This window comes from Chlorocebus sabaeus, chromosome 25 (genome assembly GCF_047675955.1).
Source record: "Chlorocebus sabaeus isolate Y175 chromosome 25, mChlSab1.0.hap1, whole genome shotgun sequence".
Classification (NCBI taxonomy): Eukaryota; Metazoa; Chordata; class Mammalia; order Primates; family Cercopithecidae; genus Chlorocebus; species Chlorocebus sabaeus.
The window spans coordinates 62,832,213-62,904,301 of record NC_132928.1 but is presented as its reverse complement, the minus strand read 5'-3'; the positions used below and the strand labels follow the sequence as shown (position 1 = coordinate 62,904,301).

At 37.9% G+C, this 72,089-nt stretch overlaps 1 pseudogene; it reads left to right on the top strand.

Annotated features, from left to right (window-relative positions):
• The first annotated feature begins 45,364 nt into the window (after nt 1-45,364).
• Nucleotides 45,365-47,789, top strand: LOC103230669 (large ribosomal subunit protein uL4 pseudogene; annotated as a pseudogene).
• The last annotated feature ends 24,300 nt before the right edge of the window (nt 47,790-72,089 follow it).

The window sequence follows — 72,089 nt, the reverse complement described above, 5'->3', positions numbered from 1 at the left end:
CACTACCCAATGAAAGGATTCAGGTAACTTTAGCAGATGAGAGTTTATTTTTAGGCCACTTCTGCTGTTTTCTTACTCTCAAAGTGAAAAGTATTCCCCTCAAATAAACAAGATGAAAAGAGAGTCTTTCTTAACAGTACAAATCCACAGTTGCACTAGTTTTGGAACTTTAGTAAAGTTGAAGACTACCTATTTCGACGATTTCTCTCAATATAACAGAAGACCAGCAGTTCCGCTGCTTTGACAATTACAGGCAAAGCAAAATGGTGCTGTCTAAGCAGTACTTACACTTCATCTTCTGGTCTTTCTCCTTTTCCCAAGTCCTGGCTTTCCCTGAGAGAGAGAACTGACAGTGCAGTAATTTAAAGGTTACAAAGTGAAGAAAGAGCTTGAAAGTGCAATTTTACTCTTTTTTAAAATTTTTTATTTATTTATTTTTATTATTATACTTTAAGATCAAGGGTACATGTGCACAACGTGCAGGCTTGTTACATATGTATACATGTGCCATGTTGGTGTGCTGCGCCCATTAACTCATCATTTACATGAGCTATATTTCCTAATGCTATCCCTCTCCCCTACCCCCTCCCCACAACAGGCCCCAGTGTGTGATGTTCCCCTTCCTGTGTCCAAGTGATCTCATTGTTCAGTTCCCACCTATGAGTGAGAACATGCGGTATTTAGTTTTCTATTCTTGCAATAGTTGGCTGAGAATGATGGTTTCCAGCTGCATCTATGTCCCTACAAAGGACACAAATGCATCCTTTTTTATGGCTGCATAGTATTCCATGGTGTATATGCGCCACATTTTCTTAATGCAGTCTGTCACTGATGGACATTTGGGTTGATTCCAAGTCTTTGCTATTGTGAATAGTGCTGCAATAAACATATGTGTGCATGTCTTTATAGAAGCATGACTTATAATCCTTTGGGTATATACCCAGTAATGGGACGGCTGGGTCAAATGGTATTTCTAGTTCTAAGATCCTTGAGGAATCGCCACACTGTTTTCCACAACGGTTGAACTAGTTTACAGTCCCATCAACAGCGTAAAAGTGTTCCTATTTCTCCACATCCTCTCCAGCACCTGTTGTTTCCTGATTTTTTAATGATTGCCATTCTAACTGGTGTGAGATGGTACCTCATTGTGGTTTTGATTTGCATTTCTCTGATTGCCAGTGATGATGAGCATTTTTTCACGTGTCTGTTGGCTGTATGAATGTCTTCTTTTGAGAAGTGTCCGTTCATATCCTTTGCCCACTTTTTGATGGGGTTGTTTGATTTTTTCTTGTAAATTTGTTTAAGTTCTTTGTAGATTCTGGATATTAGCCCTTTGTCAGATGGGTAGATTGCAAAAATGTTCTCCCATTCTGTAGGTTGCCTGTTCACTCTGATGGTAGTTTCTTTTGCTGTGCAGAAGCTCTTTAGTTTAATGAGATCCCATTTGTCTATTTTGGCTTTTGTTGCCATTGCTTTTGGTGTTTTAGACATGAAGTCCTTGCCCATGCCTATGTCCTGAATGGTATTACCTAGGTTTTCTTCTACGGTTTTTATGGTTTTAGGTCTAACATTTAAGTCTCAAATCCATGTTGAATTAATTTTCGGTCTTGACTCTTTATCCAACTTGCCAGTGTGTGTCTTTTAATTGGACCATTTAGTCCATTTACATTTAAGGTTAATATTGTTATGTGTGAACTTGATCCTGTCATTATGATATTAGCTGGTTATTTCGCTCATTAGTTGATGCAGTTTCTTCCTAGCATCGATGGACTTTACATTTTGGCATGTTTTTGCAATGGCTGGTACCGGTTGTTCCTTTCCATGTTCAGTGCTTTCTTCAGAATCTCTTGTAGGGCAGGCCTGGTGCTGACAAAATCTCTAAGCATTTGCTTGTCTGTAAAGGATTTTATTTCTCCTTCACTTATGAAGCTTAGTTTGGTTGGATATGAAATTCTGGGTTTAAAATTCTTTTCTTTAAGAATGTTGAATATTGGCCCCCACTCTCTTCTGGCTTGTAGAGTTTCTGCCGAGAGATCTGCTGTTAGTCTGATGGGCTTCCCTTTGTGGGTAACCTGACCTTTCTCTCTGGTTGCCCTTAACATTTTTTCCTTCATTTCAACTTTGGTGAATCCTACAATTATGTGTCTTGGAGTTGCTCTTCTCGAGGAGTATCTTTGTGGCGTTCTCTGTATTTCCTGAATTTGAATGTTGGCCTGCCTTATTAGGTTGAGGAAGTTCTCCTGGATGATATCCTGCAGAGTGTTTTCCAACTTGGTTCCATTTTCCCCGTCACTTTCAGTCACACCAATCAGACATAGATTTGGTCTTTTCACATAATCCCATATTTCTTGGAGGCTTTGTTCATTTATTTTAACTCTTTTTTCTCTACACTTCTCTCCTCGCTTCATTTCATTCATTTGATCTTCAACCACTGATACTCTTTCTTCCAGTTGATCAAGTCGGTTACTGAAGCTTGTGCATTTGTGACGTAGTTCTCGTGTCATGGTTTTCATCTCTATCAGTTCTTTTAAGGTCTTCTCTGCATTGATTATTCTAGTTATCCATTTATCCATTCTTTTTTCAAGGTTTTTAGTTTCGTTGTGCTAGTTAAGTAGTTCCTCCTTTAGCTCTGAGAAGTTTGATCAACTGAAGCCTTCTTCTCTCAACTCGTCAAAGTCATTCTCTGTCCAGCTTTGTTCCATTGCTGGCAATGAGTTGCGTTCCTTTGGAGGGGCAGATGTGCTCTGATTTTTTGAATTTCCAACTTTTCTGCACTGCTTTTTCCCCATGTTTGTGGTTTTATCTGCCTTTGGTCTTTGATGATGGTGACGTACTGATAGGGTTTTGGTGTGAGTGTCCTTTCTGTTTGTTAGTTTTACTTCTAACAGTCAGGACCCTCAGCTGCAGGTCTGCTGGAGTTTGCTTGAGGTCCACTCCAGACCCTGTTTGCCTGGGTATCAGCAGCAGAGGCTGCAGAAGATAGAATATTGCTGAACTGCGAGTGTTGCTGTCTGATTCTTGCTCTGGATGCTTCATCTCAGGGTGTACCCAGCCTGTGTGAGGTGTGATGTGTCAGTCTGCACCTCAGTTGAAAATGCATAAATCACCCATCTTCTGTGTAACTCACTCTGGGAGCTGGAGGCTGGAGCTATTCCTATTCGACCATCTTGGGCGTCACCTCGCAATTTCACTCTTGACTCTAAGAAACTTAGGAAAATACAGGTTAAAAAAAATTTTGGAAACGTTTCAATGTGGCCACTAGTAGATCTACGACTTCCTCCTAAATGACATAATACATTGGCAAGGATGCGAAGAAGGGGGAACACATACACTGTTGCTGCAAATGTAAATTAGCATGATCATTATGGAAAACAATTCCTCAACAAACTTCAAATAGAACAACCATATGATCCAGCAATCTCACTACTGGGTATATATCCAAAGGAAAGGAAATCGGTATGTCAAAGAGATATCTGCATTCTGTGTTTACTGCAGCACTATTCACAAGAGCCAAGACATGCAATCAACCAAAGTGTCCATTAACAGATGAATGTCTAATGAAAACACGGTGTATACATATATATGTATAATTCTGTGTATACATATGTGTATATATGTGTGTGTGTTTCATATATATAATGTATATGTATATGGGGTGGAGAATAGGTATATATGGGGTGGAAAGGAAAAAGAAGCCAATGTGAGTGTATTAGTACTGCCAAAGGAAACAGGTTTGATTTGTCTGAATAAGGACAAGAATTCATGTATTCATAAACTGATGGGACATAGTCACAGGTGAGGTTTATAGATACAAAGATACAGCTAAATAGGAGGATTATTGTTTACATATGTCAAAATATTATACTGTACCCCATAAATAAGTACAATTATTATGTATCAGTTAAAAATAATAAAATCAAAACATAGAATATAAAGCAAAATAAGAAAAATTATTACACAAGGGAAGAAATATAAAATGATACAAGAAACACAAATTATGTAAATTAGAGAAATTAAGCTTCCATCCACATAAAAAAAATCTCTCATCTTGAGTTATAATACAAAATCTAACCTCAGATTGTTTAAAGGAAACATACCTAAAATAAACTGTCCATGATCTATCAAACAAATGTGAAAAAAATCAAGGTTTACTCTATTAAATCAGACAAAGAATTTAAGGCAAAATATTAAACAGTTTCTATGGACTAAATAGTATAATCCAAATGGATTGAGTTGGAGTTTACTCAAAAGCAGAGCCTGAGAAAAGAATGTGTATGCAGGTAATTAATCTGGGAGGTGATTCTAGGGAACAAAAGTAATAGAACAGAAAAAGTGGGTGAGGAAGGAGAAAGAAGCCAATGTAACTATGTATTATTGCTGCCAAGGGAAGTAGTGGTTTCATTTGTCCATATAAGGACGAGAAACGGGAAATTTATTCATTGGTTCCCAATTGTTATTAGCTGAGGGTTGCCCGTAAGGGTTTTATTCCTAAGTACTTCCAAACTGCATGTGTGTACGGGCTGAGTGGGCTCACACAAGAGTCCTAAGCTTTGAAGAAGTCCCTGAACATAAAGTGAAAGACTTGATGGATGAGCTTAAGGCACACACTGTTAGCCTGAGATAAGATGAAGCCCTCACAAAACTGTCCACTACAGCTGTGGCTGGAATTAGAGATAAAGCAAAGAGGTTATGATTCAGAGCAACAGAGAAGTCTGATAGGACAGGGTTCCCTGAATAGGTGATGTTTGAGCAGGGACTTAAAGAAATGGAGGAATTGAGTTGTGTGAATATTTAGGGGAAGAAAAACCCAGGCAGAAGGAACACAAGGATGAATTTTTAATGATGATGAAAAGCCTTTAAAGAGTTTGAACAGAAGAATGCACTGACTCTCATTTTGAAACAATCATTTTTGCATTTTTGTATAGGTAATGGAGAGAGTGGGAAAAGAATGGAGGTGAAAAAGAATCATAGAGAGCCTAAAATAACTATACTTAAAATGAGTAAAGAGAAAAAAAGAGACAGGAATCTGTATAAAAGAATGAGATACTATTTTTAAAAAATCACACATTTGAAAACTCATCAAAAAATAAGATTATGGTAATTGAAATTGAGAAATTGGCTTAAACAGCAATTTGACACACTGACAGACAGAAATAGAAAACTGAAAGATATGTCTGAGGAAACAATTCAAAATGCAGTATGAGAAAATACAGATTTAAAAAACAGGAAAGAGAAACTAAAGGACAGAATGGGTGAAATGAAAAGGTCCAATATAGAATTCTAGAGAGAAAAAGAGAACAAAAACATCTGAGAAGAAAATGACTGAGAATATTCCATACTTGATAAATGATGTCAGACTGGACTCAAATTGTGTGCCATATGCAAATTAATTAAATTCATATAATTCATTGTATTACCCAAATAAAACAGAAAACCTCCTAATTATTTCAATAGATGCAGAAAAATCATTTCCTAAAATTCAACATCCATTTATTAATTTTAAAAAACCTTGGCAAACAAAAATTAAAAGGGAATCTCCTCTAAAATGGGCAATCAATGAGAAAAATATTCAGCTAAGTTTTTGTTAAATAATGCAATATGGAACATTTTCTTCTTGGCTTGGTAACAATGCAAGAATTGCCACTAACCCACCTCTGTTCAGCATTGCACTAGAGATCCTAGCAAGTTAAACAAGGCAAGGAAAAATAAGAAAGACATAAATATCTGAGACAAGGAAAAATACTTTTATTCTCAAATATAATTGTATTAATAAAAAATCCAAAAACATTTAAACTACTGGAAATAATAAGTGATTTTAGGAATATTGCTCGCTTGAAGATTATGTTACTCAGGGTTCCTCAGAGAGACAGAACCAATAGGAGAGGGATGGATAGACACACAGACAGATAAGATTTATAAGGGAATTGACTCATGTAATCATGTAGAATCTCAGAAGTCCCACAAGAGACCATCTGCAAGCTAGAGACCTTGAGGTATGGGTAGACTGGCTAAGTTCAATTCCAAAAGCTTCATACTAAGGGAGCTGGTTGTGTATGTTCAGTGCAAAACCAAAGGACTAGAACCTGGGGGGCCACTGGTGTAAGTCTTTAATCTAAAGGCCAGACAGCTTGAAGTTCTAATGCCTAAGAGTAGGTGAAGAAGAGTGTTTCAGCTTCAGGAAAAAGAGAGAGAAAAAAGAAATCACCTTTCCTCTGACTTTTTGCTCTATTCAGGCCCCCAACCTATTGGATGATGCCTGCCCAACTGAGGGAGGAGAATTCTATAATGAGAGAATTCTATAAACAGTAAGGGAAAAGCATCAAGTAACATAAAGGGAATCTCCATTAGACTATCAGCAGATTTCCCAGCAGAAGCTTTGCAGACCAGAAGGGAATGGACTGTATTCAAAGTGTCAGTCAAGAACACTATACCCAGCAAAGCCATCCTTCAGAAATGGAGGAGAAAGAAAGTCCTTCATAGACAAGCAAAGGCTGAGGGCAATTATCATTACTAGAGCAGCCTTACAGAAATACTTAAAGGAGCACTGCAACTGAAATTAAAAGAGTAATAATTGCTATCATAAATACACACACACGACACTATAAAACTCACTAGTAGAGGCTGGGCATGGTGGTTCATGCCTGTAATCCCAACACTTTGGAAGGCTAAGGCAGGCAGATCACGAGGTCAGGAGTTCGAGACCAGCCTGGCCAGCATGGTGAAACCCTATCTCTACTAAAAATACAAAAAATTAGCTGGGCACGGTGGCACATGCCTGTAGTCCCAGCTACTCAGGAGAATTGCTTGAACCCAGCAGGCGGAGGTTGCAGTGAGCTGAGATCATGCCACTGCATTCCAGCCTGGGTGACAGAGTAAGATTCCATCTCAAAAAAAAAAAGAAAAGAAAAGAAAAAAAAACCTCACTATTGGAGGTAAACTCATAATCAAAATCAGAATACTCCAAAATTGTACATGTGCTCTGTAAATATTTCAAATCCCTAGCATAAAGGCCAAAAGTAAAAACAGTAAAAAATAAATAAATAAATAAGTAAATAACTACACCTACGGTTGTTAAGTAACTCACAATATACAAAGATGTAAATTAAGGCAACAAAACTATAAATTGTGGGGTGAGATAATAAAAGTCTAGAGTATTTTTATGCAACCAAAGTTAAGTTGTTGTCAGCTTAAAATAGTCTATTAAAACCACAACTTTTTTACATTAGCCCCATGCTAACCACAAAGAAAGAAATTGCAGCTGACACATAAAAAAAAGTAAGAAAGAAATTAAAGCTTAGCACCACAGAAAACCACCATACCACAAAGGTAAATAAAAGAGGAGGGAAAGAACAAAGGATCTACAAATCAACAAGAAAACAATTAATAAAATGGCAGGAGTAAGTCCTTGCCTATCAGTAATCATCTTATATGTAAATGAATTCAATTCTCCAATTAAAATGTATAAACCATATGAATCGATCAAAAATAAGACCCAACCATATGCTGCCTACAAGAGACTCCACTTTATCTGTAAGGACATGTAGTTATTTACTGTAAACCAAAACTAGATTGTAAGGTTTAATGAATAGAAAGATATTCCATGGAAACTGAAATCAAAAGTGAGTAGAAGTAGCTATGCTTATGTCAGATTAAAAAAGGATCTTACAATCTATTTTTGGTTTACAGTCAAAAATTATTTTAAAACCCCAAAAGGTCATTATACAATGTTAAAGGGAAATAACAAGGAAGAGGAAATAACAAAAGAAATAATTCAGGAAGAGGATGTAAGAATTATATATATATATATATAGAGAGAGAGAGAGAGAGGATGTAAGAATTATATATACACACACACACACACACACACACACACACACACATCCAACATAGGAGCACCCAAATATATACAGCAAATATTATTAGATCTAAACAAAGACATAGACTTCAATGCAATAGTAGGGAACTTCAACAACCCACTTTTAGCAATGAACAGATCATCCAGACAAAATAAACAAACATCACATTTAAACTAGACCAGGACGGGTGCAGTGGCTCACACCTGTAATCCCACCACATTGGGAGACCAAGGCGAGTGAATCGCTTGAGCTCAGGAGATTGAGACCAGCCAGGCCAACATGGTGAAACTCCATCTCTACTAAAAATACAAAAATTAGCCAGACGTGGTGGCACACCCCTGTAGTCTCAGCTACTTGGGAGGCTGAAGCAGGAGGATCACTTGAACCCGGAAGGTGGAGGTTGCAGTGAGCCAAGATCCTGCCACTGCACTCCAACCTGGGTGACAAAGCAAGACTCTGTCTAATAAGTAAATAAATATAAAAAGATAAACTAGACCAAATGAACCTTACAGACATTTACAAAACATTAAATCCAACAGTTGCAGAATGCACCTTCTTCTCAAATGCACATGGAGTGTTCTTCCAGATAGATCATATGTTAAGCCTCAAAGCAAATCTTAATAAGTGTAAAAAGACAGGGATCTTATCACGTGTATTTTCTGATCACATTGGTATAAAACTAGAAATCAATTAAAAGAGGAACATCAGAAACTGTACAAATACATGGAAATTCAACAACATGTTCCTCAATAATCAACAGATCAATAACAATATTAAAATGGAAAGTTTTTAATTTCTTGAGGTAAACAAGAAAGGAAAAATGACATACCAAAACCTATGGAATACAGCAAAAATAGTTATTAGAGGAGGGTTTATTGCAATGAATGCCTACATCAAAAAAGGAAAAATACCTCAATTTAAAAACCTAATGTAGGCCATGATAAAGACTTCATGATAAAAACTTCAAAAGCAACTGCAAAAAAAAACCCCAAAAACTGATAAGTAGGAACTAAGTAAACTGAAGAGCTTCTGCGCAGCAAAAAATAAAATAAAAACAAACAGACAACCTACAGAATGGGAGAAAATATTTGCAAACTCTGCATCTGACAATGGTCTAATATCTAGAATCTATAAGGAACTTAAACAGATTAACAAGCAGAAAACTAATAACTCCATTTAAAAAAGGGATAAATGACATGAACAGACACTTCTTAAAAAAAGACATACATATAACATAAAACCAATAAGGATCCCATTTTTTTTCCTACAAATGCTTTCGTTTTAACAGCAGATATCTCACAGGCTGAGAATTCAACTTTAGTTGTAATTCTCAGGAAATATCTCCTTCATTTACATAGAGCGTACACCAAGTAACCAATGGAAACCTCTAGAGTGTATTTAAACCCCAGAAAATTCAGTAATAGAATTCTTGAGCCCCTATGCTTGGGCCCACTCCCACCCTGTGGAATGGTTTGTGTTTGACTCAGCAATTTCAGCCTTATGGCTACAGGAGAGATTCTTCTCTAGGGCATACGTAGAAACTCTTACACTGTCTATATGGAGATGAAGACAGGAATTCGAATCCCTGAACTCAAACTTTTCTTTCATTGCTTTGTCCAGCAACATTAGAAGAAACCAACCAACATCATTATATTCCCTTGTTTTACACAAACATTTGAAAGTGTCATATACAGAATTACCAAGTTTCTTGCCTTTTGTAAATAGGTGATTTGCATATCCAGTGCAAATATTTTGTGTATTTCTATAAACATTTCACACCATGGACTATGAGAGTACAGAGTGCTTTCTATATATTAGAAGTAGTGGCCGGGCAGTGGCTCATGCCCCTAATCGTAGCACTTTGGAAAGCTGAGTCAGGTGGACTGCTTGAGCTCAGGAGTTCAAAACCAGCTTGAGCAATGTGAAGAAACCTCATCTCTACCAAAAACACAAAAATTAGCCAGGCATAGTGGTGCACGCCTGTGGTCCCAGCTACATGGGAGGCTGAGGTGGGAGGATCACTTGAGCTTAGGAAGTTGAGGCTGCAGTGAGCTGAGACTGTGCCACTGCACTCCAGCCTGGGCAACAGAGACATTGCTTCAAAAAGAAAGGTAGTGTTCTGAGCATTTTTAGGTCTAATCAGATTAGAAAGAAAATTCCAGAAACTCCAAAACCAATTATGAAAATTCGTCTTTAAAATTCTTTTCCCCAAGAGCCATTCCTGGTACCAAAATCTTTATTAGTCAGGGTCCTTCAGAGAGACAGCGCTAATAGGATGTAGATAGATGGATGGATGAATAGTAGATAGATAGGTAGATAGATAGATAGATAGGCACATAGATACATAGATAGATACATAGTTACATAGATAGATGAGAGGATTTATTAGAGAAATTGGTTCATGCAATTATGAAGGATTAGAAGTCCCACAACAGGTTGTCCATAAGCTGGAGATCCTGAGATGCTGATAGTGTATCTCAGTCCAAGTTCCAAAACCTCAGAGCCAGGGGAGCTGATGGTGTAACTCTCAGCCCAAGGCCCAAAACCTGTGAAACCATCCTCAGAAAATTAATAAAAAGAAGTTGTTAGGACTTTAACAAAGGCAAAAACTTTGAATAGAAGCATTGCTAAGCATTAACCAGCTTGCCCTATAGCCCTCTTCCCTGACAGGAGAATAGGACCTGGAGGCAGGAAACCTAAGGACTTCCTAGAACTAAATCAAATGGAAACACTTCACTTATGACAGGAAATATCCCTTGCATTTACATAGAGTGTACACCAAGTAACCAATGGAAACCTCTAGAGGGTATTTAAATCCCAGAAAATTCAGTAATGGGACTCTTGAGGCTCCATGCTTGGGTCCACTCCCACCCTGTGGAATGTACTTTTATTTTAAATAAATCTTTGCTTCTGTTGCTTCATTCTTTCCTTGCTTTGTTTGTACGTTTTGTCCAATTCTTTGTTCAAGATGCCAAGAACCTGGACTCACCCGCACCAGTAATGTATTTTGGCAAACCAGCCAGGAGGTAAGCCCAAAGTTTAGGATTTGTTTTTCTCATTTTCCTTTCTGCTTCATACAGGAGAATCTCTCCCTCTCTCTCTCCTTTCCTTTCAAATTTGGGACCCTTAGTGGGCAGCAGCTAAATACAGAGGGAATGGCAGATTTCTGGCCAGGGCCACTCTGAAGGACTATTTTTAATGTTTTCCGTTTGTGGTCCCTGATCCCTACATGTGGCGCAGCTCAGAGTGAATTCACACATTTCAAGTGATGTAAACCTTTTCTTATGCTAAATTCTTCCCTTAACCAACTCAATTGGCTAAGGACAAAAGAAACCTACCCAGCCTCCAGTTCCTATCATTAGTTCATGGTTATCACTAGTGGAATGTGAAGCATGGGAAAGCATGGTCTTATCAAATTATAAGGATGCTGGAAGTTGAGGCCTTCATCCAGGGACAAAACGAAAGCTCATAGTAGGCCATTGCCTCTGGAGGGAAAGTGGCACTAGTGCCCACTTACAGTCAGATTGGACCGCAAAGGGGGACACCCCAGTGGATCCTCTGGACCTCAACTTTTCCAAAGGGGATGCCCTCGACAGATGTTCTGGGTCTAGTACTAAGCCCTCCTTAGAGTTTTCTCTCATAGTTGCAATACTGTTTGGCTCCAATATTGTTTGGAATCTGGAGTTTGCTGTTAAATGAGAAAGTGGGATGGAGTTGTATGCATCCAGGCTTTTGTGCTGCTGTTCTCAGCAGGGGGCCTGGTTAATGTGTGATGCTCTCCTTTGGTGCTGTTCAGCTCCAGTGTTCTTTGGAGTCTGGGGAGGTTTGTCCTTTAAAAATCAAACTGCCATGAAAACTGCTTCACCTGAAATTCTGGTTCACAGCCTTCCTTGCATTATCTTTTGGGGCAAACAAAGTAAAACCAGCAAAATGGCATTGCTATCTCATGGCTAGGATTCCAAGGTAAAAGTTATTGAATCTTCATTCATGTGTGTATATACATGTCTAGATGTGTTTATTTGTATGTATACTTATTGTTATATGTTGTGTCTACCAAATTGGCTTATAAGTAAGAGTGCTCATAAATTAAGTAAATTAAGCAATTTTCAAGTTCACGTGACTTAAGTATAACTTTATAAACAAGCTGATTTTAAAATTATTGGTAAAATAAAAATGGAAATGCTTTCAGAATAGTCAGCATACATTTTTGTCTGGATTTTATATTTGTCTCTGCTAGATATTTTAAGATATCAGGGTTTGGCAAAGAAGGTTATAAAACTACAAACCCAGCCAAAACAAAATGATCTTGGTTTGCATGCCTCTTTTTGACAAATGAGAGTAATTTAATGTTTGCTAAATCTTCTGAGTTATTGGCAAAATTACCCATGTATTTAACTTTGAGACTGTTACTTAGGTTTAGGTGAGCACCTGATGTTCACTGGTATTAAAAACGTGGTTAACAAGGAAATAACTAAATTCCAGTGTCTAATGTCTCAGTTTACAGAAGTAATCTAGATAAACTGTTAAAAGAATTGAGTACAGTGAATGGAACAAATATTTTAGGTAAATTTTTTGTGTAAATTAAAATCTTAAAATTATTTTTGATGCTCATTTAATATCTGGATCATTTCCAATTAAAAAAGTGTTATGATATGAGGAAATATGTTTCTAAAAATTGTGGAATTGTTCTTATCTATCCATGCCCATATGTGACAGTTCAGGACTTCTGGCTTCTTATGGTTCCACTAAAGTTTTAGGTTACTAAGGATAAGAATTCTAGCTTATGCATAATTCTGTATACAAAATGTGTCAGAAAGTATTGTGTTATTAGTGAGAAAAAGAATACTTTTGCCTAATTCAGGAGTTACCTAAAAGTTAGTTCAAATTACAGATTTGAAAAGGTTATTTTTGAACAATGTAGTAAGGAACCAGTAAGTAAGGGATGACAATGTGGAAAAGTTTAGATAATAAAATATTCTTTAAAACCTGATACAGAATTGAATATATTTGCTTAATTAACATTTTCATAGTTAAGGCTTTTAGTCTTGATTAAAGTAAAATGAGAAATATTATAAAGAAATGCATTGGCAGTTTGGCAATCCTTTTTTTAAATGTAGTTAAGCATGAAGCCAGATTTAGTGTGGAGCCAAATTTCACATACATGCTCGCATTACTTTACACTCTGTTTATAGTCTTGTGTGGATAGTGCTGGCACCGGCATGCTTATTGGTCATGTGCCCAGAGTGAATTTCTTGATTGTACAAGATGTATGGTAATATTGGTAGGCTTAAGGCTATTGAATATCAGGAATGAAACATTCACTCTGTGGATTTTTGGGATAACACTCTAACTTCCAGTGTAGATTGACTAGTAAAAGCTTAAGGTTGGTTTCCTGTTTGTTTTTGTTTTTAATTTTCATTCATTTGCTGTTTATTCTCCTTTGGGCTTTGCATATGTATGTATATATACAAAACCATGATTTTTTTTTTTTAGGTTCTAATGGAAGGCTTTTATTTGGTTCTATGAATAGTTATTTTGTCTCCTATGCATTTCTAGCAGGTCACCATTTGTTCTATTTATTAGGAATCCTTAGGCTACCTTTGTCAGGCCTGCAGGAATTAATGGAGCATGGAGCACATCAGCTTTTTAACTTTTTGGAGTTTAAGCTTCCTGATATGTTAGGTGTGTTGAGTATACTTTTGTAAATAGAATTTGAGTCATCTCTCTCTCTGTCTCTCTCTCTCTAATTTCTCCAAAATTTGTAAACTATTTGTGAACGTTCTTAATTCATAGTAATGTGTTTGTTTGTATACAGTCAAGCAAGGCTGCTAGGTCTGCTCAGGAGGAAAGAACCCAGAAATGCAACATGCTGGCAAAAGGGTAAAAATTTCTTACCATTCAGACTCTGGCCTCTCTCTCTGTGTAAACGTGTTAAATGAATGGTAAAAGTCACTGTTTACCTCCTCTGTAAAATTTGTATTAATACAAAAAATAATTCTGAGGCTAGTCTTAAACTGTAGTGAATCTGGTGTGCTTTGTGTGTCTTTCTGTATTATTCTATCATACAGGGGGTACCTTAGGATGAAATGTGTACCTAGGACCCCGTAGGTCCCCTGTTCAAGACAGCCCAGCAAACTGGTCAGTCATGTCCTTGGGGGCTTGACCTTGTAACCATGTGGCCATGCTTTCTCTTTTCACAATGGTGTCCCAGGTTTAGGGTTTAATTCCTGGCTTAGGGAATGAGTCCTTTGTCATCTGTCTGTCTGTGCTTTTATATGTGTTGTATATATAATATAAAAGAGGTTTAATTAATTGGTTTAATAATAAGAGCTTAAATCAAATATTTTGTCAGAAAAGTAAAAAGTGTAATGTCTTTTAATTAGTTCATGTTACTTAAATAATCTTTGGGAAATAAGACAGTTTTAAAGATTATTGGTAAAATAAAAATATCTTCAAAATGCAAACATTTGGTCTAAATTATGCAGGTCAGATATTAGGTTTGTTAAATGCTTTAAGGTCATATACTGCTTCTTTGACTTTTAAAATTTGTTCAGTTTATTTTGGAGCAATTGATTCTAGATAAGACCTGGGGACATGTGAAATTAGCCACATCCCCTAACTATGCAAAGAAAGTTATAAAGAAAAGATATTTTATAGAAGATAGGATCTTGTATGGTAAATTATTGTCCTAAAGTAAAATAACTGGATGTTTCAAATGGGAGATGTTTAGGACAAGCCAGAAAGTCCAAGCATGTTATAGATGGTCAGTGTAAGTTGTGAAATTATTTATAAAAGAGAATTTATGCAAGAAATGTTGTACAAGTTAAAGGAGATTAGGCCTCCTAAATGCTTCATAAAATATCACTACTTGCCTGCTTTACAGCTGAGTAAGGCCTGGGACACATGGAGTTAGATACTGGAAAGAGATAGACCTTATCTGAACTTCTGTCTGGGTCCTAGGCTCCACACCTAGCACATAATTAAAATCCTGAACTTACCAAGGTTTTCACCCAAAGTAAAAGTCACTAAGAGTTAACATTGTAACATGTAATTGAGATTACTGAAGAAACAGTTTTACATGAATAGTGTGTAAGCATAGTCAAATATGTTTTTGGTAAAAGATTATAAGATTGGGAATATGGATTTATTTTTTGCCTAAATGGTTAAAGGATTGTTTTAAGTTAGGCTAAAGCTAAATGTTTGAACAAACTGTGGAAGGTTTGTAAAAAAAATAAAATAAAATCTCATGAAAAATTCTGTGTGTGAACATATTGACTAAATTTAAAGGGGCATTTGCTGGTTTTTCCATAAATTAAACATTGAAATAAAAGCACAAACAGGGTTTTCTTAAAGCATTGATGTGCTCTTTAACAAATATTTGCAAAGGGTTATAAAAGGTTTATGAGAATCTCACCTTGTGGTCAAACTTATTAAGATTGGAAAGATTTGTCTATAAAGTTTTATTTAAAAATTGGGGTTAACATTAATAGTATACTAATGCAAGAGTAAAATTTAGCTTTCTCTCTTAAACAAGATTTTCATGTAATATTAAAAGATAATGGCTGGGTGTGGTGGCTCGCACCTGTAATCCCAACATTTTGGGAGGCCAAGGTGGGAGGATCAACTGAGGTCAGGAGTTTGAGACCAGCCTGGCGAACATGGTGAAATCCTCTCTCTACTGTACAAAAATTAGCCAGGTGTGGTGGTACGTGCCTGCAATCTCAGCTACATGGGAATCTGAGGCAGGAGAATTGCTGGAACCTGGGAGGCAGAGGTTGCAGTGAGCCAAGATTGCGCCACTATACTCCATTTTGGGCAACAAGAGTGAGACTCTGTCTCAAAAAAAAAAAAGATAATTAAAGATTTTTGTTTGCCCTTTGAATAAAACTACTGAAATAAAGAAGGGAAAGACAAGAGACAGATTGTTTGGAAAGCCTTCCACCTATCAATGAGTAAAAGTTTTTGCCTTTTAAAAAAAAATTTTGAGTCATTATTTGGCTAAATGAATGACTTGTAACCTGGAATTTTATTTCATAATATCAAGTGTTTTAAACCTTTAACATATTTGACAGGCTTCCCAAAATCAAAATTATCTTTTTCTGACTTCTAACTTTGAGATGCTACAGAAGGCCCCTGAAGCTTCCAAAAGAGAGGTAAACAGAATTATTTGACATGTTTAGTTACATGAGAAGCACTGTCAAAAATAGTTTTTAAAAACATTTAATCTTCAGGTTAGGTTTTAGTGAATGATATTAATATATGTTACAAAATTGTATAGGATTTCTAAAATTTTAATATGTCTGATTATATGCTATCAATCATAATTATGGATGATATTATGTGAAATTATTGTAAACCACAGAAATAACCAAATTTCCTTGTCAATTGTATTTTTAACTATTTAAGGTCATTTCTACAGTTAATTACTTAATACTGATGCAGTTTCTGAAAATTTCACAAGCACAAAAATCCTAGAATATGGTGTCTTTGAGAAGGTTCAGTAAAGGAAGAAAAGAACCCTAAAAAGCACTCTTGAATACAAGTTTCTAATAACTTTTTAATCATATCATTTGAACTGGGTAAGAATTCCTGGAACCTTAATGAAAAGAGTAACTGGGTTATAAAGCTGCTAACCTAAGTAGAGCAAAAATTAATTAAATAACAAGCTGATTTTCATGCTAAATCAGCTGATACTTAAATTGTTTAGATACACAATTTAATGAACTCCATGGTCTAAGAGTCAAATTACCTTTTTTAACCCATCAGTTACCAGTACTATGCACCTAATTTGGAGAAACAACTGGTATTCAAGAGGATGTAAGTCTAATATTAATTAAGCATTGACTCATGAAGAACCAGGTTGGCCACTTTGTCCTTCCTGAGACCTTAAAGCTTTTATTATTAAAAGTTCTGCATTCTGTCACTCATTATGGAAAAGATAAAATGATACAAATTGAATATATTGGTGTGGTGACTTATAAATTGCTAAAATAGTTTATAACCAATGTTTCATCCCATATTCCTAGGAAAACAATCAAAGCTTCAGATATATGTTATCACCTGATGGACCATTCAAATATTTTATAAAGGGATTTTATTCAATTTTTACCTTCAATGCATGTTTTCTGGTTATATAAATGCTCTCCCACACAAGAGGGCTGATGTTATAACACTAAGTTATTATGCCACAGTGCATTTTCACCTGGTAAAGAAAGCTTTTTATGATTCACTGAAGACAATCAAGCCTTTCACAATCTAGAAACCAAAAATTGGATCTTCTGAGAACATCAGAGAAAGACTGTCTTTGCCATCCACATTGCAGCCAAAGTTTGGAAACTTGAACTTTGGGTTCATAATCTCACAACTGAGAAGTGTCCCTCCACACTCATGGAACTGTACACCCGTTGGAACCCTTAAGGTAAAACTAACCAGGGAAGTCTCTCCTCAAAAGAAAATATCCTTGATGTGAACAGCTTTTCCCAAGATCATGGATCAAGGCTTCTACTATCATGAGACACTTATCTATGAATATTTTTTCTTGTTTATGTTTCTATGAACAATAGAAATGAAAAAGAGATCTCTTGTGTGCACTTACAAGGTATATTTTTTATTTGTGAAGGATTTTGCAGGCAGCCTTATACATGGATAAACTTATACTTTGATAGATAAAAGATTAAGGCCCAGTATAAGTCAGAAACTTCAATGGTGCATATGTTGCTTCATAATCAGTCAGAAATAGAACATTGGTTCACCCCTCTTAACCCACATTATGGGTTAAAGAGAACATTGCCAGGAAGCCTTCACTCTTATAGAAGGGTATCATTTGTTAGGACCTTTTTCCATGGTTTGGAGTAAACAAGCCAATGATTAGAATGTATCCCTCATAATGGGCTCTATAGCAGATTCTACTGTAAAGGCTATGGTTACACAACAGACTTTAAAGTTCTTTTGAAAGTTATGCTAAATAATAGAACTGGCTAAACAGAAAAGTGTCTGGAGAAAACAGCAGATATTATAGAGATTCAGTTGTAGCAGATTAACAAAGAGACTGCTTAGTTAAGCAAGTAGACTCTTCAGCTCATTCTTTGATCTCTTTGATTTTAGGATGTTTGGTTTATGGGGGCCCTGGGTAAGGAGCATACTATCTCCAAGAGGACAGTCATTATATAGTCATATTATAGTCATAATAATAGTCTCCCTGGCATGCTGTATTCTCCCAAAGGCTTTAAATGTTTGCATGCAGCCATCTCTAAGATGTCAAATGGTCTCTCTTCAACTGGAGTGACAAGAGCTGAAAGAAGTGTGAGACCATGAGAACACTGTAACCTATGAATGACATACTGAGACCAGAAATTCAAAATGATGGTAACTGAGAGTAGTGCTAAGGCTCTAAGTTTTGGTCATATTCTCCCTATATGAGGACCTGATCAAAAAGGGAGAATTAAAAAAATACATATATGGTAGGCCATTGTCCAAAGGACTGAGCTCATGCACTAGCCCCAACAGACCAAACCAAACCAAAATGGAGTTGCTTGTGCTAAGACTTTAAGGAAACACACAGCTCCTAGAACAGACCAGGTTTTCTTTTTCTTTTGCAAATCTCTATAATAAACATTCCTGATAGCATAGGTATCCACACCCTGAAATTCCATTAAATCTTTTAACCAAATTCATTTTATCTCATCTAGAGACCGTCAAGCTTCATATGATCATGAGACAGGGGTTCCAGCCAGTTCCAGGTAAAGACACCACCCCTGGCCATCAAGGAGCTACCCTGCCTTCACTAGACAGAGCATGGCAAGAGTTCTGTGATCTCCAATAGGTAGGGACTATGCCCCAAGCCAGCATGAAGCAGTCACAGAAGAAAGAGCACCAGATCCGCCACCTCCCATAAAGATTTATGGAGATTACATCTTTCAGGGAGGAAATGAGGAAGGAGAATAGGGCCTGGAGACAGGGAACCTAAAGACCTCCTAGAATGAAATCAAATGGAAACACATCAGCTATTTCAGGAAATATCCTCTTTATTTACATAGGGCATATACCAAGTTACCAATGGAAATGTCTAGAGGGTATTTAAACCCCAGAAAATACAGTAACAGAGCTCTTGAGCCCCTATGCTCAGGCCCATTCCCACCCTATGGAATGTACTTTCATTTACAATAAATCTCTGTTTTTGTTGCTTTATTCTTTTCTTGCCTTTTTTGTGCATGTGGTACAATTCTTTGTCAAGATGTCAAGAACTTGGACACAATCTACTGGTGGCACTTCTTTATAGTTTCTTACTGCTTAAAAGTCACATACTCCTTGTCACTAGGTTCTAACTTCCCTTAAATGTTTCCACAGATAACATTTTTAATGTTAAGAAACCTCAACTTTTCCATGTGAGATATTTTTCAGATTCTGTATTCCAATGGGTCCACTGACACCAGCCAGTTTGAAAATCCTCTCTGAGGAACTGACTCAGTGTAAGAATGCAGTTTCTATATCTTTATGGTTTCCTCCCCCATTCCCCAACCAATCAGTGACCCCACCTCCTTTGCCCTCTACCCATTGAAATTATTTTAAAAACTCCAGTTCAAAACCCCTCAGGGTGGCAGATTTGAGGTTTCCTCTCATATCCTCATTTGGCTTCCCTATGATTATTAAACTCTTTCTCTGCTTCAACCCCTGCTATTTCAGTGTAATGGTATGTTATTGTGCAATGGGTAATCGAACCTGGTGATCTTATAACAGCTGGCATACGTCTTGGAGTTCAAAGGCTAAATAGCCTGGAGTTTGGATGTGCAAGGGCAGAAAAAATGTGTTCCAGCACCAGGAGAATGAGAGAGAGGAAACTGTCTTTCCTTTTCTGTTCTATTCAGGCCCCCAACTGATTAGATGGTGCCCACCCACATTGAGAACATATCTTCCCCACTCAAACACCAACTCACTAATCAATCTCCTTGAGAGACACCATTACATGTGCACCAAAAAATAATGCTTTGCCAGTTCTCTAGGTATTCTTTAATCCAGGCAAGTTGACACCTGAAACTAACCATCACAAAGGTCAAAAATTAAAAGTTTATTGTATTAAAATTATATATCATATATATTTTAAATTGTCAATAGGCAAGTTAAAAATCACGTATTAAGCATCTCATTTACCTTTACCTTAAAAAACTTATGTATAAATGTAGAAGGATTAATAGTATTCAAAATTCACTACTTCCTAACCACCATAGTAATAATTTATTCAGGCAAGTATCAAAGTCGAGGAATGAAAGTACAATAAAGAATGATATATATTCATGAAGTAAATGTATTGTTTCAAAGTATTTCTCCACAAAATACTTACCAGTTACAACGGGAGAAATGGTAACTCTAGAGTGGGGAATCTTTGTAGATATCAAAGCAACCTAGTTATCAAATTAATATGTGATAATAATAGAACCAATTGATATCTTTTGCCTCCTGATGTGATATGCTCAAAAAGAATCTAAAATTATTTTGATGGTATTTCCAAGTATGCATAATCTGAATCTAATCATGATAAACATCAGGGAACTCAAATGGAGGGACAATATACACATAACTACACAATGTTCTTTAAAAACGTAAAGGTCATAAAAGGGAAAGACTAAGGAATTGTTCCAGAGTAAAGGAACAGATTAAAGGCAATTGGTAAAGACAATGAGTCATCCCTTTAAAAAGGACTAATAAAAATTTAAAATATTAGCAAACTGCTTAAGAAGAGAAAGCACAAATTGCTAACATGAAGAATGAAAAATTGGACTTAAATCAGAAAAAGACAAAACACTTTACAAAAGAAGATATCCAAAATGGTACTTAACATCATTAGTCAGCAGGTATACGCAAATTAAAGCCAAATAAAATACTATTATACATTCTGAATGGCTATTATGGAAAAATGAAAAATGCCAAGTGCTGATGAAAATATAGAACAATGAGAACTCCCATATACTGCCACTGGGAAGATAAATTGATACAGCCACTTTGAAAAACTGGCAGTATTTCTAAACATGGAGAAATATATACTTGCAAATCAGAAATTTTACTCATAGGCATATAGCCAAAAGAAGTATATAAATCACATATTGACCAAAGACATGTAGTAGAATGTTCAGAGAAACTTTTCATAACATTTGTCATTTAAAAAATTCAATGTAGAACAAATAATAAAATTGTCATGTAGTCACATACTGCCAATACTATACTACAGCAATAATAATTGATGATCCACAATTACACACACACAAAACAAAATGTTGAATGAAAGAAGCATGAAACAAAATTAAATTTTGGGACCCCAAACTCATTTAGCTAAAAGGAAGAGTCAAGCTAGGAGCTGGGTTATGCAAACCTGCCTCCCGCTTTTGCTTCCTCAATAAGACGACTACAAGATGAAAGGCTACACACCTCCCCCCATTTGCTCAAAATGAAATTCCTAGTGAGCTGTTAAAATTTCACCATGGCAATGCAAATCGACTGCTTATCTTTATAGGTGCAGTCACCCATGGGCCACCAAAATAAATTCTTATCTGATTGTTCCCCTGCCCCATTATGTCTACGTCTTTTTTTTTTTTTTTAATTGAGATGGAGTCTTGCTCTGTCACCCAGGCTGGAGTGCAGTGGTGCAATCTTGGCTCACTGCAACCTCCACCTCTGGGTCAAGCAGTTCTCCCACCTCAGCCTCCCGAGTATCTGTGATTACAGGTGTCCACAACCACATCCAGCTAATTTTTTGTATTTTTAGTAGAGATGGGGTTTCGTCATGTTGGTCAGGCTGGTCTCGAACTCCTGACCTCAAGTGATCCACCCGCCTTGGTCTCCCAAAGTGCTGGGGTTACAGATGTGAGCCACCACACCCAACCTGATCTATGTTATCTTATGTAAACTGTAGATTCACTGAGCCAGAACAAAGGCATAAATGACATTTTTCCCTACCTGACTCTTGCATGAAAATTGCGTGCTTCTCAATATCCCGCCCTTTCCTCTTTAAATTTGGAGCCCTCAAAATCATCTGCAGAGAAAGGCATAGACCTGTCTCTGGGTTTGTCCTTAACTTTGGCAAATAAATCTCCTAAAATGATTAAGACTTGTCTCATTATTTTTCTAGATTGACAGAAGCTAGACACAAGTGTATATATATATCACACACATACACGCATATATATATCATTTATACATTTCTATACACAGCTTAAACTGATCTACATTGTTGGAAGTCCAGATATTAGTTATCCTTGATGAAAGGTGGTAATTGCAAGGGAGGACATGGAATATTATTAACGTTCTGCTTCTTGATCTGGGTTTTGGTAACACAGGTATGTTTCTTTATAAAAATTTATTGAGTTATGTATATTTTTTCTGCATGTATATTTTACTTCAATTGAAGTTTTTAAAATTATATTTATTTTACTTATCAGATTTTCAAGATAAAAAATTTAATAATACACTGGTCTACCAAGGATACAGAAAAATAAGCATCCTTATGCTTGTCGGCATGGGGATAATGTGGTACAACTTTGGTATAAAGAGTGTTAACAGAGAGGAGTGCCAAGATGGCTGACTAGAAGCAGCTAGTGCATACCTCTCTCAGGAGAGGAGACACAGTGGCAAGTAAACACTAGTTCTTCAAGTGGTTCATCCAGAAGGTCACATTGGGATTCATCCGGGAAGCATGGCAAACAATGGAAAGCAGAGAGGAGTGAAGCAGGACAGCCACCCCCGCTGGATTGGCACAGAACCAGAGGAGGTGCCCTACCATGGGGAAAGGGTGAGTGAGAGCCCCTGAGGACCTACATCTCCACCATGGACCTTTTCAATCATGAACACAGGAGATCTCCCTTGACCCTCCTGGACCTCCACACCAACATGGAGAGCTGCCTGGAGTCTGGAGAGAGCCATGACTCAGGCCCATGTTGAGCCCCACAGGCCTTGGATCCCTGAATACCCAAGTGCCAGCTGCTGTAGCCTCACCAACAAGGGAGGCCAGACTCCTTTGTACACCCCTAGTATAGGGGCCACATCCACAGTGCTGAGGAGTAAATGGACTTTAGGCCCCGCCTCTGCTGTACCTTACTGGGCAACGCCCTCTGGCCTGGTTCCCCAGCACAGCCACCCTACCCCAGCCTGATCACTGTGGCAAATCAAGGCTCTCCATTTCTCTAGGACATAGGTCCCAGAGGAAACAAACAGGCCCACTGTAATTTCCACTATCACAATTCCTGTCCCTGCTGCCCTCAGGATAGGGAGGAAGTGAAGAGCCTGAGAACTTTCATGGACCTCCAACATGCCACAGCTGCCATACAAAAAGGCAGCCAAACTGTCTTCCATGTAGGTCCCTCCTCTGCTGCCCCTCCCAGCTTGGGACCCCAGCACAGCCACCCCACCACTGCCTATTCACTTCAGTTGGTGGTGGCTTGTCATTTCCCCAGGATGGAGCTTTCAGAGAGCACTGACTGGACTTCTGCCATTGCCACCGTTGTGGTACCAACCCTTGCTTCCCTGGGCTGGAGAGGGAATAAAGAGCCTGATTGCTTTGCTTGCATGTCCAACAAGCCACAGCTGCTCTATGGAGAGCCAGCCAGATGTCTTCCTCACAGGCCCCTACTCCCTCTGCTTTTCACCAAGCAGGGCCAGCTTAGGCCTGCAGTGCTTTTGCTCCATGCCCAGCTTATTATTCCAATTGGTTGTGGCTCTGTGTTTCTCTGGAGTGGAGCCCCCAAAGGCAATTAACAGCCCTCTGCCATCACCACCACTGTGGGTCCCACTCCTGCTATCCCCAAGCTGGTGAGGGAACAAAAAAACCTGAACTTGTCCCGGAGCTGTGGTGTATAGCTTGGGAGTGCTAAGCAGGGATCTGTGGTTAGCACTGAAGCAGGAGAGGAGCCGACACTCTCAGGCACTGAGAGAGGTGAGTCACACAGGCTTGTAGGCTAATACAGGAGCAAGACAAGCCTCCCTCTGCAGGGCCAGCTGGGAAAGTGTTGGCCTGTCTCCCTGCTGTGTCCTCTGCTTGAGGGAGCCCCATGGCCTGGAACACCTAAAATAGAAATGCAGACACAGTGCCAAAGACCAGAAGGGGCTTCTCCAAGGTCCAGCAGCAGACTAGATGAGGGGGTCACCTCTCTCCCCACTGCACTGTGCAGAAGGGCTGCAAATGCTAGGAAATACAAAGCACCCATGCAGCTAAGTAAGAGCCTCTCTGTCGCCATTACTGTTAAGCACCATCTACTGGACCACAGGCCAAACTACAACACCAAAAATATTTTGCTAACGTATCCTGTGAAACCAAGGGCAAGAATTCAGTTACAACTAAAGATCCTGCACAGAGCCTTGACCCTCTGAAAACATCCAGAAACAAAGCCAACTGACTATATTCAACTTACTCCACAGTTAAGGAAACACCCACCAACACTCCCAGATGAGAAAGGATTAGTGCAAGAACTCTGGCAATCCAAAAAGCCACAGCATCCTCTTACTTCCAAACAATCCACTAGCTCCCCAGCAATGATTCTTAACCAGTTGGAAATTACTGAAACAACAAGCAGAATTCAGAATCTAGATGGTAAGACAGCTCATGGAGATTCAGGAGAAAGTGGAAACTCAATCTAAAGAATTCAAGGAATCGAGGAAAATTATTCAAGAGCTGAAAGATGAAATCATCATTTTAACAAAGAACAAAACTGAACTTTTAGAGATCAAAAATTTACTACAAGGACATTATAATACAATCAGAAATATAAAGAGGAGAATAGACCAAGCTGAGGAAAGAATCTCAGAGCTCAAAGACTAGTTTTTCTAATCAACTCAGTTAGATAAAAATAAAGAAAAAAGAATTTTTTAAATGAACAAACCTCCAATAAATATGGAATTATGCAGAGACAAAATCTATGACTCATTGACATTCCTGAGAGACAAGAAGAGAGAATAAACAATTTGGAAAATATATTTGAGGATATAGTCCATAAAAATTTCCCTAATCTTTCTATAAAGGTTGACATGCAAATCCAAGAAATACAGAGAACCCTGGCTAGATTCTATACAATATGACCATCCCCAAGGCACTTAGTCATCAGATTCACCAAAGTCAATGCAAAACAAAACACAAAACAAACAAACAAACAAAAATCTTAAAGGCAGATAGATGGGTCAAGTCATACGGAAGGAGCCCCAACTGTAGCAGTCTGTATACTAACAGTGGACTTCTCACCAGAAACCTTACAAGCCAGAAGAGGTTTCCTTCTATTTTTAGTTTCCTTAAAGAAAAGAAATCCCAACCAAGAATTTCATATCCCACCAAACTAAGCTTCATAAGTGAAGGAGAAATAAAATCCTTCTCAGACAAGCAAATGCCCAGGGAATTCATTTCAACTAGACCAGCCTTACAAGAGGTCCTTAAGGGAGTGCTAAACATGGAATTGAAAGGACAGCACCTGCTAGCACATAAACACACTTAAGCACACACCCCAAGGAGACTATAAAGCAATCACACAATCAAATATATACAACAACCAGCTAACCTAATGATGACAGGATTAAAATCTCACATATCAATACTAACACTAAATATAAATGGGCTAAGAACCACACTTAAAAGGCATAAAGTAGCAAGCTCAATAAAAATATAAGATGCAACCATCTGTTGTTTTCAAGAGACCCATCTCACATGCAATGCCACGCACATATAATCTCAGCCCACAGACTTAAACTAAAGGGATGGAGAAAGATATATCACATAAATGAAAAACAAAAATGAGCAGGAGTCACTATTCTTATATCAGATAAAGCAAATTTTAAACCAATAAAAATTAAAAAGGACAAAGAAGGGCATTACATAATGGTAAAGAGTACAATCCAACAAGAAGACTTAACTATCATAAGTACACACCCAACATTCGTGCACCAAGATTTGTAAAACAAGTTATTCTTGGCCTACAAACAGACTTAGTCAACCACACAGTAATAGTGGGCCACTTCGATACTTCACTGACAGCATTAGACCAAGCACTGAAGCAGAAAGCTAACAAAGAAACTCTGGACTTAAACTCAACACTTGATTAACTGGACCTATAGACATCTATAGAACACGCCACACAACAATCACAGAATATGCATTCTTTTTATCTGCACATGGAACATATTCTAAGAACAACTTGATTGGTCATAAAGCAAGTCTCAATACATTTTTAAAAATTGAAATCATACTAAGCACATTCTCAGACAGCAGTGCAAATAAAAATAGAAATTAATACCAAGAATATCTCTCAAAACTACACAAAAACATGGAAATTAATCAACATGGTCTTGACTAACTCCTGGGTGAAAATAAAAATTAAGGCAGAAATCAAAAAATTATATGAAATTAATAAAAATAGGAATACAACATATCAAAATCTCTGAGATACAGCTAAAGCAATGTTTAGAGGAAAGTTTATAACATTAAACTCCTTCATCAAGAAGGCAGGAAGTTGAATTAACAATCTAACTTTGCACCTAAAGGAAGAAAGAAAAAAGGAACAAACCAACCCCAAAAGATCAAGGAAACCGAGAGTTTATTCTTAAAAAAAAAAAAAAAAGATTAATACACCCCCCTAGCTAGATTAACAAACAAAAAAAGAGAGATCTAAGTAAGTTTAATCAGAAATGACAAAGATGCCATTCCAACCGATCCCACAGAATTTACAAAAGAACCTCAAAGAATACTCTGAACAACTCTATGCATAAAAATTAGAAAATCTAGAGGAGATGGATAAATTTCTGGAAATACACAATCTCTCAAAATTGAATCAAGAAGGGATTGAGACCCTGAATACACCAATATCGAGCTCTGAAATGAAATCAGTAATTTAAAAATCCTACCAACTATAAAAAGCCCTGGACCAGATGAATTCACAGCTGAATTCTACCAGACACACAAAGAGAAACTGGTATCACTCCTACTGAAAGCATTCCAAACAATTTAAGAGGGGTGGGGTTCCTTCCTAATTCATTCTATGAAGCCAGCATCAGCCTAATACTAAAATCTGGCAGAGACACAGTGAAAAAAGAAAACTTCCAGCCAATATGCCTGAAGAACATAGATGCAAAATTTCTCAACAAAATACTAGCAAATGGAATTCAACAGTACATCAAAAGTTACTACGCCACAATCAAGTAGGCTTTCTTCATGGGATTCAAGATTGGTTCAACATATGCAAATCAACAAATGTGATTCACCACAGCAACAGAATTAGAATAAAAAACGATATGATTATCTCAATACATGCAGAAAACGCTTTTGATAAAATTGAATATCCCTTCATGATAAAAACCCTCAACAGATTAGACATCAAAACGACATGACTCAAAATGGTAAGAACCATCTATGATGAACTCACAGCCAACATCACACTGAATGGGCAAAAGCTGGAACCATTCCCTTTGAGAATTAAAACAAAACAAGGATGGCCATTCTCACCATTCCTATTCAACATGGTACTGAAAGTCCTAGCCAGAGCAATCAGGTGAGAGAAAGAAATAAAAGGATCCAAATAGTAAAAGAAGAAGTCAAACTACCTCTCTTTGCTGAAATATAATTCTATACCTAGAAAACCCTAAAGACTCTGCCAAAAGACTACTAGAACTGATAAACAATTTCAATAAGATATCAGTATACTAAATCAATGTACAAAAATCAGTGGCATTTCTATACACCAATAATGTCTAAGCTGAGAGTCAAATAAAACATGCAATCCCATTTACAATAGCCACAATGAAAATGAAATACCCTTGAATATAGCTATCCAAGGAGGTGAAAGATCTCTACAAGAAGAACAATATAACATTGCTAAAAGAAATCAGAGATGACAAAAACAAATGGAAAAACCTTTCATGTTCATGGATTGGAACAATCAAAATCATTAAAATGGCCATATTACCCAAAGCAATTTACAAATTCAGCACTGTTCCTCTCAAACCACCAATGCCATTCTTCAAAGAATCGGTAAAAGCTATACTAAAATTCATATGTAACCAAAAAAGAGCCTGAATAGCCAAAGCAATTCTAAGCAAAAAGAAAAAAAAAAAAAAGAAGTATCACATTACCTGACTTTAAACTATACTATAAAACTATGGTAACTTAAACAACATGATACTGGTACAAAAACAGACACATAGAACAATGGAAGAGAATAGAAAACCCAGAAATAAAGCCACACACAACCATCTGATCTTCAACAAGACCAACAAGAATAAGCAATGAGAAAAGGAGTCCCTTTTCAATACACGATGCTCAGATAACTGGCTAGCCATATGCAGAAGAATAAAACTGGACCTTACCTTTCACCATATACAAAAATTTAACTCAAGATGGATTAAAAATTTAAACGTAAGATCTCAAACTCTAAGAATCCTAGAAGAAAATTTAGGAAATACCCTTAGCAATATTGGCCTTGGCAAATAATTTATGACTAAGTCCCTAAAAGCAATTGCAACAAAAACAAAAATTGAAAAGTGGGATCTAATTAAACTAAAGAGCTTTTGCACAGAAAAAAAAAAAAAAAAAACTATCAATAGAGTAAGTAGACAATATACAGAATGGGAGGAAATATTTACAAACTGTGGATGACAAAGGTCTAATATCCATCTATAAGGAACTTAAGTAAACAAGCATGAAACAAAGAATCTCATTTAAAAATAGTCAAGAGATGTGAACAGGCACTTCTCAAAAGACAGACACTTTGTGGTTGGGCATGGTGCTTTCCAGCACTTTGGGAGGCTGAGGTGGATGGATCACTTGAGGTCAAGAGTTCAAGAATAGCCTGGCCAACATAGCAAAACCCCATCTCTACTAAAAATACAAACATTAGCTGGGTGTGGTGGCATGCACCTGTAATCCCACCTACTGGGGAGGCTGAGGCAGAAGAATCCCTTGAAGCTGGGAGGCAGAGGTTATAGTGAGCTGAGCTCATGCCACTGCACTCCAGCCTGGGTGACAGAGTAAAACTCCATCTAAAAACAAACAAACAAACAAACAAACAAAAAAAGACAGACACTTCTCAAAACATACATGCAGCCAACAAACATGAAAAAATGCTCATCATCACTAATCATCAGAGAATGCACATCAAAACCACGGTGAGATACCATCTTACACCAGTCAGAATGGCTATTATTAAAAAGTCAAAAAACAACAGATGCTGATGAGGCTGTGGAGAAAAGGAAACACTTATACACTGTTGGTGGGAATGTAAATTAGTTCAGCCACTGTGGAAAGCTATTTGGAGATTTCTCAAATAACTCAAAACAGAGCTAGTATTCGATCCAGAAATCCCATTACTGGGTATATATCTGAAGGACAATAGATCCTTAGACCAAAAAGACACATGCACACTGATGTTCATCACCATGCTATTCACAATAGCAAAAACATGGAATCAACCTAGGTGTCCATCAATGGTCAATTGAATAAAGAAAATGTGTTACATATACACTATGGAATACCATACAGCCATAAAAAGAATGTAATCATGTTCTTTGCATCAATATGAATGGAGCTGGAGGCCATTATCCTAAGTGAACTAATGCAAGAACAGAAAACCAAATACCACGTATTCTCACTTATAAATAGGAGCTCAATATTGAGCACACGTGGACATAAAGATGGCAGCAACAGACACTGCAAACTACTGTGAGGGGACAGAGGGGAAGGATCCATTTGGTTTGAAAAACTACCTATTCAGTACTATGCTCACTATCTGGGTGCAATATACCCATGTAACAAACATGCATATGTTTCCCCTGTATGTAAAATAAAAGTTGAAATTAAAAAAAAAAAAAGTTTTAGCAAGATTTGTTCAGAAAAATGCCCTTCAACCCAGTAATCTACTTCTAGGAATTTACCTGAAAATACACTTTGGCAAAATTGTTCCCTAAAAGGATAGTTACCTATGCATTGTTTGTGAGAGTAAAAATCTGGAAACAACTAAATAGTCCATAATGAAGAATTTATTGACAAATGAAACTATCTCTTTAGCTGGCTGTTGTATGGTACGAGTAGAAATCAGGTTTGTTCTTTTGCACCAATGACCCTTCAAATACATCCTGTCAGCTAGAACTTAGATAAAAATCTCAGACAACTCTCAGAGATTTTCTAGTCACTCTCAAGAGTTCACATGCAGATTCATTCTCCAGGTGTTACAAACTTCCAGACCAGTCCAATATGAAAGCTTTAAGCAATCACTCAGTTTTAAGTTCTCCAAGGTGAGCTTCTTTCTGAAGTCTACCACATTTGTCTAGAAGAGTAAAACTCCCTCACATTTTCAACTCCAAAAGATATCAATAAGCGAAAACAGTAATATGCTATGTGTATAGTATGCTAAAATGTGTAAGGAACAAAAGGAATACATAAACTTATATATGCGTATTCATTACCCAAGAAACAAATCACAATGATTGTCTCGGAATAAAAGAACCAGGTGGCTTACTTTTAAAGTGATGTAATTCTATACCTTCTAAATTTTTATGATGTTTTTCCAGTGCCTATTCAAATAATAATAATGAAATAAAAAGGAGGTCCAAAAAACATTGTCAGATGAAAACAACATAACACTGTAACCTCATTTTTATAAGCCATATTTGAGCTGGTGATAAACAGGATTTTGATTTTAGTTTTATGTAGTTTTATGTTTTATAAATTACTGTATCATTTTAGTTTTTCAATTACATTTACATGTACTGCTTAAAAGTTCTGTAAGGATATTAGAAAATAAGTAACCTCTAAGGTCACAGCCCTTGGCTTGCTCTGATCTAATGAAGAAGGAAAAACCACTCAAGCAAATAGACACATATTTAGGAGAAACAACACAAAATGTGAATATCCACAGCTGATAATGTGTATAATGTGTATTTGTTAAATAATTTAGTGTAAGGAAACCTATCTTAGGTTTTAGCTAATGAGATGCAGATATTGAATGAGCAAGGGGGCCTGATCATAAGCAACAGATGTAGTTATTGTATTTTAATTTAATGAGCCTTAGAATGGCTGTGATGAAGACTAGAGAAAGGTGATCCTTTACAGGAGTCATGGCTTCAGAGTCCTAAAATAGCATTTGTAAAAGGCAAACCCTTGCTCTAACCTATAGTACTTCAGGAAACATTGTCCTTGTACAGCCACGAGATTCTTTGGCATGACAGTATTTCAAGTCTGCCTCAATTTTTTTACCTAAATGTAACAAAGTCATAAGAAATACCTTTCTACAGCAGATTACTGCGCAAACTTTTTCCAATTCTAGCCCCTCCTACACAGCCCCGAGCAACTCCCAACCTATTCCAAAGGGTGTAGGTGTAGGCAGGACAGGAAAAGAACATCATCAAAGACCAGTCAGCACCATTACATCATTACATCCATCACTCTTAAAGGGTTTTGTTGTTGTTGTTGCTTCTCAGAATAATATTTTAGCATTATAAATTAATTCTACTTTTTTCTATTATTTTCTAATTCACTATTTTCATGATTAGTACATTATTTGTTTAAAAACTTACAATCTTTTGTTCACTAATATATTAGTCATATTAATTGTAGATAAATTTCATTTCATTCTTGCTTCTATATTGTCTGTTTTTAAATTTTTCTTGTTTTAATCAGTTTAAGTCTACTGATTATGGCCTCCTCGCTTATTTTAAATCTGCAAGCTCAAACCATGTGTGTAAACAGGCCTATGGGCTGAGTCCTGGCCCTGTTCTGGGGAGTTATATGCTGGGCACTGTCCTGTGCACTCTAGTATCACAGTGAGCAAGCCAGAGTGGCTCCCACTTCTACAAAGTCACAATCTGGAGGGAGAAAAGAAACTAAATACAGAAATCTTTACAAATGCCAAAGCTGCAAAACACAAACATTCCTATTTATGGAAAATATAAATGTAGACTCTAAATGAGACATTAAATAAAGTATTGGATGTTCAGTAATAAAGTTCCTCTACACAAAGTAGGAGAAAATATAAACAAAATTGAGAGAAAAAGATGTAAGAACATATACAGAAAAGATCAAAAAGTTGTGCGACTACCCTTTCACATTAATGTACTTAAAATTTAAGTTTTAAAAGTTATCGCAAGAAAAACTAAAACATGTGACAAGGTGAGTAACCAAAAATTAAATTGGAAAAGATGTCAAATAACTTTGGGTAATAATGATATGTCAATATAGGTTCATCAATTAAAACAAATATACCACTCTGATGGGAATAAGGGAAGCTATGCCTGTGTAGGGGCAGAAGAGCTACAGAAATTCTCTGTTTCTCCTACTCAGTTTGGCTGTGAACCTAAAACTACTCTTAAAAACAGTCTATTTAATTATATATATATTATATATAATATCTATTATTTAAATAATAAATATATATTATTTATATTTAAATATTTGATATGAATATTATTTAAATATATAATGTATTGTTATATAGGAAGTAAATGTATCTTAACATAATTATATTAAATATAAGTATATTAAATATAATATAAATTTTAATATAAATATGTAATATATGTAAATTATATATGTATATTTGTTGAATGAACCTGAGATAATGTGGTCAACTAAAAACTATAAAATTAGTATGCTTACTAACCACAATTTGTTTTTACTTTTTGCCTTTTCACTATTTCTGCTCCCTTCAATAAGGACCAGAGTCCTTGTAGGAGCAGATTTGGCCCTGAAATCCAAGTCACAAAATCATGTCTGCAGGACTGGTCCTCTCTTTTTTTATAAATAATCCCACAGAGCTTTAATTCAATTATCTGTTCAAGTACTCTTATACATACCAATTAACATTGTTCTTCTATGTTAATGGTGGTCCCTGCTAAGTGCCAGTAATTATTTTTTGTCCCCAGATGCCAATTATTATTTTAAATCTAAAAATTCATAAGAATTTGGGACACGAGTGCCCCAAGAAAGCTTTATTTCCTCCAGTTCTGATGCTCTTTCCTTGGGTCATATTATCCTTGAATGATTTTACATACACACAAGCACGCACACACACACACACACACACGTGACAACCAGCACTTGGGTCATTTCTGCCCTCCTTAGTTTCAGAGGAGGGCAAAGTTGTGATAGCTGCTTGTTCATTTTCCACATTGGCAGTACTATTGAAGTTTATCCTGAAGAAACAAATTGCATCACAGTCCTATCAAAATCCTTTATCTTCCCTGCCCTTAGCATCACAGAACAGCCAGCCAATTTCCCATGCTTCCCAGGGGTTACAAGCCAACTCAGGCCAGTCTAGTCTTTGGAGCATGAGGTGAAAGGACAAGAGGGGTACTCTCACAAAAAGTGATTCCATGGTCCACTCCTGAGCTGCTGTACTCAGAGAAGGCACCAATGACTTGCTTTTCTATTCTTGTGGCAAGAATACTGCTCAGGACCACACTGATGCTACAATCTATGCTCATTCTAACAGAAAACACAGCAGGCTGGTGGGAAAGAGGTGGAATGTTTCATCTCTTCAGCATGCCTAGGAGGGAAAATAGAACAAAGTCCACCTTATTACTAGAAATAAATATTTTGCAAACACACAATAAAACTTATGGGGAGTAAAGCATTAAAATTCTATGGAGGGAAGATTCTCCCTTTCCTTGGAAGCAATCCAATCAGTGTGGAATGACAGAAATAAACATGAATTATATTTCCAGCCCTGCCTGTCAGCCACAAAATCCTGTGACTTTAGGCAAGGGCAAGGTGACCAGGACTTGTGAGGGCCTATATACACCAGGCAAACTGTGAGGCAGATGTTATGCACATTCCCCAGAATGATAAACTGTGACTCAAAGAAGTTCATTCACTTACCTAACATCGCATAGCTAGTAGGTGGTTTAAAAAAAAAAAAAAAAAAGAAATCAAATTCAGTCCTATCTACCTTCAAGCCTATGGTTTTTTAGTGCAACACACTAAACTTAACTTCCCAAGGCTTCAGTCTCCTCACCTAAGCTCTCTTCCACCTCAAAAGTTCTACGTAAAGAAGATATAATATAAATTCTCAGTAACAGTACTTTTTATAGAAAATCGAGATTTACATTATTTAAAAATCCTTATTACTCCTCTGAATAAACTGTAAATACTTTTTAATTCCATACTTTTATTTTATCTTAGATGCAAAAGTATACATATCATAAAATATGAGTAGATTCTCTCAGGTGCTAGGTTTACCCAGAATAGAGTTGAAACCAAGATGACAATTTCTTTTTTTGAAATCAATGTTAACCATTAGCTTCTTTGCTTGGGACATCCTTATAAAGCATTGTTACCATTCACAGCAAAAATGGAATGGAATTTGGAAAGCCATCCACACTCAGAGAAAATGCATCATCAAATCTGTGCAACTATTCTCAGAACTTTCTTAAGACAAAATTGCCACTGTTTCCATCTTTCTCTGCCACCCTATCCTCCTGCCATTGTGTTAGTTATTGAATTAGAAAGGTAAATGAAAGTGAAAAGCTTCTATTCACTGTAAGATTTATAATTTTGTTCTTGGACTCGGGAAGGGGAACATCACACACCGGGGCCTATCATGGGGAGGGGGGAGGGGGGAGGGATTGCATTGGGAGTTATACCTGATGTAAATGACGAGTTGATGGGTGCAGCACAGCAACATGGCACAAGTATACATATGTAACAAACCTGCACGTTATGCACATGTACCCTAGAACTTAAAGTATAATAATAATAAATAAATAAAAAAAGAATTTGCAGTCTACCAAAAAAAAAAAAATTGTTCTTTATTCATGTAATAAGTTTCATGTAAAAATCCTGTAACTGAAAACCATACACCACATGTTCCCACTTATAAGAGGGAGCTAAACATTGAGTACACATGGTCACAAAGAACGGAACAATAAACACCAGGGCCTAATTGAGAGAGGAGGGTCAGAGGAGGATGAGGTTCGAAAAACTGCCTATGGGGTACTGTGCTCAAAACTGTCTACCATGATGAAATTATCTGTACACCAAAACCACGTGATGTACAATTTACTGATGTAACAAAACTGCACATGCACCCTTGAACCTAAAATAGCATTTGGAAATAAATTATTTTAATCTTGTAATTATAATTTTAAAATTTACATCAAAGCTGGATGTGGTGGCTCATACCTGTAATCCTAGCACTTTGAGAGGCTGAAGCAGGTGGATCACTTGAGCTCAGGAGTTTGAGACCAGCTTGGGCAACATGGCAAAACCCCATTCCTACAAAAAATACAAAAATTAGCTGTGTGGCATGCGCCTGTAGTCCCAGCTATTTGGGAGGCTGATGTGGGTGGATCCCTTGAACCTGGGAGGCAGAGGTTGCAATGAAACAAGATTGCACCGTTGCACTCCAGCCTGAGCAACAGAGCATGACTCTGTCTCAAAAATGTACATATTGAGATAATTTATTTTTATAATATTTAAGTTTATAATAGATATGTATAAATCACCCTTCACAAATCAAATTATACTATAAATGAAATTGGATAGCCACTGATGGACTTAGGAGAAGTCTGCTGAGGGTAGGGTATACAGGTATATAGCATCCCAGTGCCTCCTTGTGCTGTCCAAACTGTGCAAATATGATGAACTTATCATTATTTTTCAAGCCTTAATGGTGTGATTGAAGAGCTCGTTATAGGAATTAGAGAAGTATCAGCTCAGACTTTCTTGTTAACTTGTGTTTGCATTATTAATATTATCATCAATCAAGGATTTCCTGGCAATGATCTTTTTTAAGCCACATGTCCTTTTTGTGAAGGTTAGTTTCATTGAATTGAAATGATATAATCTGTAAACCCATGGAACCCAGCCTAGGCAGGCTGCCATAGGCCACAGTATGCCAAGAGCAAATAACATAAGTGAGGGTGCCACAGCCAAGCCCACCACATCCTTTGGGGTCACCACAAATGGCCTGTGCCTCAGACCTTCTGCCACAGGACTTATGTCAATATCAACTCACATATTAAACACAATAAAGTTTAATGCAAGTCTTACATTTAGAACAAAAATATGGTAGAAGGATAATATTTTCTTCTTGCTCCTCAGTGGATGGTTTAACTCACTGACTCCTCTTATAAGATCACTAATCTGGTATATGACTAGCTAACGGAGCATAAGTAAAACCATTCCTACATAAAACCAGAGACAATTATTCATTTCAAACTACCCTAATTACTTAGAATGTGCTAGATCCACTTTCCTGTTTCACCTCATTCCTCCCTTCCCTGCTCAGCGGTAGTCACCCACAGAGCAACTCTTCTCAGGTCTTCAGTTGATCACGATGGGGAAGAAGTGCACCAAAGCCCCACTGGCATCAGTGGGTGGTGTCTGGAATGTATTGTTTATGCATCTGGACTGCACTGGCTTTTAGTCATCTCTATGCTCTCCCAGTTCCATTCACCCCCATACCTGCCTAAGATCAATGAGTGCATGTAGATATCCACACCTCTTGCAGCCTGCTCTTTGGCAGCATCCACTTTGCAACATATTTGTCCAAGATTTAGATCGATCTCCACTTCCCATCTTAAATACTGCTGGAGTAAAACCACATCTCTGGGATACTGATGCATCTGCAAATCTCCAGTTTCCACCTTCAATGTTGCTTGGCAATTCATACATTCATTCAATAATGTATGTAGGAAGGTATGTATGAATGTATCAACCAGTGTTGTAATGTCATCAAGATGGCTGACTAGAGGTGCCCAATGCATATCTCCTCTACAAAGAAGAACCAAAACAACAAATAAATAACTGTACTTCGAGTAGAGTGTCTAAGGGAGAGCACTGGAATTCTGCAAGGAAAAGATGAAAACCCTCTGAAACATGGAAATTTGAGATAGCAGCATGAAGAAGGAAGTAAAGTGACAAGGTGGGATTGGCTTGGAACTAAGAGACACTTCCTATTATAGGGGAAAGGTAAGCAGGCAGTCCCAGAAGTCCCCATTAGTAACATGAATACCTGCAATTCTAACTACAGGAGAACTTCACAATTCTCTTAGGCCTTGAGCCAGTTTAGGGAACTGCATGGAACCAACACAGCTATATTACTTCAGTGAAGGAACTCACACTGGATCGCTTTGGGACCAGTGCTGCTGTGCCATGGTGCCATTTTGAAAACAGAGCCATTGCTTGAATGCATCCTGCCTTGGTGCTCAAATCTCCCGCACCTCCACATCATGGGACCTGCTGTCATCCTACCATATCCATACAAAAAGATGCAATGACATGACCCCAGCTTGACCCAGCAGTACAGTTGTGACACTAGCACCTAAACTCACACAGTGCCCTAAACCTCATGGGACAGCCAGTCCAGCACAGTGGGGAGGGTGTCCCCAAGACCAGGGGAGCCAAAGCATACACTCCCCAGGGCCTGAAACCTACCTGCCTAGTGCCCACCACTGTAAGCAACCTTGTCCCCTTCACCACCAGAGCCACTGTGTATTGCATGTGCCCCAGAAACCAGGGACCAGGCTGCCCAGCTCCTGCTACCACCAGTGACCCCACACCCTTGACTTAAGGAGATGCTACACCTAGCAACACTCACTCCCCTCAAGGCGTGAGAAATAGCCTTTCCAGTGGCTCCCATCTGCAGTAAAGGCATACCACTGCCTCCACAAACACCCAGTCTTGGCCACTGAGGCCCTCACAGATACTGCTGGCATTGATTACAGTCAAAAAAAAAATTACATGATTACAGTACTGTGCTCACCCATAACCAAAGCCAAATACTTTACCCAACTGATACTATAGGATGCATTTACAGGAAAAAAAAAAAGTCTTTCCTTATGAAATCTACTAGATAAAATTGGAAGAGGTAACTGTTTCAGCAGACACCCAGATTTCAGTGTAGGGACCCATAAAACATGGGAACATGACACCTCCAAAGGAACACAATAATTCTCCAGTAACAGACTTCAAAGCAAAGAAAATCTATGAAATGCATGAAAAGGAATTCAAAATAGTAATCTTAGGAAAACTAAGCAAGATACAAGAGAATAAACGTAAAAAATTCAATGAAATCAGGAAAACAATTCATGATTTTAATGACAAATTCAGCAAAGAACTAGATATGAAAAGACCCAAACAAAAATTTTGGAGTTGAAGAATTCAATGAATAAAATAAAAAATAAAGTTGAGTGCAACAACAAAGTCAAGCAGAAGAAAGATTTCAGATGTGAAGACAGGTCTTCTGAAATAAGCCAGTCAGACAAAAAATAAAGGATAAAAAATAATGAAGGAAGTCTATGAGACTAACTGAACACGATTAAGTGAACAAATATTTGCATTATAAGAATTCTAGAAAAAGAAGAAATGAAAAAAGGCATAGAAAGCCTATTTAATGAATTAATAAGTGACAACTTTTCAAGTTTTGGGAAAGGTATGGGTATCCAGATTCAGGAAGCTTAAAGGTCCCAAATAGATTCAATGCAAAAAAGATCCTGTCCAAGAAACATTACAGTCAAACTGGCAAAAGTCAAAGACAACAAGGGAATTGTAAAATTTATCACAAGGAAAAGATGTCAAGATCCATAGGAGGGAATCCTCATTAGACTAACATCAGATTTTTCAGCAGAAATTTTTTTTTTTTTAACTTTTTTTTTTTTTTTTAATTTATTTATTATTATTAAACTTCAAGTTGTAGGGTACATGTGCACAACGTGCAGGTTTGCTACATATGTATACTTGTGCCATGTTGGTGTGCTGCACCCATCAACTCGTCATTTACATCAGGTATAACTCCCAATGCAATCCCTCCCCCCTCCCCCCTCCCCATGATAGGCCCCGGTGTGTGATGTTCCCCTTCCCGAGTCCAAGTGATCTCATTGTTCAGTTCCCACCTACGAGTGAGAACATGCGGTGTTTGGTTTTCTGTTCTTGTGATAGTTTGCTAAGAATGATGGTTTCCAGCTGCATCCATGTCCCTACAAAGGACACAAACTCATCCTTTTATGGCTGCATAGTATTCCATGGTGTATATGTGCCACATTTTCTTAATCCAATCTGTCACTGATGGACATTTGGGTTGATTCCAAGTCTTTGCTATTGTGAATAGTGCTGCAATAAACATACGTGTGCATGTGTCCTTATAGCAGCATAATTTATAATCCTTTGGGTATATACCCAGTAATGGGATGGCTGGGTCATATGGTACATCTAGTTCTAGATCCTTGAGGAATCGCCATACTGTTTTCCATAATGGTTGAACTAGTTTACAATCCCACCAACAGTGTAAAAGTGTTCCTATTTCTCCACATCCTCTCCAGCACCTGTTGTTTCCTGACTTTTTAATGATCGCCATTCTAACTGGTGTGAGATGGTATCTCATTGTGGTTTTGATTTGCATTTCTCTGATGACCAGTGATGATGAGCATTTTTTCATGTGTCTGTTGGCTGTATGAATGTCTTCTTTTGAGAAATGTCTGTTCATATCCTTTGCCCACTTTTGGATGGGGTTGTTTGTTTTTTTCCTGTAAATTTGTTTGAGTTCTTTGTAGGTTCTGGATATTAGCCCTTTGTCAGATGAGTAGATTGCAAAAATTTTCTCCCATTCTGTAGGTTGCCTGCTCACTCTGATGGTAGTTTCTTTTGCTGTGCAGAAGCTCTTTAGTTTGATGAGATCCCATTTGTCAATTTTGGCTTTTGTTGCCGTTGCTTTTGGTGTTTTAGACATGAAGTCTTTGCCCATGCCTATGTCCTGAATGGTACTACCTAGGTTTTCCTCTAGGATTTTTATGGTATTAGGTCTAACATTTAAGTCTCTAATCCATCTTGAGTTAATTTTCGTATAAGGAGTAAGGAAAGGATCCAGTTTCAGCTTTCTACTTATGGCTAGCCAGTTTTCCCAGCACCATTTATTAAATAGGGAATCCTTTCCCCATTTCTTGTTTCTCTCAGGTTTGTCAAAGATCAGATGGCTGTAGATGTGTGGTATTATTTCTGAGGACTCTGTTCTGTTCCATTGGTCTATATCTCTGTTTTGGTACCAGTACCATGCTGTTTTGGTTACTGTAGCCTTGTAGTATAGTTTGAAGTCAGGTAGCGTGATGCCTCCAGCTTTGTTCTTTTGACTTAGGATTGTCTTGGAGATGCGGGCTCTTTTTTGGTTCCATATGAACTTTAAAGCAGTTTTTTCCAATTCTGTGAAGAAGCTCATTGGTAGCTTGATGGGGATGGCATTGAATCTATAAATTACCTTGGGCAGTATGGCCATTTTCACGATATTGATTCTTCCTATCCATGAGCATGGTATGTTCTTCCATTTGTTTGTGTCCTCTTTGATTTCACTGAGCAGTGGTTTGTAGTTCTCCTTGAAGAGGTCCTTTACATCCCTTGTAAGTTGGATTCCTAGGTATTTTATTCTCTTTGAAGCAATTGTGAATGGAAGTTCATTCCTGATTTGGCTCTCTGTTTGACTGTCACTGGTGTATAAGAATGCTTGTGATTTTTGCACATTAATTTTGTATCCTGAGACTTTGCTGAAGTTGCTGATCAGCTTAAGGAGATTTTGGGCTGAGACAATGGGGTTTTCTAAATATACAATCATGTCGTCTGCAAACAGGGACAATTTGACTTCTTCTTTTCCTAACTGAATCCCCTTGATTTCTTTCTCTTGCCTGATTGCCCTAGCCAGAACTTCCAACACTATGTTGAATAGGAGTGGTGAGAGAGGGCATCCCTGTCTTGTGCCAGTTTTCAAAGGGAATTTTTCCAGTGTTTGCCCATTCAGTATGATATTGGCTGTGGGTTTGTCATAAATAGCTCTTATTATTTTGAGGTACGTTCCATCAATACCGAATTTATTGAGCGTTTTTAGCATGAAGGGCTGTTGAATTTTGTCAAAAGCCTTTTCTGCATCTATTGAGATAATGATGTGGTTCTTGTCTTTGGTTCTGTTTATATGCTGGATTATGTTTATTGATTTGCGAATGTTGAACCAGCCTTGCATCCCAGGGATGAAGCCCACTTGATCATGGTGGATAAGCTTTTTGATGTGCTGCTGAATCCGGTTTGCCAGTATTTTATTGAGGATTTTTGCATCGATGTTCATCAGGGATATTGGTCTAAAATTCTCTTTTTTTGTTGTGTCTCTGCCAGGCTTTGGTATCAGGATGATGTTGGCCTCATAAAATGAGTTAGGGAGGATTCCCTCTTTTTCTATTGATTGGAATAGTTTCAGAAGGAATGGTACCAGCTCCTCCTTGTACCTCTGGTAGAATTCAGCTGTGAATCCATCTGGTCCTGGACTTTTTTTGGTTGGTAGGCTATTAATTATTGCCTCAATTTCAGAGCCTACTATTGGTCTATTCAGGGATTCAACTTCTTCCTGGTTTAGTCTTGGAAGAGTGTAAGTGTCCAGGAAATTATCCATTTCTTCTAGATTTTCCAGTTTATTTGCGTAGAGGTGTTTATAGTATTCTCTGATGGTAGTTTGTATTTCTGTGGGGTCGGTGGTGATATCCCCTTTATCATTTTTAATTGCGTCGATTTGATTCTTCTCTCTTTTCTTCTTTATTAGTCTTGCTAGTGGTCTGTCAATTTTGTTGATCTTTTCAAAAAACCAACTCCTGGATTCATTGATTTTTTGGAGGGTATTTTGTGTCTCTATCTCCTTCAGTTCTGCTCTGATCTTAGTTATTTCTTGCCTTCTGCTAGCTTTTGAATGTGTTTGCTCTTGCTTCTCTAGTTCTTTTAATTGCGATGTTAGAGTGTCAATTTTAGATCTTTCCTGCTTTCTCTTGTGGGCATTTAGTGCTATAAATTTCCCTCTACACACTGCTTTAAATGTGTCCCAGAGATTCTGGTATGTTGTATCTTTGTTCTCATTGGTTTCAAAGAACATCTTTATTTCTGCCTTCATTTCGTTATGTACCCAGTAGTCATTCAGGAGCAGGTTGTTCAGTTTCCATGTAGTTGAGCGGTTTGGATTGAGTTTCTTAGTCCTGAGTTCTAATTTGATTGCACTGTGGTCTGAGAGACAGTTTGTTATAATTTCTGTTCTTGTACATTTGCTGAGGAGTGCTTTACTTCCAATTACGTGGTCAATTTTGGAGTAAGTACGATGTGGTGCTGAGAAGAATGTATATTCTGTTGATTTGGGGTGGAGAGTTCTATAGATGTCTATTAGGTCTGCTTGCTGCAGAGATGAGTTCAATTCCTGGATATCCTTGTTAACTTTCTGTCTCGTTGATCTGTCTAATGTTGACAGTGGAGTGTTGAAGTCTCCCATTATTATTGTATGGGAGTCTAAGTCTCTTTGTAAGTCTCTAAGGACTTGCTTTATGAATCTGGGTGCTCCTGTATTGGGTGCATATATATTTAGGATAGTTAGCTCTTCCTGTTGAATTGATCCCTTTACCATTATGTAATGGCCTTCTTTGTCTCTTTTGATCTTTGATGGTTTAAAGTCTGTTTTATCAGAGACTAGTATTGCAACCCCCGCTTTTTTGTGTTCTCCATTTGCTTGGTAAATCTTCCTCCATCCCTTTATTTTGAGCCTATGTATGTCTCTGCGTGTGAGATGGGTCTCCTGAATACAGCAGACTGATGGGTCTTGACTCTTTATCCAGTTTGCCAGTCTGTGTCTTTTAATTGGAGCATTTAGTCCATTTACATTTAAGGTTAAGATTGTTATGTGTGAACTTGATCCTGCCATTATGATATTAACTGGTTATTTTGCTCGTTAGTTGATGCAGTTTCTTCCTAGCCTTGATGGTCTTTACATTTTGGCATGTTTTTGCAATGGCTGGTACCGGTTGTTCCTTTCCATGTTTAGTGCTTCCTTCAGGGTCTCTTGTAAGGCAGGCCTAGTGGTGACAAAATCTCTAAGCATTTGCTTATCTGTAAAGGATTTTATTTCTCCTTCACTTATGAAACTTAGTTTGGCTGGATATAAAATTCTGGGTTTAAAATTCTTTTCTTTAAGAATGTTGAATATTGGCCCCCACTCTCTTCTGACTTGAAGAGTTTCTGCCAAGAGATCTGCTGTTAGTCTGATGGGCTTCCCTTTGTGGGTAACCCGACCTTTCTCTCTGGCTGCCCTTAAGATTTTTTCCTTCATTTCAACTTTGGTGAATCTGGCAATTATGTGTCTTGGAGTTGCTCTTCTCAAGGAGTATCTTTGTGGCGTTCTCTGTATTTCCTGGATTTGAATGTTGGCCTGCCCTACTAGGTTGGGGAAGTTCTCCTGGATGATATCCTGAAGAGTGTTTTCCAACTTGGTTCCATTTTCCCCCTCACTTTCAGGCACCCCAATCAGACGTAGATTTGGTCTTTTTACATAATCCCATACTTCTTGCAGGCTTTGTTCATTTCTTTTTCTTCTTTTTTCTTTTGGTTTCTCTTCTCGCTTCATTTCATTCATTTGATCCTCCATCGCTGACATTCTTTCTTCCAGTTGATCGAGACGGTTACTGAAGCTTGTGCATTTGTCACGTATTTCTCGTGCCATGGTTTTCGTCTCTTTCATTTCGTTTGTGAGCTTCTCTGCATTAATTACTCTAGCCATCAATTCTTCCACTTTTTTTTCAAGATTTTTAGTTTCTTTGCGCTGGGTACGTAATTCCTCCTTTAGCTCTGAGAAATTTGATGGACCGAAGCCTTCTTCTCTCATCTCGTCGAAGTCATTCTCCGTCCAGCTTTGATCCGTTGCTGGCGATGAGCTGCGCTCCTTTGCCGGGGGAGATGCGCTCTTATTTTTTGAATTTCCAGCTTTTCTGCCCTGCTTTTTCCCCATCTTTGTGATTTTATCTGCCTCTGGTCTTTGATGATGGTGATGTACTGATGGGGTTTTGGTGTAGGTGTCCTTCCTGTTTGATAGCTTTCCTTCTAACAGTCAGGATCCTCAGCTGTAGGTTGTAGCTGTAGGAGATTGCTTGAGGTCCACTCCAGACCCTGTTTGCCTGGGTATCAGCAGCAGAGGCTGCAGAAGATAGAATATTTCTGAACAGCAAGTGTACCTGTCTGATTCTTGCTTTGGAATCTTCCTCTCAGGGGTGTACTCCACCCTGTGAGGTGTGGGGTGTCAGACTGCCCCTAGTGGGGGATGTCTCCCAGTTAGGCTACTCAGGGGTCAGGGACCCACTTGAGCAGGGAGTCTGTCCCTTCTCAGATCTCAACCTCCGTGTTGGGAGATCCACTGCTCTCTTCAAAGCTGTCAGACAGAGTCGTTTGCGTCTGCAGAGCTGCTGCGTTTGTTATTATTTACTGTGCCCTGTCCCCAGAGGTGGAGTCTACAGAGACAGGCAGGTTTCCTTGAGCTGCTGTGAGCTCCATCCAGTTCGAGCTTCCCAGCAGCTTTGTTTACCTACTTAAGCCTCAGCAATGGCGGGCACCCCTCCCCCAGCCTCGCTGCTGCCTTGCCAGTAGATCACAGACTGCTGTGCTAGCAATGAGGGAGGCTACGTGGGTGTGGGACACTCCCGGCCAGGTGTGGGATATGATCTCCTGGTGTGCCTGTCTGCTTAAAGTGCAGTATTGGGGTGGGAGTTACCCGATTTTCCAGGTGTTGTGTGTCTCAGTTCCCCTGGCTAGGAAAAGGGATTCCCTTCCCCCTTGCTTCAGCAGAAATCTTAAAGACCAGGAGAGAATGAGATGATATTTTCAAAGTGCTAAAAGAGAAACAACAGCAAAGAATACTATACCCAGCAAAGTTTGTCTTTCCTAGACAAAAAAAAAAAAAAATAGGAAATTCATCACCACTAGACTGGCCCCACAAGAAATGCTTAAGGGAGGCCTACATCTAGAAGTAAAAGGATGATGACTACCACTATAAAACATGCAAAAGTATAAAACTCGGTAGCAGAAAGATACAGAAATTTGAAAAAAAGTAAAAGGAGTCAACTTTTGTCACTACAAAAATACCACCAAACTATAAAAATAAACAATAAAAGAGGAAGAAACAACGGATATGCAAGATATCCTGAAACAACTAAGAAAATGACAGGAGTAAGTTCTCATGTATCAATAACCTTCAATGAAAACTGATTAAATTCCCCAATTAAAAGATATAAACTGGCCAAATAGATAAAAAAGCAAGACCCGAATATATGCTGCCTATAAGAAACTCACTTCATCTAAAAAGATATACACAGACTGAAAGTGGAGGAATGGAAAAAGATATTCCACCCAAACAAAAATCAAAAATGAGCAGGGGTAGCTATTCTTATATCAGATAAAATAGACTTTAAGTAAAAAACTGTAAAAAGAGACAAAGATGTTATTACATAGTGATAAAAGGATCTATTCAGCAAGAGGATATAACAATTATAAGTTTGTATCCATCCAACACTGAAGCACCCAGATATGTAAAGCAAATATTATTAGTTCTAAATGGAGAAATAAACTTCAGTACAAAAATACTTGGAGAGTTTGACATTGCACTCTTGGCATTGGACAAATCGTCCAGACAGAAAGTCAGCAAAGAAATATGAGATTTAAATTACACTATAGACCACATGGACCAAATAAGCATTTACAAAACATTTTATCCAATACCTGTAGAATACACATTCCTCTCATCAACACATGGTACATTCTTCATGAAAATCCATGTGTTAGGCCACAAAGCAAGTGTCAAAAAAATTTTTAATCAAAATCATATCAAGTATGTTTTCTGACATTTGTATAAAACTAGAAATCAATAACAAGAGTAATTTTGGAAACTGTACAAATACTTGGAAATTAAACAACAGGTAGTCCTTTTCCTGTGGCAGCAGCTGGGCTGAGATGAACATGTCTCCTCTCTCCGCCATGACGTGTGCTCACTCACTGATATCGGTGTACTCCAAAAAGTGGGAGTCCTCTGGCAAAAATGTTACTTTGCCTGTTGTATTCAAGGCTCCTATTTGACAAGATATTGTGAACTTTGTTCACACCGACTTCTACAAAAACAACAGACAGCTCTATGCTGTCAGTGAATTAGCAGGTCATCAGACCAGTGCTGAGTCTCGAGGTACTGGCAGAGCTATGGCTCAAATTCCCAGAGTTCACGGTGGTGGGACTCACCAATCTGGCCAGGGTGCTTCTGGAAACATGTGTTGTGGAGGCAGAATGTTTGCACCAACCAAAACCTGATGCCATTAGCATCATAGAGTGAACACAACCCAAAAACTATATGCCATCTGTTCTGCCCTGGCTGCCTCAGCCTTACCAGTATGGTCATGTCTAAAGGTCATCATATTGAGGAAGTTCCTGAACTTCCTTTGGTAGTTGAAGATAAAGTTGAAGGCTACAAGAAGATCAAGGAGGCTGTTTTGCTTCTTAAGAAACTTAAAGCCTGGAATGATATCAAAAAGGTCTATGCCTCTCAGCAAATGAGAGCTGGCAACAGCAAAATGAGAAACCGTCACCGAATCCAGAGCAGGGACCCCTGCATCATCTATAATGAGGATAATGGTATCATCAAGGCCTTCAGAAGCATCCCTGGAATTACTCTGCTTAATGTAAGCAAACTGAACATTTTGAAGCTTGCTCCTGGTGGGCATGTGGGACATTTCTGCATTTGGACCAAAAGTGCTTTCCAGAAGTTAGATGAATTATATGGCACTTGGCATTAAGCTGCTTTCCTCAAGAGTAACTACAATCTTCCCATGCACAAGATGATCAATACAGATGTTAGCAGAATCTTGAAAAGCCCAGAGATCCAAAGAGCCCTTTGAGCACCACACAACAAGATTCATCACAGAGTCCTAAAGAACTTAACTGAAAAACCTGAGAACCACATTGAAGCTACACTCATACACAAAGACCATGAGCCAGAAAGCCATTCTTCACCAGGCCAGGAATCACAAGCTCTGGGTGGATAAGGCAGTAGCAGCAGCTACAGCACTAGCAGCAGCTACAGCACTAGAAGCCAAATCAGATGAGAAGCAGGTTGAAGGAAAGAAGCCTGTGGTAGGTAAGAAAAGAAAGAAGGCTGCTGTTGTTGTTAAGAAGCAGAAGAAGCCACTGGTGGGGATAAAGGGCAGCAGCTACCAAGAAACCAGCCCCTGAAAAGAAGCCAGGAGAAAAGAAATCTACTACAGAGGAAAAGAAGCCTGCTGCATAAACTCTTTAAATTTGATTATTCCATAAAGGTCAAATGATTTTCGACAACTTCTTTTGAATAAAGATCTGATCAAAGAGGCAGTGAGAAAACAAAAAGGTATATAAATAAATTAAAAAGAAAATCCAAAAATGTATTGAAAGAAGTGAAAATAGAAACACAATATACTAAAACATATGGGATACAGCAAAAGCAGTTATTCTAAGAGGAAAGTTTATAGCAATGAACACCTACATGAAAAATATATATTTCAAATAAAAAATCTAACTATGTATCTCAAGGAAGCAGAAATGCAAAACAGACTGAACCCAAAATTAACAGAAGGAAAGAAAGTATAAAGATCAAGTCAGAAATAAACAATATAGAAACAAAAAACATACAATCAGCAAAATGAAGGGATTTTTTTGAAAAGATAAATCAATTTGCAAACCACTAGCTACACTGATGAAGAAAAAAGATACAAGACCAAAATAAATAAAATCAAAAGTGAAAAAGGATACATTACAGCTGATACCACAGAAACATAAAGAATTATTAGAGATTATTACAAATAACTATATGCCAGCAAACTGGAAAAGCTGGAGGAAATGGATAAATTCCTTGACATATACAACCTACCAAAATTGAACTAGGAAGAAATAGAAAACCCGAATAGAACAATAACAAACAATAAGATTGAATCACTAAAAAGCTTCCAAACAAATAAAAGCCCAAGACCTGATAACTTCACTGATGAAGTCCATCAAAATCTTAAAGGACACAAATTTCAAAAACTTGAAAAACTGGGAATTCTAAATTCATTGTACCAGGCCAGCATGATTCTGATACTAAAACCAGATAAAAACACAGAAAAAAACCACAGGTCAATATCCCTGATGAACATAGATGAAACATCGTCAACAAAATACTAGCAAGCTGAATCCAGTGGCATACTGTGGGACTCAACAAATGACCTTTAACTAAATGGAAAACCTAGCAGTTTCCATAGTGTCTGGTATACTTAGACATGAAATAATAATACTTTCCTTTCTTTATTAAGACCTCAGCTTGAATACAAAGTAATAGATAAATCAAAGTGAGCTATCATTTACATGTTAGCATAAAGAATAATGTGACCATAGGGTGTACTAGAAGGAATTATTATTAAAGAAAGAAGGATACAAGAAGGGGACATTAAAAACAAACTAAGCATATGTGTCCTTGCTCTATTAGAGTGTTATAGCAGCCAGCACACATCAGAGCCTGTCTTGAGTGTCTGTCTGCATCCTAGTCATTTAGTTTGCTAAATATCATATGGTAGACATTTTTTATATATCAAAGGCTCCTAAGGGTCCTGACATTTATACTACTCAAAGTAATGGATTGTCCCTATGACTTCTATATGTTTCTGGGCTCCAGCTGGCTGGTGCAGGAACAGCTGGCCTGCACAGTGCAGGAGCTGCCCTCATTTGTGTGCTTTTCTATGTCTGTACAAACCCAATGACTGAAAGCCTCAACCAGTGGCTTTTCAGAAAGGGGAAAGATCAACATAATTAAATACAAACACACACACACACACAAATATACATATATAATTCTCATAAGGTGTGCATAAATGTATATATGTGATTAAGTATATCTTAATTTCTAATGCATAAGTGAAAGACTATCTGTAGAGATTATTAAAAGGCTCTGGGTTCTAAAAATTAATAAGATCTAAAGATTTCTATTTCTAACAACCTGTAGACTGAGCTAAGATGAGTAACCACTCACTCCCTTCAAAAAATAAAAATAAAAAGGGAATTCAAATGCAGATGAGAAATTTCTAGTTCAGAAATGAAGAGGGAACTTAAAGCCAGAGCAGCCCACTCATGATCCAATATCGAGAAGACCAGAGGAGATACTGGGCTGAACAGATCCTACAGACCATCGGTTGGAGTTTTACAACCAAACGAGATGCAAGTACCACATGACATGAAGATGTCAGAGTATGACCACTGCCTACATCCAGAGTATTAAGAAAGCTACCCTCTGAGTAAAAGAGCAACTAGAATAATTCTGCCCTGTGCCCTAAAGAAGCACCAGAGGAGGCCTATATTTTCTTAGGACTCTGAGTGATAGGCTTCCATGAAAGATAGAAACACCAGGCATATGGCACACATGGGTTTGGAGTTTAAATTTATACCATGTGCATGTTGTATAAATTCCTAAAACAAAAAATTAAAAGACCACAAACATGCTAGAGTACCTAGCAAAAGCAGATGTAAAACTGCTCTTCTGTACTTCAGGTTGCAGTATAGACTCCCACAGGTAAGGAAAAATAATTACTGAAGATGAGATCATAACAAATAAATTACAAACCATATACGTGAAAATGATACAAAATGAGACAGCATCAGCAGTCACACACACACACACACACACACACACACACACACACAAAAACAGGATGAATAGCTCTCCAAATATTGGTTTAACAGACCAATCTCTAATGCAAGAAAACTGAATAAAAAGAGCATTCTCAAAGAATATATAAAGTTTTTAACTATTAAAGATATAGAAGAAACCTAAGTCATAAGGAAATGACTGTGAAAAAAAGAATTTCTACATATGAAAAAGATAGTCATAAAAATTAGACTAAATGTAGCTGAAAAAAGATATAGAGGACTGGAAGATACATCAGCAGAGATTACACAGAATGAAACATATAGAGATAAAATGATGAAAAATACTTTTTATAAGATGTTAGCATTTAAACACACAGACCAGTGTCACTATAAAGCAACCACACAAACAAGCCAACATATTAACCAGCTAACAACACAATGACAGGATCAAATCCACACATATCAGTACTAACCTTGAACATAAATAGGTTAAATGCCCCCACTTAAAAGGCACAGAGTGGTAAGCTGGACAAAAAAGCAAGACCCAATGGTATGCTGTCTTCAAGAGACCTATCTCACACGCAATAACACATATAGGCTCAGAATAAAGGGATGGAGGAAAAGCTACCAAGCAAATGGAAAACAGAAAAAAGCAGGGTTTGCAATCCTAATTTCAGACAAAACAGACTTCAAACCAACAAATATAAAAAAAGACAAAGAAGGGCAATACATAATGGTAAAAGATTCAATTCAGCAAGAAGACCAACTATCTTAAATATATATGATCCCAACATAGGAACACCCAGATTCATAAAGCAACTTCTTAGAGACAAACAAAGAGACATTGACTTCTATGCAATAATAGTGAGAGACTTCAACATTTCACTGGCAGTATTAGACAGATCACTGAGGCAGAAAATTACAAAGATATTCAGGACCTGAACTCAACATTAGACCAAATGGATCTGATAGACCTCTACAGAAATCTCCATCTGAAAACAATAGAATATACATTATTATCATCACCACATGGCACATACTCTAAAATTGATGACATAATTGGACATAAAACAATCCTCAACAAATGCAAAAGAACTGGAATCATACCAAACACACTCTCAGACCACAGCACAATAAAAACAGAAGTGAAGGCTAAGAAAAATTGCTCAAAACCATACAATTGCTTGGAAATATAAACAGCATGCTCATGCAGGACTTTTGGGTAAATAATGAAATTAAGGTAGAAGTCAAGAAGTTCTTTGAAACTAATGAGAACAAAGATAAAACATACCAGAATATCTGGAACACAGATAAGGCAGTGTTGAAAGGGAAATTCATAGCACTAAATGCCCATATCAAAAAGTTAGAAAGATCTCAAACTAATAACCTAACATCACAACTGAAAGAATTGGAGAAGCAAGAACAAATCAACTCCAGAGCTAGCAAAAGACAAGATATAAGCAAAATCAGGGCTGAGCTGAATGAAGGAGATTGAGACATGAAAAACTATTCAGAAGATCAATGAATCCAGTTGTTTTTTTTAAAAAAAAAATAATAAGCTGCTAGCTAGCCTACTAAAGAAGAAAAGAGAGAAGATCCAAATAATCACAATTAGAAATGACAAAGGGAGTGTTACCATTGACCCCACAGAAATAAAAATAAACAACAGAAATAAATACAAATACTTCTATGCACACAAAATAGAAAACCTAGCAGGGATGGCTGAATTCCTGGACATATCCACCCTCCCAAAACTGAACCAGGAAGAAACTAATTCCCTGAACAGACCCCTATAATAAGCTCTGAAACTGAAACAGTAATAAATAGCCTATGAACCAAAAAAGCCCAGGAACTGATGGATTCACAGCCAAATTCTACCAGATTTACAAAAAAGAGCAGGTGCCACTCCTATAGAAACTATTCCCAAAAATTGAGGAGAAGAGATTCCACCCCAACTCACTCTGCATCATACTGATACCAAAACCTAGCAGAGACACAACAAAAAAAGAAAACTTCAAGCCAATATCCTTGATGAACACTGATGTAAAAGTCCTCAACAAATACTTGCAAACGGAATCCAGCAGCACATCAAAAAGCTAATCTACCACAATTGAGTAGGCTTCATCCTCAGGACACAGGTTAGTTCAACATACGCAAATCAGAAAATGTGATTCATCACATAAACAGAACTAAAGATAAATACCACGTGATTATCTCAATAGACACAGAAAAAGTTTTCAATAAAAATTCAACACCACTTCATGTTAAAAACTCTGAATAAACTAGGTATTGAAGGAACATGCCTCAAAATAATAAAAGCCATCTGCGAGAAACCCACCACCACCATTATACTGAATGGGCAAAAGCTGGAAGCATTCTCCTTGAAAACCAGCATAATACAAGTATACCCTCTCTCCACTCCTATTCAACATAGTATTGGAAGTCTTTGGCAGAGCAATCAGGAAAGAGAAAGAAATAAAGGGAATTCAAATAGGAAGAGAGGAAGTCAAACCATCTTTGCTTGCAGGCAACAGGATTCTATATCTAGAAAATCATAGTAGCACTCCCAAAACTTCTTCACCTGATAAACAACTTCAGCAAAGTTTTAGGATACAAAATCAATGTACAAAAATCACTAGCTTTCCTATACACCAAAAACAGCCAAGTCAAGAGCCTTATCAGAAAGACAATCACATTCACAATTGCCACAAAAAGAATAAAATACCTAGGAATACAGATAACCAGGGAAGTGAAAGATCTTTACAACGAAAATTACAAAACGCTGCTCAAATAAATCAGAGAAGACACAAACAAATGGAAAAACATCCCATGATCATGAATAGGAAGAACTGATATCATTAAAATGGCCATACTGCCCAAAGCAATTTACGGATTCAATGCTATTCCTATGAAACTACCAAGAACATTCTTCACAGAACTAAAAAAAACTATTTTAAAATTCATATGGAACCAAAATAGAGCCCAAATAGCCAAGACAATCCTAAGCAAAAAGAACAAAGCTGAAGGAATCATGTTACCAAACTTTAAACTATACTACAGGGCTACACTAACCAAAACAGCATGGTATTGGTACAAAAGCAGACACATAGACCAATAGAACAGAATGGGGAGCCCAGAAACAAGGTTGCACACCTATGATCATCTTATCCACAACAAAACTGACAAAAACAAGCAATAGGAAAAAAAACTCCCTATTTAATAAATGGTGCTGGGATAACTGGCTAGCCATATACAGAAAAATGAAGCTGGATACCTTCCTTGCATCATATACAAAAATCAACTCAAGATGGATTAAAGTCTTAAATGTAAAACACAAAACTATAGAAACCCTGGAAGACAACCTACGCAATACCATCTACACATAAGGGCAGGCAAAGATTTTGTGACAAAGACACCAAAAGCAATTGCAACAAAAGGAAAAATTGACAACTAATTAAACTTAAGAGCTTCTGCACAGCAAAAGACACTATCAACAGAGTAAACACACAACCTACAGAATGTGAGAAAATATTTTCAAAGTATGCAAATGATGTTGCGGAAAGTCAGGGACCCCGAATGGGGGGACCAGCTGAAGCTATGGCAGAAGAACATAAATTGTGAAGATTTCATGGACATTTATTAGTTCCCCAAATTAATACTTTTATAATTTCTTATGCCTATCTTTACTGCAGTCTCTGAACATAAATTGTGAAGACTTCATGGACATTTATCACTTCCCCAATCAATACTCTTGTGATTTCCTATGCCTGTCTTTACTTTAATCTCTTAATCCTGTCCTCTTAAGCTGAGGACGTATGTCGCCTCAGGACCATGTTATGACTGCGTTAACTGCACAAAATTATTTGTAGAGCATGTGTGTTTGAACAATATGAAATATGGGCACCTTAAGAACAGGATAATAGCGATTTTCAGGGAACAAGGGAGATAACCTTAAAGTCTGGCTGCCTGTGGGCCAGCCAGGACTGAGTCATATTTCTCTTATTACCAAAAACGGGTAAGAGAAGTATCACTGAATTCTTTCCCTAGTAAGGAATATTAATAATTAACAGCCCTGGGAAAAGAATGCATTCCCAGGGGAGGCCTCTGGGAGTGTCTGCCTTTATGCAGATGTAGATAGGGATGAAACACACCCTAGTCTCCTGCAGCACCCCCAGGCTTGCTAGGATTAGGAAATTCCAGCCTGGCAAATTCTAGTCAGACTGGTTCTCTGCTCTTGAACCCTGACAATGCGTGCAGAGCAAGACATGGAAGTTCATTAGTGGTTTTACTTTTGCCCTGACCTTCTGCCTTGTGATCTTTTGTCACCCTTGAAGCATGTGATCTCTGTGACCCACACCCTATTCATGCACTCCATCCCCCTTGAAAATTGCCAATAAAAACTTGTTGGTTTTATGGCTCAGGGGGCATCACAGAACCTTACAACACGTGATGTCTCCCCTGGACACCCATCTTTAAAATTTCTCTCTTTTGTAGTCTTTCCCTTTATTTCTCAGACCGGCTGACACTGAAGGAAATAGAAAAGAACCTACATGAAATACGTGAAATATTGGGGCCCGGTTTCCCCCAATAAAAGGGGTCCAGTTTCAGTTTTCTGCATATGGCTAGTCAATTTTCCCAACACCATTTATTAAATAGAGAATCTTCTCCCCACTCCTTGTGTGTGTCAGATTTGTCAAAGATCAGATGGTGGTAGATGTGTGATGTTATTTCTGAGGCCTCCGTTCTGTTCCATTGGTTTATATACCTGTTTTGTACCAGTACCATGCTGTTTTGGTTACTGTAGCCTTGTAGTAAAGTTTGAAGTCAGATAGTGTGATGCCTCCAGCTTTGTTTTTCTTGCCCAGGATTGTCTTGACTATGTGGGCTCTTTTTTTGGTTACATATGAAGTTTAAAGTAGTTTTTTTCCAATTCTGTGAAGAAAGTCAGTGGTAGCTTCATGGGGATAGCACTGAATCTGTAAGTTACTTTGGGCAGTAAGGCCATTTTCACAATATTGATTCTCCTATCTAGGAGCATGGAATGTTTTTTCATTTGTTTGTGTCCTCTCTTATTTTCTTGAGCAGTGGTTTGTAGTTCTCCTTGAAGAGATCCTTCACATCCCTTGTAAGTTATATTCCTAGGTATTTTATTGTTAGTAGCAATTGTGAATGGGAGTTCACTCATGATTTGGCTCTCTGTTTGTCTGTTATTGGTGTATAGGAATGCTTGTGACTTTTGCATATTTATTTTGAATCCTGAGACTTTACTGAAGTTCTCAGGATCTCAGATCACTTTAAGGATCTCCTTATCAGCTTAAGGAGATTTGGGGCTTAGATGATGGGGTTTTCTAAATATGCAATCATGTCATCTGCAAACAGAAAATTTGACTTCCTCTCTTCCTATTTGAATACTCTTTACTACTTTCTCTTGCTTGATTGCCCTGGCTAGAACTTCCAATACTATGTTGAATAGGAATGGTGAGAGAAGGCATCCATGTCTTGTGCTGGTTTTCAAGGGAATGCTTCCAATTTTTGCCCATTCAGTATGATATTGGCTATGGGTTTGTCATAAATAGCTCTTATTATTTTGAGATACGTTCCATTGATACCTAGTTTATTGAGAGTTTTTAGCATGTCAGCAGCAGAGCCTGCAGAAGATAGAATACTGCTGAACAGCCAGTGTACCTGTCTGATTCTTGCTTTGGAAGCTTCCTTTCAGGGGTGTACTCCACCGTGTGAGGTGTAGGGTGTCGGTCTGCCCCTAGTGGAGGATGTCTCCCAGTTAGGCTACTCAGGGGTCAGGGACCCACTTGAGCAGGCAGTCTGTACATTCTCAGATCTCAACCTCTGTGCTGGGAGATCCACTGCTCTCTTCAAAGCAGTCAGACAGAGTTGTTTATGTCTGCAGAGGTTTCTGCTGCTTTTTGTTGTTGTTGTTGTTGTTGTTTAGCTGTGCCCTGTCCCCAGAGGTGGAGTCTACAGAGACTGGCAGGCCTCCTTGAGCTGCTGTGAGCTCCACCCAGTTGGATCTTCCCAAGGCTTTGTTTACCTACTTAAGCTTCAGCAATGGCGGGCACCCCTCCCCCAGCCTCACTGCTGCCTTGTCATTAGATCGCAGACTGCTGTGCTAGCAATGAGGAAGGCTCTGTGGGCGTGGGACCCTCCCAGCCAGGTGTGGGATATAATCTCCTGGTATGCCCGTTTGCTTCAAGTGTAGTATTGGGGTGGGAGTTACCCGATTTTCCAGGTGTTGTGTGTCTCAGTTCCCCTGGCTAGGAAAAGGGATTCCCTTCCCCCTTGCACTTCCCAGATGAGGCGATGCCTCGCCCTGCTTCAGCTCTCGCTGGTCGGGCTGCAGCAGCTGACCAGCACCGATTGTCCAGCACTCCCTAGTGAGATGAACCCAGTACCTCAGTTGAAAATGCAGAAATCACCTGTCTTCTGTGTCGCTTGCGCTGGGAGCTGGAGACTGGAGCTGTTCCTATTCGTCCATCTTCCTCTGCTCCCCCATCTCGTAAAGGACCTCTTCAAGGAGAACTACAAACCACTGCTCAGTGAAATCAAAGAGGACACAAACAAATGGAAGAACATACCATGCTCATGGATAGGAAGAATCAATATCGTGAAAATGGCCATACTGCCCAAGGTAATTGATAGATTCAATGCCATCCCCATCAAGCTACCAATGAGTTTCTTCACAGAATTGGAAAAAACTGCTTTGAAGTTCATATGGAACCAAAAAAGAGCCCGCATCTCCAAGACAATCCTAAGTCAAAAGAACAAAGCTGGAGGCATCATGCTACCTGACTTCAAACTATACTACAAGGCTACAGTAACCAAAACAGCATGGTACTGGTACCAAAAAGAGATATAGACCAATGGAACAGAACAGAGTCCTCAGAAATAATGCCACACATCTACAGCCATCTGATCTTTGACAAACCTGAGAGAAACAAGAAATGGGGAAAGGATTCCCTATTTAATAAATGGTGCTGGGAAAATTGGCTAGCCATAAGTAGAAAGCTGAAACTGGATCCTTTCCTTACTCCTTATACGAAAATTAATTCAAGATGGATTAGAGACTTAAATGTTAGACCTAATACCATAAAAACCCTAGAAGAAAACCTAGGTAATACCATTCAGGACATAGGCATAGGCAAGGACTACATGTCTAAAACACCAAAAGCAACAGCAACAAAAGCCAAAATTGACAAATGGGGTCTAATTAAACTAAAGAGCTTCTGCACAGCAAAAGAAACTACCATCAGAGTGAACAGGCAACCTACAGAATAGGAGAAAATTTTTGCAATCTGACAAAGGGCTAATATCCAGAACTTACAAAGAACTCAAACAAATTTACAAGAAAAAAGAAACAACCCCATCAAAAAGTGGGCAAAGGATATGAACAGACATTTCCCAAAAGAAGACATTCATACAGCCAACAGACACATGAAAAAATGCTCATCGTCACTGGCCATCAGAGAAATGCAAATCAAAACCACAATGAGATACCATCTCACACCAGTTAGAATGGCAATCATTAAAAAGTCAGGAAACAACAAGTGCTGGAGAGGATGTGGAGAAATAGGAACGCTCTTACACTGTTGGTGGGAGTGTAAATTAGTTCAACCATTATGGAAAACAGTATGGCGATTCCTCAAGGATCTAGAACTAGAAGTACCATATGACCCAGCCATCCCATTACTGGGTATATACCCAAAGGATTATAAATCATGCTGCTATAAAGACACATGCACACGTATGTTTATTGCGGCACTATTCACAATAGCAAAGACTTGGAATCAACCCAAATGTCCATCAGTGACAGACTTGATTAAGAAAATGTGGCACATATGCACCATGGAATACTATGCAGCCATAAAAAAGGATGAGTTTGTGTCCTTTGTAGGGACATGGATGCAGCTGGAAACCATCATTCTCAGCAAACTATCGCAAGAACAGAAAACCAAACACCGCATGTTCTCACTCATAGGTGGGAACTGAACAATGAGATCACTTGGACTTGGGAAGGGGAACATCACATACCAGGGCCTATCACGGGGAGGGGGCAGGGAGGAGGGATTGCATTGGGAGTTATACCTGATGTAAATGACGAGTTGATGGGTGCTGATGACTTGATGGGTGCAGCACACCAACATGGCACAAGTATACATATGTAATAAACCTGCACGTTATACACATGTACCCTAGAACTTAAAGTATAATAATAATAATAATAATAATAATAATAAAAGCTTAAGGGCAGGAATGAAAGGAAGTAAAGTACACGTGGAAAAGGGCCAAGTGGGTGACTTGAAAGACAAGTGTGCAGTTTGACCTTTCGACTTGGGGTTTTATATGATGGCATGCTTCTGGGATCTTGTGTTACTTCTCCCCTTTCTTCTACCCTTGGGATGGGCTGTCCGAATGCACAGTGGCCTGCCAGCACTTGGGAGGTGAGCACGTACAGTGTGTTTATTGGAGGTGTGTGCATGCTTACCTGAGGCATTCTTCCCTTACCAGTCTGAATGTTCCTAGAAGGTCATATACCAGTTTAATGTCACCATTTTGCCTCTTAATGCACATGTGTAAGCCCATTGGCCCAGCTCCTGAGATCTTATCAGGAAGCTACTGATCACCAGTTTCAGGTTTTTCTATCTATTGGGAAACTGCCTCTCCCTGGCACTGACTACATCCAATTATTATTTTAGAGAGACAGCTTAACAAAGACCTGATCATCACCCGATGGTCACCTGACATTCCTGATGAGGGTGTTGGGTGGCCCTCTCCTACCTGGCTCATGTCTGACTAGCTATCTACTGTAACCCTCCTTCCAAGTGCCTATCTCTGGTCTTAGCTGGAGGCCTACTTCCCAGGCTGGGCAACGGCCACCTTGCAGGCTGCAATCTTTTCTAAGGAATAAAGTTTCCTCCTCTCTTTTTCTAAATTTATACACTATCATTTTCTTCTAAGTTAACGGTTCTGTGATGCCTCTGTTCTCAAGTGACTTTCTATGTGGAAAGTTTTCAAAGGCTTTGGAAAATGTCGGTAAATTACATTTCATGACATCACAATGAGAAGAAAGAACAAAAACTTCTGGACACATAGCGTTATTAATCAATGACTAGGAAGGACAATGACAAAGGTGACTGGACCATTAGAAAGGGGGTCTTTTGAGCTCCAATTCTAGGTGCTACTCACTTTAATAACTCTACAACTTCAACTTCAGAGTTTTACACTTCAGATGGGAACAGTTTGACAAGTTCAAGCTGATTGCAATACCCTACAGGATGAATATTTATAATGAAATATTGTTTAATTCCTTCTCAATTTCCCTTACTGCAAAAATTATGATCAGTAAAAGCATTTTTCTTAATGATCTCAGATTTCTACTAGATGAAAATCGAGGCTTATTTTTATATAACAGACATTCCATCTTAGAACTTTCTTCTTTTTTATAATCATCTAAATCCAAGTTTCTGCCTTTGGGAATTTGGTAATGGATGTTCTGTGTCTATTTGGCATTTTCTTTTTAAATTTAGGAGATTACTTTATTTCCTCTCTAGCCTTGATTTGTTTTGTTGTGTAGTGATTTGCTATTAATATTTAAGCCTATTCTTAAGAGGCTATCCCTAATGAGTAGCATTTTTCACAAAACAAATTACCTCTTGGCTATTTATTGCATGTAGAAAAGGTATAAATTATATAAATTATCTGGAATGATATTTTAAAACTAAACCTTTAGCCATCTAGTAAACGGCAACACTTCTCTCCTTATTTTAAATATCAGTGGTTCTTAACCCCCATAATACTCTTAAAATTATTGAAAACCCCCTCCAAAAACTCTTCTTTATGTGAGTTATGTCTATTGTTATTTATCACATTAGAAATTAAAACTAAAACATCTTAAAATATTTATTTACTGTTCATTTAAAAATAACAGTAATAAACCCAATGTCTCTTAACATAACCTGTTTATGAAAAAGTTAATATTTTCATAACAAAGAAATTTTAATGAAAAAAGTGGCATTGTTTTGTATTTTGCAAATCTCTTTAATGCCTGGCTTGATAGAAGACAGCTGGATTCTAATATCTGCTTCTACATTTAATCTGCTTAAATATGTTATTTTGATTGACATTTATGAAGCAAATACAGCCTCACTCAGATGTAGTTGGAAAAGGGAGTCATGGTTTAGTAGCCTTTATAGATAATCATGGATATTTATCTTTGACAATAAAACAAAAGTAAGCAAGTGGTAGTTTCTTAAAGGTTAGCTACAGCATGGAACCTGGAATTGTATTTCTAGTCTAATACATTAAAACTGATTGATCTATCTTGCACTTTGAACATACATTCTAACCATTCAAAATTCTGCAACATCATGCATTGGTCATTTAGAAAGCATTAGTTTCCTGAGTTACGAAGGTTTTCCAAATGTTGACACTATAATATTATACAATATCAGAGGATCACATTGCTCAGCAGTAAAGCCTTTATGTATTGGGGAGCTATCAAGCTTGGACTAGCAGATACAAGTTTTTTTACATTCTAATTTTTGCTTGAGTGCTCTACTTTTATTATTGATGACAAGTGCTGTCAGTTGCTTTCCTTGAACTGACAGGCTTATTTCATTCATTTTTCGGAAAATGTCTGCCAAATGCCCGAATCAGAACAACCAGAGTTTGTGTAAGAGTCTTTTTTTTTTTTTTTCCAAATAAAAAATGGTGTTCCATGGGAAAAGCCACTAGTTTAGTTTATAACTTAAACAATTGCATAAGTGCTTTTTCCTGGAGATAGACATCATATTTCAGAATGTAGCAGAGTGCTGTATGCACACTTCTCTTTCTATTACATAGAACGTTAAAAGACTCAAGGGTCAAGATTTAATAAAAACTAATACTTCATCAAGGACACTGTTAGGTGAAACTGACTTTTTTAACGCAAATGCATGGATGAGGAATTAAACGACTACTCACATGGTGTGGTGCCACTGCTTTGATTTGTCTTGAGGCACCCACTGTTGCTTTTGTATCATCAGTGCAAATGTCAACACAGTGAAAAAAGCAAATAAAGATGATATTACGATGAAAATAGTTTTCCCCTCACAGACTTTCTGAAAGCGTCTCCGAGACCTGCAGAGATCTGCAGATCAGACTTTAAGAACTGCTGCTCTACATAGCGTTCAGTTTCGTCCTAACTTCTAAGGCTTCGATTTAAAACCTGCTAAAACTTCAGCAGCATGGCCTCATGAAGATAAGGAAAGGAAGCCAGAACTGAGAGGTTAAAAACGACAAGAAAATCAGCCCCATTAGACAAAAACCCCTTCAACAAAGTGAAATCTAGTCAGGTGAAAGTTCAAGTCAGCCTAGCGGTAAGGATGGCAGCACTGTTATCTGAGGTAGGAATATCTTTAATTATGTGATCTAAAAAAGATCACTGCTACTGGCTGGGGGACAGAGGATGAGAAGTTATCCCCTAGAGATGCTATTTGGCAAGAGCTACGTAGGGTAATAAGTCTCCACTTGGATAGGTTGAAGTCAGACATAGAGTTCATTCCTAGTAGTATAATTGCACATAAATAATGTGCTAATCAGCAAACTGAGGCAGATGCCTAAAAATCATGGAGGGAACCAACTGGGGCAGGATGTTGGTCTCAAGGAAGAGAGAGAGGTTAAACAAATGCAAATCAAATAGTATACAGGTTCCAAAGGCATACAACCAAGTATATCAGGTCTTTCAGGCTAATCATAAACCTTATTCCTTCATAAGCTGTAGTCTTGAAAGTAGGAGTGACAGAGTTTGCAGATGTAAAGTTTTAACAGCTCAGTCAGCAAGGTTGTCAAGAAGGCAAAAATAGACTTGCTTACCTAAACCAATGCAAATTATTTTATTTTGGTAATCTTAGTAATCTGATAAATAATTATCATTATTAGAATGAAGATATATAAAGCAGTGGTTTTCAAGTCATAATCTTCATGGTCCTAGGAGTTAGAGAGGAGAGGTTATCACTGTAGAAAAGCCGGGCAAGCAGGCCTCCCTCACCTCCAATTCAACCAGCGAAGCTCCACTGCTATCTGTTATTATATATTAAACTTCTGAGTAAGAATTCACTTGCAGTAACAGTCATATATATGAATATTAACATTTTTCTCATATATACTATTTGTTATATTATATATATTTCTATATAATATATAATTATGTATTATTTATAATATATAGTACATATAATATTAAATGTACATTTATATTATATATAATTATTGATATATTACTAATTTGTATATTTACATATATATTAAAAACACAAGTTTAGAGCATCAAATTAGACATTATTTCTTTTGGAACAGTGCAAAAACATATACTAAAGTATATGAGCAAGGGTCATATGAAAAGTCATGTACCAGGGTCAATGCTTACTGTCTTTAAAAGTCATTATGAACTTTTGCTTCCAGGTGGGATACACAAATATCCACAGTTCATCACTCCCACATCAACAACTAGGAAAAAAAATAGGCAAGTCACAAAAATCTTAAACACATTGAAGAGCTTGAAAACAAAGGGTTCCAAATGAATTACAATTCCAGAGTTCAAAGAGCCCTTTTTAGGTGAACAGAAATCATCAGCCTTTTCTCCCCTGGAGACATTTGCTGGCATGACAGACTAGACTATAGAGAGATTTCAGATACACAGCTAGTTTTGCCCATGATTCATATATTGAGTACTGAAGTGGCACAGGAGGTTGAGGTGAGGGGAGGGCGTCGGACCTGAAGGGCAGAATGAGATCTCGTGTAGACTCATGTTGCCTGTAATCCCAGCACTTTGGGAGGCTGAGGCAGGAGGATGGCTGGAACCTAGGAGTTTGAGACCAGCCTGCACAACACAGTAAGACACCATCTCTACAAAAAATGAGCCAGGTGTGGTGATGCACATGTGTGGTCCCAGCTTCTTGAGAGGCTGATGCAGGAGGACGGCTTGAGCCCAGGAAGTCAAACTGTGATTGTGCCACTGTGCTCCAACCTGTGTGATAGAGCAAGACTATTTCTAAAAAATAATAATAATAATAATAAATAATTTTTAGAAAGAAAATGAATTGCAAAGCGGCAGAACATGTTACATGACAGAAAAGACAAATATATATATATATTTTTTATTATTATTATTATTATGCCACTAATAGTAACTACCAGAGGTACTATTCCCTGTGCTGAGCATTTCACACAAATATTTCATCTAGCCCTCACAGTCGTCTGATAGATAAGTATTCCTATCTCTATTATATTATTGATAAGAAAATCAAGACTTTTAGTAAAGAGCAGAGTCAGCTCTAAAATCTGAGTTGCCTGACAATAAAACTCAAGTTTTTAACCATTCTGCTGTTAGGCCTCTCTTTGGATTACAAAGCAAAACCAAGACTATAGACAACCCCAGCTACAAAGTGATGATTTTACTTTGGGAAATTTCCATTACTATGAGAAAGGGTCAGTGATATGCTCAGCTTACTAGTTGTAGAATATAATGAAAGACTCAAGACTATTATATACATATTGTCTTAGCTTCTTTGCACTGCTGTAACAAAATAGCACATACTGGGTAACTTATGAAGAACAGAAATTTATTTCTCACAGTTCTGGGGAATGGAAAGTCCAAGATCAAGTCATCAGCAGGTTCAGGTGTCTGGCAAGGGCTACTCTCCACTTCCAAGATGGAGCCTTGATTCTGCATCCTTCAGAGGATAAGAATGCTGTGTCTTCACATGGTGGATGGCAGAAGACAAAACTATCCAAAAGCTGCATGAAGCCTCTTTTATAAGGGCCTTAATCCCATTCATGACAGAGGAACCCTCATGGTCTAATCACCTCTTAAAGGCCCCACCTCTTAATACTCTTATCACATTGGCAACACTTGAATTTTGGAAGGGATACATTCAAGCTATAATGCATATATATAGATGTGTGTGTGTGTTTCTGTGCCTGCATATAGCACACATATATTACATACATATATATGTATGTAAATATAAACTAGTAAACAGAAATATAAATATAATACAAGTGATTACATACACTTATACATGTATGTGTAAAAGTTTGTATATATCTATATATCTATTGATCCCTCTATGTCTCAACCTATCTATCTATCCATTATATCAGGGCCTGACATTTGAAAGAATCTTTATTTTGAAACAACTACATAGATATAAATAATATTGTTTTCACTTAAATAATGCTTAATTTTTTTAATTAGAAGAGGTTTTGGAATTCAGTCATAGAAAACAATAAATTAGTTCAATTTAAAATCAGAAAGTTTCTAAACTCAGAAATTTTGTGTCTGGATACATACTATTACTGTATTACTGTTCTTTAAGTTTAGGAATGTATAATAGACTATGTATATAGCTTAATCTGTTTCTTACTTTTAAAAATTTATTTAGATGTTATACAGTCTAGAGAATACAGTTTGTACAACTGTTTGCCTCTTTTCTCTGGAAGTGAAAATTGCTCGTATAGAATATTTCCTCATTATTACTGGTAGAAGGTACAAATACCTGTAGTGGTGAGTTGATTATAAAATTGAACGGTATATAAAGTGAATATAGAAATATTCAGGAACAGTTCAAGTATTCCTGATTCCAGGATTCTAAAGAAATATGTCAAAATATTTCATCATTATAAACAACGGTGCATTCTCTAAACTGATGAGATGAGAGAGGAGTTTGTGACACAAACATAAATAGCACAGAATCCAAAATCTGTTTGTACATCCTTGTCTTAGAATTTTCTCTAACAGATCTAACTTGTCAAAAATGTTTAGCTTTAGCAAATAAGACAAATGTTGTAGATCACATGTGAGCATCTATATCCCCAAAAACAAAGGCAATCATGGCTAGAAGAGGGAAGACAACCTGGGACTAAATTTTGTCAAGGTGAATTGTCTGAGAAAGGCCTAAGAGTTGGCCAGGTATCTTCTAATAACATATAATCAAACCACATTCTTAAAATAAAACACTTTACAGAAGAAAGAAAAAAATGTACTGGCTGTGTCTAAGTTATTCTGTGCATATATTTAATGACACTTTATTTTTTACAGAAGGTTTATCAGTATTACATATTTCAATAAACATGTTTCAAGGGTCTTGAAAACCTTCACCAAAGCCTGGAGTAAGGAATAACTCAGAATCAGAATAGCTAAACTGAACTTTTGGTGTTGAGGTAGGAGGCGGGACTCAACTCTGGAGGAGAGGCTCAGATACTGGACAAATTGAGGACTAGCTAAAAAAGGTTCAGGGCTGAAGTAGCTTTGGAAAGGACAACTCCCACCAGTGTGCCAAGTCAGTTCATCATTGCCATGACAACACTCAGAACTTACTGCCCCTTTCCATGGCAACAACCTGACAATCTGGAAATTACCACCCTCATTCTAGAAATTTCTACATAAACTACCACTTTATTTGCCTATAATTGAAAGTAGGTGTATATATTAGCGCAGCATTGCCTCTGAGTTGCTACTCTGGGTACACTGCCTATGGGGTGGACTTGCTCCTCAAGGAGCAGTACCTCTGCTGCTTCTGTACAGTTGCTGCTTTGATAAAAGTTGCTGTTTAATAGCACTGGCTCCCTCTTAAATTCTTTTCTGGGAAAAGCCAAGAATCCCCCTGGGCTAAGCCCCAATTTGAGGGCTTGCCTGTCATGCATCAGTGTCATCTTCTAAATCTCAAATTATTTGCAAATGGTGCATCTGTGAGTTACTCTTAAAGAGCCAAGCAGCCCTTGTGTTAGTTCAAATCCCTAAGTGTGTTAAGTCTTGCATGTGCCTAACACTGTATTAAATTCATTGGGGGATACGACTGAAGTCTATGACAAATTCTCTGGTCCCAAGGAATTTATCTTCTCATTATGAAATTGAAATATTCATACCTGGCCATACTGCCCAAGGCAATTTACAGAGTCAACGCTATTTCCATCAAGCTTCCAATGTCACTTTTTCCAGAACTAGAGAAGAACTATTTTAAAATTCATATGAAACCCAAAAAGGGCTCAAGTAGCCAAAGCAATCCTAAGCAAAAAGAACAAGGCCAGAGGCATCACATTACCTGACTTCAAACTATACTAGAAGGCTACAGTAACCAAAACAGCATGGTACTGGTACAAAAACAGACACACAGACCAATGAATGGAACAGAATAGAGAACCCAGAAATAAAGCCACACACCTACAGCCATCTAATCTTTGACAAAGTCAACAAAAACAAACAATAGGAAAAGGAGTCCCTATTCAATAAATGCTGCTGGGATAGCTGGCTAGCCATATGCAGTAGAATGAAACTGGATACCTACCTTTCACCGTATTTTAAAAAAACAAAAAACAAAAAACAAAACCCAAGGTGGATTAAAGATTTAAATGTAAGACCTCAAACTATAAGAATTCTAGAATAAAACCTAGGAAACATCACTCTGGACATTGGTCTTACAAATCATTTTATGACTAAGTCTTCAAAAGCAATTGCAACAAAAAAAAATTGACAAGTGGGTCCTAATTAAACTAAAGAGCTTCTGCACAGCAAAAGAAACCATCAACAGAGTAAAGAGATAATCTACAGGATGGGAGAAAATATTCACAAACTATACATGTGACAAAGATCAAATATTCAGAATCTGTAAGGAACTTAATTCAACAAGCAAAAACAACCTCTTTGGAAAATGAGCAAAAGACATGAACAGATGCTACTTATTTAATTTAGTTTTATTTTAAGTTCTGAGATACGTGTCCAGGACGTGTAGGTTTGTTACATAGGTAAGCATATGCCATGGTGATTTGCTGCACCTGTCAACCTGCTACCTAGGTATTAAGCCCAGTATGCATTAGTTATTTATCCTGATGCTCTCCCGACCCCCACACCCCACTGACAGACCCCAGTGGGTGTTGTTCCCTTCCCTATGTCCACGTATTCTCATTGTTCAGCTCCCATTTATAAGTGAGGACATAGACAGTTTGGTTTTCTGTTCCCGAATTACTTTGCTGAGGACAATGGCTTCTGGCTCCATCCATATCCTTGCAAAGGACATGATTTCCTTCCTTTTTATGGCTGCGTAGTATTCCATGGTATATAGGTACCAAATTTTCTTTATCCAGTCTATCATTGATGCACATTTGGGTTCATTCCATGTCTTTGCTATTGTTTCAGTGAACATAGACATGCATATATCTTTATAATAGAATGATTTATATTCCTTTGGGTTTATACTCAGTAATGGGATTGCTGGATCAAATGGTATTTCTGGTTCTAGGTCTTTGAGGAATGGCCACACTGTCTTGCACAATGGTTGAACTAATTTACATTCCCACCAACAGTGTAAAAGCATTCCTATTTCTCCACAGCCTCTCCAGCATCTGTTGTTTCTTGACTTTTTAATAATCGCCATTCTGACTAGTGTGAGATGATATCCCATTGTGATTTTGATTTGTATTTCTCTAATGCTTAGTGATGTTGAGCTTTTTTTCATATGTTTATTGCCCACATAAGTGTCTTCTTTTGAGAAATGCCTGTTCATATCCTTTGCCCAGTTTTTAATGGGGTTGTTGTTTTCTTGTAAATTTGTTTAAGTTCCTTGTAGATTCTGGATATAAGACCTTTGTCAGATGGATAGATCGCAAAAATTTTCCCCCATTCTGTAGGTTGTGAACAGATGCTTCTTAAAAGAAGACACATGGCTGGGTATGGTGGCTCACGCCTGTAATCCTAGCACTTTGGGAGGCCGAGGCGGGTGGATCATGAGGTCAGGAGTTCGAGACCAGCCTGGCCAACATGGTGAAACCCATCTCTACTAAAAATACAAAAATTAGCCAGGTGTGGTGGCAGGTGCCTGTAATCCCAGCTACTTGGGAGGCTGAGGCAAGAGAATTGCTTGAACCTGGGAGGCGAGGTTGCAGTGAGCTGAGACCACACCGTCGCACTCCAGCCTGGGCAACAGAACAAGACTCTGTCACAGAAAAAAAAAAAAAGAAGACACACAAGCAACCAACAAACATATGAAAAAAATGCTCAATCATGAGAGAAATGCAAATCAAAACTACAATAAGATACCATCTTACACCAGTCAGAATAGCTACTATTCAAAAACCTAAAAACAACAGATACTGGCAAGGCTACAGGGAGCACGGAACACTTATACAGAGGGAATGTAAATTAGTTCAGCCACTGTGAAAAGTAGTTTGGAGATTTCTCAGAAAAACTTAAAAGAGAGCTACTATTTGACCCAGTAATCCCATTACTGAGTATATAGGCAAAGAAAATCCTTCTGCCAAAAAGACACTTCATCACAATACTATTCACAATAGCAAAGACATGGAATCAACCTAGGTGCCCATCAATGGTGAATTGCATAATGAAAATGTGGTACACATACACTATGGAATACAATGCAGCCACAGAAAAGAATGAAATCATGTCCTTTGCAGCAGCATGGATGCAGCTGGAAGCTATTATCCTAGGCAAATTAACACAGGAACAGAAAACCAACCACCACATGTTCTCTCTTACAAAAGAGGAGCTAAACAATGGTTACTCAGGGACATAAAGATGACAACAATAGACGATGGGCACTACTAGAGGGAGAGCGAGGGAAGAGGACAAGGGTTAAAAAACTACCTATTGGATGTTATGCTCAGTACCTGGGTGACAAGATCAGTCATACCCCAAACCTCAGCATCATGCAATATACCCAAGTAACAAACCTCCACATGTACCCTGTGAATCTAAAATAAAAGATGAAAGTATTTAAAAAGGAAAAGTACTAAAGAAGTACTTTTATCTCAAAAAAGCAGCATTGCCTTTTACCTTTTAGGGATAAAAGTACTTCTTTTATAGTTTTCTACAAAAGATCTAGAATATCACTTTTGCTGGTTGCTTGTTTGTGAAGATTAGATGCCTGTAGGTGTGTGGCTTTATTTCTGGGTTCTCTATTCTGTTCCATTGGTCTATGTGTTTGTTTTTGTACCAGTACCATGTTATTTTGTTTACCGTAGCCTTACAGTATAGTTTGAAGTCAGGTAATGTGATGCTTCTGGCTTTGTTCTTTTTGCTTAGGATTGCTTTGGCTATTTGCGATCTTTTTTTTTTTTTTTTTAGAAGAGTTTCATATATCAAAGTTAAAAAAATTAAGAATTTTTATATTATGTTTTACATGTTAACAGGAAAGTCATCATCATCATCATAATGTATCTACTTTTCTTGAAAAATCAAAAATACTCATAACTAAAATAGAGAACAAAATAAGACTGTAAAATGTTAACACATGTAATAATTATGATAGACAGCTACATTTTAAGTGGATCTCAAAGGAAGGATAGAATTTTGGTAAGTGAAGATTGAGGAAAGGGCACTCATTTTTCTAGCAGTTCATATTTCATCACCTTCTAAAGATGGAAATGAGAAAACTATATTTGGGGTCAGCAAGAAGATTGGCCTGTTTGTAAAACTGATTGATATGATAAGCAAAGGGATTGGGAAATGCATTCATAATTTTGGGTGTCTACTATGGCATGACAGTATTACTAGTAGATATGGATATGGAAGTAGATATGGACAGAGTTATAGATATAGATTCTCATTTAGGCCTTGCAGCAGCCTTTTGTAGTAAAATTAGTATTTCCCCCATTTGCACCTACAAAACTATAACTTGCCTGAAGCCACACAGCTAATAAGTGGTGGTGGGGCCAGGATTCAAACTCAGGTTGTTGTTTGTTTTTAATCATCCAGCCCAAAATGTCAACCAGGTCCTTTTAACTGTAAAACTACCTGTGTTACATAAGGCCTGGATAGGCATGGAAGGTAAAATCAGGTTGAGCCTTAGAAATTATAGTGTTATCTCTTTCACAATCCCAGATCAGGGCAAACAGAACAGAGCTGAGAGCTCCAGCACTCTCTGTGATGCTCTGAGAGACTTCTTCATCTCCCATGGAACCACGTGCACTGCCTGTGGTCAGTGGTGCACAAAGCAGTTCAGGTGCCCTTGACCCTGAGTACCTTAGCTAAAACAGAAGCTAGCCAGAGATTAGCATTTAGCCACAGATTGCTTTACAAGATGGCATAATAAAGAGCTGAGTTCTAACAACTATATAAACAAACTAGAATCTTGCATTAATCCACTTTACAGAAGAAAAAAAGCTAATAGCATCTGGTGGCTAAAAACATTTGGCTTAATCTCCTCATGGACTCATTATCTCCTTTGCCTAACAGCTGCTGGTAATAATTGACTAGAATTTTTTGGCAAATACAGAATCTGAGTACTTTATGTCTAACTACACCATTATGTTACCACCTAGTGGTTAAATATAAACTAACTTTCCACACTAATGTTATGAGGGAATAAGATCATATGCCCCTGATGTCCTTCCCACCACACCGTTTTATTAAATTGAAATCATATCAGAGTCCATTCTCTTTGATGATCAGAAAACACCCCAGGGTTTGCACCCGCTGAACTCTAAGCTCTATGAAGGAGGAGTATATCTATAGGCATTTAACAAATATGTGTTGAATGAATAAATGAGCTTTCATTTTTCTTTTCAGAACTTGTACTTCTCTGAACCAGCTATAAAAGAGATAGTTTCTCATATGTGTAAAATAACAACAGGTAAACGTCTCTTAAGTATATCCTCAGGGATCACAGAGCTACCAGATGAAAACATGTGGTTTATGATTTTATCATATAGATGCTATCAATCCCTTAGTTAATTATATTGAAGAACTAAGATGCTCTTAGCACTGTACTAAAAGATGTAAGGGAAATAAAATTCCTTGTTCCTATTATCAAGCTTACCACGAAGATATAATATACCTAAACCAAAGAATAATGTAAAAATTTTATATAACTAAACAGAAGATGGAGAGTGGTGTAGATAATAAATATTTTAGGAAGAGATAATGATGGAGAGGAATGGTGAAAAAAAGCTCCAGGAATGTGGTAGACTACAGTTCTCTGCTCCCACCCTTGTAAGAGTATTATACAGCCCTTCCCTTGCCTTGGCTCCTCCTGGGTGAAGTATGCTTCCACGCTCCAGGGTCAAGCTTGGCCAGGTGACTTGCTCTAGATAATGGAATGTGAGTGGAATGTATACACTGTAAGCAGCCAGAAATTCTAAATGCACATGCTTGATTCTTTTGGCCTTTGCATTCCTGTCCTCTGTTATGAGAAAAATATGTCCTAGACATACCACAGAAGCTGCCTTAATGAGCTAGAAATTATCAGATCCACTGAGTCAGTAGGTCAAAAGAGCATGATGGAAAGAAAACATTTTGGACCATGCCTGAGTAGGTCAGGAGATCACAAATAAGTTGCATGGTCCAGACTCCAATGTCACTTATTTCTAATGCATAGACATCTTTCATTCAACTTACTTCATCAGGGGCCCTACAATCAACTGACGGAGGAAGAAAATCTCAGGCCTGGTTCATAGACTGATTGCCTTGATATGTTGGTACAAGCGGAAGATAAACGATGTAAATGATCTGGAAGGACAGTGAGGAAGTGAAACCTTCCCAGTGGGCAGAACTTTAAACAGCATACTTGGTTATTTCTCTTGTACGAAAGGAAAAATGAGATGCACTAGGACTCCTGTGCAATGGACAATGGATTAACTAGTTGACCAGGGTGCTGGAAAAAGCAAGATTGACAGATTGGAGGGAAGAGGGAATAGGGAAGAGGCATGTGAATGGGCCCACTGGAGTGACCACAAAGTGCTTAGATCTGTGTCTCACACTCATGTCCAAGAGGGAGTCATCCACCACTAACCTGGCAGAGATCCTTCTTCCTTGACAAGGCTGCTTCCTTGACCACCACTTTGCTTGTGCATGGGTCCATGGTGGCCATCATATCAGTGACAAGTGCTATGCAAAGGCCCAACAGCATGGGCTTCCTCTCGCTAAAGCTGATCTAGCTTCTGCCACTGTTGAGTGTTCAATGTGCCAGTAGCAGAGACCAATACTGAGCTTTGATATGGTATCATTTCTTGTGGAGGCTGGCCAGTCACTATGTGGCAAGTTGATTACATCAGATTTCTTCCAACATAGAGGAGGCAGCAATTTGTCCTTACTAAACTGAAACCTATTCTGGATGTAATTTGCCTTCCTTGCCACAGTTCCTCTCCGGGGCTTTACAGAACTCCTGATTTACCAACATGGGGTCTTGCACAGCATCACTGCAGACCAAGGGAATCTACATAACCACTAACCAGCTGTATGACTGCAGACAAGTTATTCACTCTAAGCCTCAATTGCCTCATCTATAAAATGAAGAATTTAATAGTAATGTTATGGGATCTTTGGGGGTGTCAATATTCTGGCCAGAAACTTCTGTGACCACAACACTGTTGCCCGAGTTTTTGTCCTGCGTCCAGGAAGAATGAGGTACAAAGACAAGTAAAGGGTGAACAAGATGAAGATGAGGAAGATGAGCTCCTCTCTGTAGGCAGGTCATCCAGCAAGTGTTCAGGTCTCAGCAGAGGAAGTCATGGAGAGGACAGCTCCTCTCTGCAACTGATCATCCCAATATCTGCAGCCCTCAGCTGAGAAGAGATCCTGGAGAGAGAGAGGTTGGCTGCTCTTGCAGGTAGGACATCTCTGCAGCTCTCAGAGAGAGGGTAGCTCTTCTCTGATGCTGGTCATCCCATCATCTCTAGCTATCAGCAGAGAGGGTACTCCTTTCTGCAGCTGGTTGTCTTGTCCTCTCTCTGCCCTCTTCATCCTCTGGCCATCCTCTGCCCTGCTCTGGCTGAGCCCTGAGCTTTTATGGACCTCAGAGGGGAGGAAGTGAATG